The following is a 72,089-nucleotide window of genomic DNA, read 5'->3' on the forward strand; positions in this document are numbered from 1 at the left end:
TACACAATGGAGTTTATGGCCATACTCTTGGCTGCAGAGTGGGTGGAGGAGGTGAGGCCAGACAGAGTAGTGATCTGCTCCTGTGCAGCACTGATGAGCTTAAATTCCTTTGTGTCTCAGAGCAGATAGGATGCATTGTATGAGGTCTTGCAGTGCTTCCATAGGGTAAAACCGATAAGGGTATTTGTTCCTCTGGGTACCTGCTCATGTGGGAGTAGAGGGGAAAGAGGAGGTGGATGTTAACACCAAGCAGGCTCTTAAACATCCTAATGTTGAGATGGAATTGTCAATCAGTAAAGCAGAAGCCAAGGGGTTGATAAAAACAGTGGTTAAAATCAAATGTCAAGAGTTGTGGAAAAGGGAGGGAAAGGGAAGACACCTGTATAAGATTTGGGAAAAGGTGGGGACAGGGAGGTCATCAGGCTGAGAGAGAAGGGAGGAAAGAGTAATCACAAGGCTGAGACTGGAACACATAAGGCTCAATATTACATTGAAATTGGTTTGGAAACTGGGAGGTGTGATCATTGTCAGGAGGAGATGGAGACAGTGGAACATACAGCCAGGAGAGTTCCAGGAGAGTTCAACTGAAGTTGAGACAGTGGAACATGTTCTATTGCAGTGCCAGAAATATGGGAGGGGAAAGGGAGAAATTGTTGTTAGATTTGAGGAGTTACTTGGTTGAAGAGCCAAGATTAAGTGAACTGCTGGGTAAATCTTCGGGGATGTAGTATTTAATTATCTATTGACTTTCCTTAGGGATATGAGAATTCTGGGTAGGATTTAGACTGTCTCTTTTGCTCTTCCATACTCCAGTCCAGTTGGTGGCGATAATAACAGAAATCCATTAATACAGGTAACGAGAAATGCCATTAATACAGGTAACGAGTGGAGGACAGAGGAGCCTCTTAAATAAGAAGTTACAGGTCTGTGAAAGCCAGAAATCTTGCTTGTTTGTAGGTGACCAAATACTTATTTTCCACCATAATTTGCAAATAAATGTATTAAAAATCCTACAATGTGATTTTCTGGATTTTTCTTCTCATTTTGTCTGTCATAGTTGAAGTGTACCTATGATGAAAATTACAGGCCTCTCTCATCTTTTTAAGTGGGAGAACTTGCACAATTGGTGGCTGACTAAAAACTTTTTTGCCCCACTGTACCACACCCCCTCTGGCTTTATTTCTTAATTATCACATGATGTCGTAAGGAAGCATTTTGCGACAGGGACAGGAGTGACCACAAATTCATTTGTTGACAGTTATGTGTATAAAAGAGCACTACAAGACATTACGTGTATAAAACAGCGCTACTTTTTGGATAATTGAGTACATAAAATTTGATTCGCGGAGAACGAACGTACCTCTCCAGTCTGCCGTGGCTGCACTCCACTCTAGTTGTGAGTGCCGTTTCTTTACAAATGCACATCCAATACCCTTGGTCCATGACCCCATTATTAAACCAATCACAAGCTTCAATCTGCCGTGGTTCACAGTGCAGTGGCAGGAAAATAATTGATCTTCCCGGTGAAGCTGTCGCGGTTACATTGCTTGTGATTTAGAATTACAGGCACATATTATGTGCTCCGATTTCAAAATGATTTGCAGGCACAGTTGAAAAGTTAATGCACTGAATATATAGTGGATTAATTAGAAAATAAAAGCAGCATGATTGAGAAATAAGAGGTGTGCTGTGTGAGCATGTGAAGAGGGTCAAATGTGGGTGGCCCCTGGCCAATGCCTGAGAGTTGGCAGCACTGCCAATCCATGTGTACAATCGTGCAGTAGGTACAGTGTACAACAAGCAGTTTAGCAGTTACACCGGTGGGCCCCCCTGGGTAAATTAATAAAACCGAAAGTTTACCTTGACTTGGAAGAGTTGGATAGCCTTAGCCAGCTAACTAACATAAATAGTTTTCCTCTCTGTTTGAGTCAAGTTGTTGAGTAAGCTAAATTAGCTGCATTAGCTAGCTAAGTAAGTGAAACTGAAAAAATACAACGAAATATAGTCATCTCTCTCTCTGCTGCTTCTCCTTAATTTTTGAAGAATTGAATTAGTTGAAAACTGTTAATCTATTGTCATTCTCTCTTGAGTCAACTATTCACCACATTTTATGCACTGCAGTGCTAGCTAGCTGTAGCTTATGCTTTCAGTACTAGCTCTGATCCTTTGATTGGATGTTCATGCTGCAAGAGCTCTGATAGGTTGGAGGATGTTCTCTGGAAGTCGTCATAATTACTGTGTAAGTCCATTTGTTTTTCTGTGAGTTTCACTTAGTAATGAAAAGATCTGGAACCCAGATCACGCTGCGCTTTGGTCCAGTTATTATAACGATCATGACACACACACACACACACACACACACACACACACACACACACACACACACACACACACACACACACACACACACACTCAGCAAGCATACCATGGTTATGCACAAAACAAATAAAATGTCATGTAACATAATATGAATCATGAGGCAGTGTATGTAACGGCAGTCAATTATGGCAAACTTACTAGAACTACAGAGCAGTATAGTGAATGTGAGTCCAATGTGAGTCCAGGTGTGAGTGTGTGTGCATGTGGGGAATGGTGCTGGGGTTAGAGGGGAGAGTGAGGGAATGAGAGAGCGAAGTGAGTTGTTGACTGCAGGAATCAGAGAAAAGTTGGGGGGTGAAAGGGTCAGACTGTGCTGACACACTGGGATCTGTGGCAGATTGTTTCCATAGGAAAGAATTCCAAGAATTGGCTAGGAGAGCTATCAGTAATATGCTGCGAGCACTCCGACAACAGTTTAATACACAGCCAGGCACCCATACACACACTCACTCATGCACATTCTAGCACCCAGCACGCCAAGCCAACAACGGTGTGCAAGACACAATCCGTCCCCAGTGTCACTGTGGAATTTCGGATGTTATCGCTGGCCAAATGAAAGCTGTCGCCCTTGCTGACCACCATGTACTTAAATGGTTGTTCACACAAGGACATTGCCAAATAAATTACATTTATCGAACAACATGGAGGGCAAAAGAAAGAAATGGATTCAAATCAGATGTCAGTTCACTAAGGGGTTGAGTTATGTACTGTTGGAGCTAGTAACACAAACCATTTGCTGCACCTGCAATAATACCTGCAAAACAGTGTACACGACAAATAAAAACTTTGATTTGATATAACAACTACATGATTAGTTCTCGATTTACTCCAACTTGATTGAGGGATGGAGTGTTGGACCTTTGAAATGAGTGGATTTAATTCTACTGTTACGATGATGCCAGATAACTGATTTGAACAAAAAACCTCTCTAACCTATATACTATAAACAATTAGATCCTGCAATGGCTTTTTTGTTTGTTTACTGTATTGTATCCTATACATTTTTAGCATTCTTATCACCAGTGCCATGACTATATAGCGGTGGCGACAAGACAAAGCAAGTCATGATTACTGATTGGCTGGGCCCAACCTTAAGAGAATCCAAGATGGTGTAGCAGTCATACGTGTGTTTGTTTTGTACCGTCTTGTCCCATGTAAATAGTCAGTTTCGTCATTTTCTTTGTATATATTTTAATCTCACTTTCCACCTAAGATCTAAATATACTTTCCTGCAACCCACTTCACACAATGCGGTACAGATCTGCTATTTTTATATATGTTATAACTGTAACCTCTATCAGAAGCTAGCCAGCTAACTAGCTACTAGCTAGTAGTCACTGTTAGCCAAGGCTAGCAGTCTTCACCTTTAGCTTGCACACTAGCCAGCTTTAGCTCGGTCAATACCTGCCAATCTGCACAGCGCGATATCAACCCAGAGCATATCGGATTGCCTTTCTCCACCACATCACCGGATTCCAGCCGCAAGCTCTGGGCCATTACACCGGATCATCGATCACAGCTAGCTAGCTGCAACCGAGTGGCTACTGCTGGCTAATGCCTCTGTCCCGAAGCAAGCACCAGTTAGCCTTGAGCTAGCCTCGAGCTAGGCCCATCTCCCGGCTAGCCAAAGCGGTATACCCACTAATTTGTGGGCTACAATACCTCTTTTGCCAATTGGCCTGGACCCATTATTGTCGACACGGAGCCCCGCCGATCCATCATGACTGGTCTGCCGATGTAATCGTCCGATGTGGTTTCAACCGGCTTTTCTGTTGCGATGTCGCCAAAGACCCATCTGCTATCCCTGGCCCGCTAGCTTTCTGAACACCGTGCCTCCTGCTTGCCTAGCATAGTAGCGACTATCGAATGGCTCCCTGATTCACCGATTGCTGCTCATTGGACCCTATGATCAATTGGCTACACATGCCTCTCTCTAATGTCAATTTTCCTTGTCTTCTGCTGTCTTGGTTAGTTATTATTGTTTTATTTCACCGTAGAGCCCCTAGTCCAGCTCAACATGCCTTAGATAGTTATTTTGTCACACATCCCACACATGGGGAGACCTCATCTGGCTTAACTGGTGTCTCCAGAGATGCAAGCTCTCTCATTGTCACTCAATGCCTAGGGTTACCCCCACTCTACTCACATCCTACCATACCCTTGTCTGACATTATACCCTGTACATTTATGCCTTGGTTTCATACATGTTAACATCAGAAGCGTCCTCCCTAAATGTGTTTTATTCACTGCTTTAGCACACTCCGCCAACCCTGATGTCTGAATCCTGGCTTAGGAAGGCCACCAAAATGTAGGAAATTTCCATCCCCAACTACAACATTTTCCGTCAAGATAGAACTGCCAAAGGGGGTGGAGTTGCAATCTACTGAAGAGATAGCCTGCAGAGTTCTGTCATACTATCTAGGTCAGTGCCCAAACAGTTTGAGCTTCTACTTTTAAAAATCCACCTTTCCAGAAATAAGTCTCTCACTGTTGGCGCTTGTTATAGACCCCCCTCAGCCCCCAGCTGTGCCCTGGACACCATATGAGAATTGATTGCACCCCATCTATCTTCAGAGTGCGTACTGTTAGGTGACCTAAACTAGGATGTGCTTAGCACCCTGGTAGTCCTACAATCTAAGATAGATGCCCTCAATCTCACACAAATTATCAAGGAACCTACCAGGTACAACCCTAAATTTGTAAACATGGGCACCCTCATAGATATCATCCTGACCGACTTGCCCTCTAAATACAGTTCTGCTGTTTTCAACCAGGATCTCAGCGATCTCTGCCTCATTGCCTGTGTCCATAATGGGCCCTCGGTCAAACGACCACCCCTCATCACTGTCAAGCGCTCCCTAAAACACTTCAGCAAGCAGGCCTTTCTAATCGACCTGGCCCGGGTATCCTGGAAGGATATTGACCTCATCCCATCAGTAGAGGATGCCTGGTTGTTCTTTAAAGTGCTTTCCTCACCATCTTAAATAAGCATACCCCCATTCAAAAAATGTAGAACTAAGATCAGATATAGCCCTTGGTTCATTCCAGACTTAACTGCCATTGACCAACACAAAAACATCCTGTGGCGTACTGCATTACCATCGAATATCCCTTGCGATATGCAACTTTTCAGGGACGTCAGGAACCAATATACACAGTCAGTTAGGAAAGCTAAGGCTAGCTTTTTCAAACAGAAATTGGGCTACCCCTTCCCCGGTCAACCCCTGCAGCAACTTGCTCAAGCCCCCTTCCCTGCTTCTCCTTCATCCAAATCCAGATAGCTGATGTTCTGAAAGAGCTGCAAAATCTGGATCCCTACAAATCAGCTGGGCTAGACAATCTGGACCCTCTCTTTCTAAAATGATCCGCCGAAATTGTTGCAACCCCTATTACCAGCCTGTTCAAACTCTCTTTCGTATCGTCTGAGATCCCTAAAGATTAGAAAGCTGCCGTGGTCATCCCCCTCTTCAAAGGGGGAGACTCTCTAGACCCAAACTCTTATAGACCTATTTCCATCCTGCCCTGCCTCTCTAAAGTCTTCAAAAGCAAAGTTAACAAACAGATCCCCAACCATTTCCAATCCCGCCGTACCTTCTCCACTATGCAATCTGGTTTCCGAGCTGGTCACGGGTGCACCTCAGCCACGCTCAAGGTCCTAAATTATATCATAACCTCCATAGATAAAAGACAGTACTGTGCAGCTGTTTTCATCGACCTGGCCAAGGCTTTCGACTCCGTCAATCACCTCATTCTTATCGGCAGACTCAATAGCCTTGGTTTGTTTAAATGACTGCCTCACCTGGTTCACCAACTACTTCTCAGACAGAGTTCAGTGTGTCAAATCGGAGGGCCTGTTGTCCGGACCTCTGGCAGTCTCTATGGTGGTGCCACAGGGTTCAATTCTTGGGCCGAACTCTTTTCTCTGTATATATCAATGATGTCGCTCTTGCTGCTGGTGATTCTCTGATCCACCTCTACGCAGATGACATATATGTATACATCTGGCCCTTCCTTGGACACTGTGTTAACAAACCTCCAAACGAGCTTCAATGCCATATAACACTCCATCCGTGTCCTCTAACTAACTAACTGCTCTTAAATGCTAGTAAAACTAAATGCATGCTCTTCAACCGATTGCTGGCCGCACCCGCACGCCCACCTAGCATCACTACTATTCTGACTTAGAATATGTGGACAACTACAAATACCTAGGTGTATGGTTAGACAGTCAACTCTCCTTCCAGACTCACATTAAGCATCTCCAATCCCAAATTAAATCTAGAATTGGCTACCTATTTCGCAACAAAGCCTCCTTCACTCATGCTGCCAAACATACCCTCTTAAAACTGACCATCCTACCGATCCTCGACTTCGGTGATGTCATCTACAAAATAGCTTCCAACACTCTACTCAGCAAACTGGATGTAGTTTATCACAGTGCCACCCGTTTTGTCAACAAAGTCCCATATACTACCCAGCACTGCGACCTGTGTGCTCTTCTTGGCTAGTCCTCGCTACATATTCGTCGCCAAACCCACTGGCTTCAGGTCATCTAAGTCTTTGCTAGCAAAGCCCCGCCTCACCTCAGCTCACTGGTCACCATAGCAACACACACCCGTAGCACACGATCCAGCAGTTATATTTCACTGGTGATCCCCAAAGCCAACACCTCCTTTGGCCGCCTTACCTTCCAGTTCTCTGCTGCCAATGACTGGAATGAATTGCAAAAATCACTGAAGCTGGAGGCTTATATCTCCCTCACTAACTTTAAGCATCAGCTGTTAGAGCAGATTACCGATCACTGTACCTGTACACAGCCCATCTGTAAATAGCACACCGGACTACCTCATATTTTGCCCCCCCTTTTGCAACCCAGTATCTTTACCTGCACATCATCATCTGCACATATGTCACTCCAGTGTTAATGCTAAATTGTAATCATTTTGGCACCATGGCCTATTTATTGCCTTACCTCCCTAATCTTACATTTGCACACACTGTTTATAGATTTTTCTATTATGTTATTGACGGAACGTTTGAGTATCCCATGTGTAACTCTGCTTTATCTTGGCCAGGTCGCAGATGTAAGTGAGATCTTGTTCTCAACTGGCCTACCTTGTTAAATAAAGGTGAAATAAAATAAAAAACTTCTCCCTGCGGTCCCACGGCCTCATCATTATCAGCCTCTGTGTATCAATAACTCTTTATGCACAGCTTTTTTTCCAGCAAGGGGAGAATGTCAGCTCATTGTTCTGTTTCCAGGAATTGTCCCAAAGACCTTGGGAGTGCCCCCTGGACAATCTGAGAGGCCCTTGCCTCCAGGTACAAGTCAATCAAACTTGACCAGACCATGTTACAAGCACAAAGCAGTGAATCACCTGTAAAGTGTGTTTTCATAGAGACTTTTAATTTGTTCCTGTGAAGTATAAGCATGTGTGTTTTCAGCATTGTACCATGTCACTGTTGCTAGCAACTCATAGCAATCTACGAATATCTTAACCGACTTCAGAATTAGCAATATGCTTCAGTAGGATGTAGAGATTAAATCATTTTAGTGCCTGAGAAGAGGGGGGAGGTTAGAAAACAGGAAGACGTGTGGTCTGTGCTGCTATATATATATTATGTATACATGCATCAAGAACAAGGCAAGATAAAGACGCAATGATGTGCAGGAAGTAAAACCAAAGGCACTAGATCCTGTAACCATGGCACGTAAGGGGGATAAAATGTTGTTTTACAAAAGAAGTTTGCTTTCAAGAAACACACAATATGATGCACTATAGGGTTACCCCAGAAAAAGTGGATTTTACTCCATAGCAGTGGATCTGCTTTTGCAACCTCTGACATAGCACAAGGAATCAGTCAGACAGTTGAAAGCAAATTCAAATGTTTATTTACAACCTCTGTTCAGAGTAAAGTGGTCTAAATACAAAAAATTACAGCAAAATGGCAGCTAATCTCCCTGAGCTTTACAAAAACTACACAGGACTTGTGGGTGACAGCAGAGAGAGACAAAGAGATATTCTGTACAGAGTTCTAATGCCATGTACAGGGAAATTAAATGTGCGAGAGAGAGAGACATACACAACGCTTCATATACAGTATCATAAATGAAATACATAAGTATTTTTTTTCTCCAGAAAATAACATGCTTTTAACAATATACATCCTTCCAAGAAGACTGGACGTGGAGCTGGTGATGTAGAATATAAATAGAGAGCAAAACACCGTTGGTCTTTCAAATGGCATACAAACCAAGTGGCAATTTATGAGACAGAATCAATGAGTTAGCCAACTAACTAACTTTGACAAACTGACAGACACCGGTAACGGTTTTCAAGATCAGAAAATTAAGCTACTTTTGAGGACTGGTTAGTAACAGTGCAGAGTCCATGAACCAATGCCCAATTTTATGAACTGGAAAATTGGAGTTTCAGAAATGTACAAAAGTTATCTGGCAAAGTTACTGACCACGCATCATGTTATACCTTACTGGTTGAACATTGAGGCTGACATACCCATCATGGATTTCAAGAGAACAGGAAGACTAGATTAGGGAACTCTGAGCTCAGGTGAGAATAACCTAGAACTCATTTTAGTCTCATGAATGTTTTGCGACAATAATAAAATAAACCAAATCAACAGTAACCTCAGGTATTGGTTCTGAGGGCAAACATATATTTACATGTCCTTCAGTGAGTCTTTGTCCATTATAGTGACACTGTTGGTTTTAAATCACTACATAATCTCAAAAATATATTGACTCTTACTGTCCCCCACTTCCAATACCTATCCAATGACATCAAGGGTACACAACAAGAACAAAATAAAAGCACATGAGTGCTTCAGGGCACAACCAGCCTTCATAACATACTGTACATATTATTCATTGTTACAGAATTAGGGAAGCGTTTCCTTTCTTTCCATCTCAGTGTAAAAAACTAGTACTTCACCCAACGGAGACCAAAGGTCTCCTTGTGTTTAGACAGTAACCCCTACTTCCTGTCAACCACCAGAGTCCACCGAAACGAACAAAACAAACCCCACCAACCTATGCACAAGCACTGACTTTTAAAGACTGGCTATGAGATCCATAGACTGCAATGGCAATCACAGTCATGTATATTTCAATCCATATACGGAAGGAAAGTATGAAAAACAGAAGTCCGCTTGGGTACCACAGCAGTAGTCTATATGGGTATGAGGAGTCTCTGGAGTCATGTGGCCAGCAGATTTGACCGAATGGTGTGGGAACTGTAGTATCCTGCAGTACTAGATTTGTCCATAAAGCCCAGAGCTGCTACCATTTAACTGGGCCTCTATTTTGGGGTTGGTTTAAACTGTGTGTGTGTGTGTGTGTGTGTGTGTGTGTGTGTGTGTGTGTGTGTGTGTGTGTGTGTGTGTGTGTGTGTGTGTGTGTGTGTGTGTGTGTGTGTGTGTGTGTGTGTGTGTGTGTACTTTCATGCATATGGAGTGTGAGTGTAAGGTAAAGCAACAGAGGTGAAATCTGGAGAGTAGATAAGGTACTGCATATTGCTTCTCTTGAGAGTAATGCTTTGGTGTCAAGGGAAGGAAAGTGAGCATCACTGACATGTGTGCCCCTGTTCAGTCTGTTTGAGTGGTTTAGGTGCAAGTGGGATCTCCTGCTGGTGTGTGTAGGAGGGTGGGTGGGGTCTGTTTGGCTTCTAGTGCTCGTTGTTCTGCGTCGGCTGTCCAGTTTGGCTTTTGCCATGGTTCTCCTCCTCCTCCTCCTCACAGACAATGAACTCCTCCGGTGGCCAACGCAGCTCACCGCTCTCCACTTCCCCCTCCGTGGGCTCCACTACGATGGACGGCAGGCGGTCTTTCAGCTTACAGCAGCGCTCGAAGTCCGAGGGGTCCGGGAAGATCTGAGGAAAGGACAAAAACACAGTTAAAGTCCTGGGTGCCCGATCAGTCTTTCATGCGGCTAAATTTAATAGCTTCGGAAGGCATAGTGCCAAAGCTGATTTTAAGTGCTTACAAATGGGGAGATTATACGAGAGCTAATCATAGTATAGCAAGTCTACAGTAAGTTTGTTACAGTTAAGACACAGAGCACATTTTAAGGCAGTAGAGCTTTCTCTTAGCTTAACCAAAAGAACACTAGGTGGTAGATATTGACAAGTAAAGTTTGTCATATGCACAGGCTACATGTCATATGCACAGGCTACACAGTCAATGAAATGCTTACTTGCAGGTTCACTCTCATCAGGTTCACTCTGATGGGATTATTGGTTATTTAGTCATCCTATGATACTGAAAGCTAAGCAATGGGTATTATATCTCTGTGGTGTCTGCTCTTTTTTAATGATTTTGTCTGCAATAAAAGCTAGACCTAAATGGGTTGTGGGTGTGCAATGCCAGACTTGCTGAAGAAGAACCCAGGAAGATGTGCAGACTTTTTTGGATCTAAAATGAAGAGCATGAGAGAGAGAGATACTCTGACAAGGGATTACAGCCATTCCTAGTCAAAGAACAGCATTTTTTTGCTGTTTGGATGAAGTGGAAGAATATTTTTAGAGCTGCATATTTCAGTGGGAGACATTGGAAGGGGAAAGCGATGTTGCTGTCTGGGCAAAAAGCCCAGTGCAAATAAAGCATTAGATGAGGCTGAGAGGGAGACACAGTGAGAGAGAGGGAGGAAGAGAAGGAGGGAGAGGCAGGAGAGAGAAAGAGGGTCCAAGTCTCCCTGAATACCATGAGAGGGGGATGAGGAGGAAAAGGACTAAATGTTCTGAAAACTGCCATGTTTCAGTATGTTTGGCTGCGAGTGCCTGGTTAGTGGGACAGATTTAGCATTTGCATCTCCAGACATCAGCTTGAGTGTGTGCATATGTGGGAGTGAGTATGAATGTTAGTCAGTGCCTGTGTGTGTGAGTATGTGTGTTAGTGCATGTGTGCGCAGGGAGGTTTAGTATCTGCATATCCTTGCCTGTGTTGTGAATGTCTGTGCTGTGAAGGTCTGTGCGTCAGCACCAAGGGGGATGGCAGAGAGTGACCTTGCTATAAGACCCCCAGCAACATCATCACAGCTCAGTTCACTTCCAGCTGCAGGAAATGGCAACACATCGCTAGCGAGGCACAATGACAGCTATTTTGGGTTGTGGTAGGGTGGGGGTAGGGGGGGTGAAAGGAGCTTTGGGTGATCAGGAATCACTCAAGTGCAGACTCCAAATGAAGCTGCTGCAGAGAAGCCCTCACCTCCGTAACCAACATCCAGTTACTTTGCTCTATAAATGCCTCCATGCATCATTGTTTTGCTGATTTTTTTCTACAGCAACCCTCAAACATGGGGGTTATTCCAAAATGTAAGGCTGTGTTGCCTAACAGTCAGAGACACAGTTGGCATTCAGGTGATGGACTCACAAATTGTATCAAAGTCAACATGTAATCCAAGATGGCGTAGCAGTCAGAAGTCTTTGCCCTGTCGTGTCCCTTGTATATATCGTTTTACATATTTTTCTTCGCATATCTTTTAAAAATATTTTGCTAAACCTCAACTTCTAAATACTCTCCTGCAACCCGCCTCACCCAATGTGGCATGGATCCGTTTTTTTTTCTTCTCCCCAAAAGTATTTATATTTACTTTGGATCTGGAATCCCTCAACTGAAGCTAGCCAGCTAACTACCAGCTATCAGTCAGCAAACCATTGCTAGCGGTCATCAGCTAACCTTTAGCTCGGAAAGCTCTCGCCAGTTCGAACAACGTGACTCTAACCAGAGCATAACGGACCAATTATTTATTTACACCCCCCACCCCACCCCATATCCCCGGATTCCTACCGCAAACTGAACATTTTCATCTGGATCTTCGCAACTAGCTCACCGCAATCCTGGGTGACTACTCCTGGCTAGCGTTTACATCCCTGAGCAAGCACCAATTAGCCTGAAGCTATCCCGGCCAGGGTTCCTGTACTACCACTGAAGCCTACTCCTGGGGTACAATTATCCGGACCCCTTCTACTGCCGGTACGGGGCACGGAACCCCGCCGATCCTCTACGACTGGAATAACGACAATCTGCCCGAGGACTCCAACAGGCACCTCAGGCGCGACGCCAGCTGAAGGCCTATTCTGTTAACCAGCTAGGCCTGCTAGCTACCTAGAGCTACTTGGATCCCTACTAATTACACGACTGGTCTATCGTCGTCACCGCACGAAGAGACAAAAACAGACTTACCCCCATCGCGACGTCTCCCAAAGGCTAGCTTGCCTGCCCCGGTCTGCTAACTGCTAGCTTGCCTGCCCCGGTCTGCTAACTGCTAGCTTGCCTGCCCCGGTCTGCTAACTGGGGTCTACAGTCAATCACGAATTACAAAAAGAAAACCAGCCCCGTCACGGACCAGGATGTCTTGCTCCCAGGCAGACTAATTAACTTTTTTGCCCGCTTTGAGGACAATACAGTGCCACTGACACGGCACAAAACTAAAACATGCGGACTCTCCTTCACTGCAGCCGACGTGAGGAAAACATTTAAACGTGTCAACCCTCGCAAGGCTGCAGGCCCAGACGGCATCCCCAGCCGCGCCCTCAGAGCATGCGCAGACCAGCTGGCTGGTGTGTTTATGGACATATTCAATCAATCCCTATCTCAGTCTGTTGTTCCCACATGCTTCAAGAGGGCCACCATTGTTCCTGTTCTCAAGAAAGCTAAGGTAACTGAGCTAAACGACTACCGCCCCGTAGCACTCACTTCCGTCATCATGAAGTGCTTTGAGAGACTAGTCAAGGACCATATCACCTCCACCCTACCTGACACCCTAGACCCATTCCAATTTGCTTACCGCCCAAATAGGTCCACAGACGATGCAATCTCAACCACACTGCCCTAACCCATCTGGACAAGAGGAATACCTATGTGAGAATGCTGTTCATTGACTACAGCTCAGCATTTAACACCATAGTGCCCTCTAAGCTCGTCATCAAGCTCGAGACCCTGGGTCTCGACCCCGCCCTGTGCAACTGGGTACTGGACTTCCTGACAGGCCGCCCCCAGGTGGTGAGGGTAGGCAACAACATCTCCACCCCGCTGATCGTCAACACTGGGGCCCCACAAGGGTGCGTTCTGAGCCCTCTCCTGTACTCCCTGTTCACCCACGACTGCGTGGCCACGCACGCCTCCAACTCAATCATCAAGTTGGCGGACGACACAACAGTGGTAGGCTTGATTACCAACAACGACGAGACGGCCTACAGGGAGGAGGTGAGGGCCCTCGGAGTGTGGTATCAGGAAAATAACCTCACACTCAACGTTAACAAAACTAAGGAGATGATTGTGGACTTCAGGAAACAGCAGAGGGAACACCCCCCTATCCACATCGATGGAACAGTAGTGGAGAGGGTAGTAAGTTTTAAGTTCCTCGGCGTACACATCACAGACAAACTGAATTGGTCCACCCACACAGACAGCACCGTGAAGAAGGCGCAGCAGCGCGAGAGCATCCTGTCGGTCTGTATCACCGCCTGGTACGGAAACTGCTCCACCCACAACCGTAAGGCTCTCCAGAGGGTAGTGAGGTCTGCACAACGCATCACCGGGGGCAAACTACCTGCCCTCCAGGACACCTACACCACCCGATGTCACAGGAAGGCCATAAAGATCATCAAGGACAACAACCACACGAGCCACTGCCTGTTCACCCCGCTATCATCCAGAAGGCGAGGTCAGTACAGGTGCATCAAAGCTGGGACCGAGAGACTGAAAAACAGCTTCTATCTCATGGCCATCAGACTGTTAAACAGCCACCACTAACATTGAGTGGCTGCTGCCAACACACTGACTCAACTCCAGCCACTTTAATAATGGGAATTGATGGGAAATGATGTAAAATATATATCACAAGCCACTTTAAACAATGCTACCTAATATAATGTTTACATACCCTACATTATTCATCTCATATGTATACGTATATACTGTACTCTATATCATCTACTGCATCTTTATGTAATACATGTATCACTAGCCACTTTAACTATGCCACTTTGTTTACATACTCATCTCATATGTATATTGCACTCAATACCATCTACTGTATCTTGCCTATGCCGCTCTGTACCATCACTCATTCATATATCTTTATGTACATATTCTTTATCCCCTTACACTTGTGTCTAAGGTAGTAGTTTTGGAATTGTTAGCTAGATTACTTGTTGGTTATTACTGCATTGTCGGAACTAGAAGCACAAGCATTTCGCTACACTCGCATTAACATCTGCTAACCATGTGTATGTGACATAAAATTTGATTTGATTTGCTAGCTTGCCTGCCCCGGTCTGCTAACTGCTAGCTTGCCTGCCCCGGTCTGCTAACTGCTAGCTTGCCTGCCCCGGTCTGCTAACTGCTAGCTTGCCTGCCCCGGTCTGCTAACTGCTAGCTTGCCTGCCCCGGTCTGCTAACTTGTCTGCCCGGTCTGCTAACTGCTAGCCCCTGCTAACTGCTTGCTTGCTAACCCGGTCTACTAACTGCTAGATTGCTTAGCCCCAGCCTACTAACTGTTAGCATCGGCCTGCTAACTGTTTGAATCACCGTGTCTCCAGTCAGCTCAACCACTCACTGGACCCATATGTTCCCTTGGCTACGCATGCCTCCCTCTAATATCAATATGCTTCGTCCATTACTGTCCTGGTTAGTGATTACTGTCCTATTTCACTGTAGAGCCTCTAGCCCTGCTCAATATGCCTTAACAAACCATGTTGTTCCACCTCCTACATATGCGACGACATCACCTGGTTTAAACATCTCTAGAGACTATCTCTCTCTCTCATCATTACTCAATGCCTAGGTTTACCTCCAATGTACTCACATCCTACCTTACCTTTGTCTGTACACTATGCCTTGAATCTATGCTATCATGTCCAGAAACCTGCTCCTTTTACTCTCTGTTCAGAATGTGCTAGATGGCCAGTTCATATAGCCTTTAGCCGTCCCCTTATCCTACTTCTCCTCTGTTCCTCTGGTGAAGTGGTTAATCCAGGTCCTGCAGTGCCTAGCTCCACTCCCAACCCCCAGGTGCTCTCATTTGTTGACTTCTGTAACCGTAAAAGCCTTGGTTTCATGCATATTAACATTAGAAGCCTACTCCCTAAGTATGTTTTACTCATTGCTTTAGCACACTCTGCCAACCCAGATGTCTTAGCCATGTCTGAATCCTGGCTTTAGGAAAACCACCAAAAACCCTGAAATCTCCATCGCTAACTATAACATCTTCCGCCAATATAGAACTACTAAAGGGGACGGTGTTGCAATCTACTGCAAAGATAGCCTGCAGAGTTCTGTATTACTATCCAAGTCTGTACCCAAACAATTCAAGCTTCTACTTCTAAAAATTCACCTTTCCAGAAACAGGTCTCTCACTGTTGCCACTTGCTATAGACCTCCCTCTGCCCCCAGCTGTGCCCTCGATACCATATGTGAATTGATTGCCCCCCCCCCATCTATCTTCTGAGCTCGTGCTACTAGGTGACCTAAACTGGGACATGCTTAACACCTTGGCCATCCTACAATCTAAGCTTGATACCCTCAATATCACACAAATGATCAATGAACCAACCAGATACAACCCCAAATCAGTAAACGCGGGCACCGTCATAGATGTCATCCTAACTCGCCCTCCAAATACACCTCTGCTGTTTTCAATCAAGATCTCAGTGATCACTGCCTCATTGCCTGCATCCGTAACGGGTCTGCGACCAAACAACCACCCCCTCATCACTGTCAAACGCTCCCTTAAACACTTCTTTAAGCAGGTCTTTCTAAATCGACCTGGCCGGGGTATCCTGGAATGACATTGACCTCATCCCGTCAGTAGATGATGCCTGGCTATTCTTTAAAAAAGTACCTTCCTCACCATCTTAAATAAGCATGCCCCACTCAAATTTTGAACTAGGAATATAGTCCTTGGTTCACTCCAGACCTGTCTGCCCTTGACTAGCACAAAACATCCTGTGGCGTTCTGCATTAGCATCGAATAGCCCCCGTGATATGCAACTTTTCAGGGAAGTTATGAACAAATATACACAGGCAGTTAGGAAAGCTAAGGCTAGCTTTTTCAAACAGAAATTTGCATCCTGTAGTACTAACTCAAAAAAATTATGGGACACTAAAGTCCTTGGAGAATAAGAGCACCTCCTCCGAGCTGCCTACTGCTCTGAGGCTAGGAAACACCGTTACCACCGATAAATCCACTAGAATTGAGAATGTCAATAAGCATTTCTCTACGGCTGGCCATGCTTTCCACCTGGCTATCCCTACCCCGATCAACTGCCAGCACCCTCCACAGCAACCCGACAAAGCCCCCACCATTTCTCCTTCACCCAAATCAAGATAGCTGATGTTCTGAAAGAGCTGAATAATCTGGACACATACAAATCAGCTGAGCTAGACAATCTGGACCCTCTCTTTCTAAAATTATCTGCCAAAATTGTTGCAACCCCTATTACGAGCCTTTTCAACCTCTCTTTCGTATCGTCTGAGATTCCCAAAGTTTGGAAAGTTGCCACGGTCATCCCCCTCTTCAAAGGGGGAGACACTCTAGACCCAAACTGCTACAGACCTATATCTAACTTACCCTGTCTTTCTAAGGTCTTCGAAAGCCAAGTTAACAAACAGATTACCGACCATTTCGAATCCCACCGTACCTTCTCCGCTATGCAATCTGGTTTCAGAGCTGGTCATGGATGCACCTCAGCCACGCTCAAGGTCCTAAATGACATCATAACCACCATTGATAAGAGACATTACTGTGCAGCCGTGTTCATCGACCTAGCCAAGGCTTTCGACTGTCAATCGCAACATTCTTATTGGCAGACTCGACAGCCTTGGTTTCTCAAATGATTGCCTCGCCTCGTTTACAAACTACTTCTCTGATAGAGTTCAGTGTGTCAAATCGGAGGGCCTGTTGTCCGGACCTCTGACAGTCTCTATGGGTGTGCCACAGGGTTCAATTCTCAGGCCGACTCTCTTTTCTGTATACATCAATGACGTTGCTCTTGCTGCTGGTGATTCTCTGATCCACCTCTACGCAGACGACACCATTCTGTATACTTCTGGCCACTCTTTGGAAACTGTGTTAACTAACCTCCAGACAAGCTTCAATGCCATACAACTCTCCTTCCGTGGCCTCCAACTGCAAATAAAACTAAATGCATGCTATTCGATCGATCACGGCCCGCACCTGCTCGCCCGTCCATCATCACTACTCTGGCCGGCTCTGACTTAGAATACGTGGACAACTACCTGGGTGTCTGGTTAGACTGTAAACTCTCCTTCCAGACTCACATTAAGCATCTCCAATCCAAAATTAAATCTAGAATCAGCTTCCTATATCGCAACAAAGCATCCTTCACTCATGCTGCCAAACATACCCTCGTAAAACTGACCATCCTACCGATCCTCGACGTCGGTGATGTCATCTATAAAATAGCCTCCAACACTCTACTCAACAAACTGGATGCAGTCTATCACAGTGCCATCCGTTTTGTCACCAAAGCCCCATACACTACCCACCATTGCGACCTGTACGCTCTCGTTGGTTGGCCCTCGCTTCATACTCGTCGCCAAACCCACTGGCTACAGGTTATCTACAAGTCTCTGCTAGGTAAAGCCCCACCTCATCTCAGCTCATTGGTCACCATAACAGCACCAACTTGTAGCACGTGCTCCAGCAGGTATATCTCACTGGTCACTCCCAAAGCCAATTCCTCCTTTGGTCATCTTTCCTTCCAGTTCTCTGCTGCCCATGACTGGAACAAACTGCAAAAATCTCTGAAGCTGGAGACTCACATCTCCCTCATTAGCTTTAAGCACCAGCAGTCAGAGCAGCTCACAGATCACTGCACCTGTACCTAACCCATCTGTAAACAGCCCATCTACCTACCTACCTCATCCCCATACTGTATTTATTTATCGTGCTCCTTTGCACCCCAGTATCTCTACTTGCACATTAATCTTCTGCCGATCTACCATTCGTGTTTAATTACTATATTGTAATTACTTCGCCACAATGGCCTATTTATTTCCTTAATTTACCTCATTTGCACTCACTGTATATAGACTTTTTGTTTTCTTTTGTTCTACTGTATTATTGACTGTATGTTTTGTTTATTCCATGTGTAACTCTGTTGTTGTGTGTCGCATTGATGTGCTTTATCTTGGCCAGGTCGCAGTTGCAAATGAGAACTTGTTCTCAACTAGCCTACCTGGTTAAATAAAGGTGAAATATATATATTTTTTAAAACAGTACATTTTGAGAAGGAGCCCCCTGGGGGGAAGAGGCATTATCGTGCCCTCTTCAAGACTGTGGACCATGATAGATCCTTAGTGATGTGGACTGTGGAATTTTAAGCTCTCGACCCACACCACTACAGCCCTGTCGATGTGAAAGGGGGCGTGTCGGCCCTGTATTCCACGAGCAGCTCCTTTGTCTTTGTGACGTTGAGGGAGAGGTTGTTGTCCTGGCACCACACGGCCAGTTCTCTGACCACCTCCCTATAGTCTCATTGGCATCGATGATCAGGCCTTACACCGGTGGTGTCTGCAAACTTAATGGTGTTGGAAGTCGTGCGCGGCCATGCAGTCATGGGTGAAGAGGGACTACAGCAGGGGACTAAGCACACTCCCATGAAAGGCTTGCGTGTTACGGGTCAGCGTGGCGGATGTGTTGTTTCCTACCCTTACCACCCAGGGGCGTCCCGTTAAGAAGTCCAGGATCCAGTTGCAGAGGGAGGTGTTCAGATCCAGGGTCCATAGCTTAGTGTTGACCTTGGAGGTCACTATGTTTTTGAATGCAGAGATGTAGTTAATGAACAGCATTTTCACGTAGGTGTTCCTTTTGTCCAAGTGGGAAATGGCAGTGTGGAGTGCAATAGAGATTGCGTCATCTGTGGATCTGAGCAATGACCAGTCTTTCAAAGAATTTCATGGCTACAGATGCGAGTGCAATGGGGCGATAGCCATTTAGACATTACCTTGGCGTTCTTGGGCGCAGGGACTATATCGATCTGCTTGAAATACGTAGGCTTTACAGACTGGGTCAGGGAGAGGTTGAAAATGTTAGTAAAGACACTTGTCAACTGGTCAGCGCATGCTCCGAGTACAAGTCCTGGTAATCCGTCTAGCCCTTGGCTACAGAGAGCATGATCACAGTCATCCGTAACAGCTGGTGCTCTCACGCATGGTTGAGTGTTGCTTGCCTCAAAGCGAGTATAGATGGCATTTAGCTCGTCTGGTGCCCCGCTCCTTGAAAGCGGTAGGTCGTCTTTAGCTCAGTGTGGCTGTTGCCTTTAACCCATGGCTTCTGTTTGGGATATGTACGTACGGTCGGTCATGTAGGAGATGACAATGTTAATGCACTTATAATTGAAGCCGGTGACTGATGTGGTAAACTCCTCAATGTCATTGGATGAGTCTTGCAACATATTCCAGTCTGTGCTAGCGAAACAGTCCTGTAGCTTAACAGGTTAACATCCGCTTCATTGGATCACATCACTGGTACTTCCCATTTGAGTTATTTTCTTGTAAGCAGGAATCAGTAGGATATGGTCAGATTTGTCAAATACAGGGCGAGGCAGAGCTTTGGATGCGTCCCTGTGTGTGGAGTACATGTGATCTGTTTTTTTTCGCCTCAAGTTGCACAGGTGACATGCTGGTAGAAATGAGGTTTCCTGCATTAAAAACACCAGCCACTAGGAGTGCTGCCTCCTAGTGGCCTCACAGGACAGACACAGCTTGGGTGTAAATTGTGAGAGGAAGGCAGCCCACCTTCCTAAAGGGTCAGTCTGCATCATCTGGGACTCTGACACATACAGTCACAGACACTCATAAAGGAGTGGTTTTGCCTTAAAATGGCTCAGATTCTGTCCAAACAATAAAACTTGTCAAGACCACCTGATGGCCTGCTAACTCCTATTCATGTCCTTTGCATGTTTTTAAAAGTCTGTGCAATCATCTCGAACTCCCTGCAAAGCTGCACTCCATCTCAAGGCAAATACAATTTTTTTCTTAAATATCCCCCCTTGAAATCCCAATCTAAAGGTTGTTTGCATAACTTGTTATAACAATAATAATGCTAATGATTAGACCTCCTGGTTAGAAAACAAACCTCTCCTTACCCATGGTCCCCTGGGTGAGCTGCTTACATTAAGAACCATGATGGAACATGCAGCCCTGTCCTTAATCCAACCTCAATCTTTTGTTAAAAATCCAAGACCATTTTTGGGTTACTAATAGTGGCGAGGACTTTGAACAGGGACGTGTACCATAAACCAATTAAAACTAGTTCACCCTCTGCCTCCTAGTTTGGCTTCCCCCTTATAAAAGGGATCTACAGTGTGACCATTTTACTCGCATATGCGCCTAAATATTTTCCTGTGCGACCTGGAATTTGTATTAAGCAGTACCAGAGTGCCTAAAAAAAATAAAAGTAGGATTCTAGCTTTATTACATCAAATATTTTTAAGTGTACTCCTATATTTCTCTGTGTGTGCTTAGATTTTCCAATTTAAGCATACAAGTACTTCTTGTAAAAACGGTCAGCGTAGAGCCCTGCCCTTATGGGTTATATACCATGATTTTGCTGCAAACCAAGTTCCCTTTAGGACAAAAACTGGTGTTAGTATGCGTGTTAGTTACCTGGAAAGAAAGCCGGTCCTTACTGGGGCTGAGCCTTATGTCCTCCATGGGGGTGCTACTGATCATCACCTCAGTCATGTCTCCGCTAGGCACAAACACTGGGCTGGACAGAGACATAAGGGAAAGGACTGGGTTATTCCACCATTCAGGATCCAATATCAGTGTCAAACTTTCACACTGAGGAGCAGAATACAATCATTTCAAATTCCTTATATTGAGCAAACCAGGAAGCACCATTTTCATGATTTTAATTTACTGATAGCCAGGACACAATCCAACACTTAAACATAATTTACAAACAAAGCATGTGTATTTAGTGAGTCCGCCAGATCAGAGACAGTAGGGATGACCAGGGATGGTCTATTGATAAATGGGTGAACTGAACCATTTTCCTGGCCTGCTAACCATTCAAAATGTAACAAGTACTTTTGGGTGTCAGGGAAATCGTAAAAATTACATTATTTTCTTTAGGAATGTAGTGAAGTAAAAGTTGTCAAAAATATAAGTAGTAAAAAAATTAAAACGACTTAAATATTTTTACTTGAGTACTTTACATCAATGCAGAGTCGGTACATGTGTCCCAATCATAGTGCTGTACAAGAGGCCGCATAATGGAGAACGGATAGGTTGGTGCAATATCATTTACATGTAGCTATTACTTTGGCAAGTGTTATGCAAATTAATCCTATCAGCGAGAATGACAGAGTACGACTTTCAGTCATGTAGTTGCATGAGATTTGGCCCTTTGGTATTATTTTTGCAATGAAAAAGCTACACATAAGCCTTGTTCAGTATTTTGTTTAGTCTCTATGCATGCATTTGCTTTCATTTTGTCTGACCACTGACAGGCTCTGCAGCAGACATTTGGTGCACTGCAAAGCTACACCACCACTGATATGTGGTTTGCATTGGGTAGCCATATCTAAATACAGGACGAGGTATGCTTCAACTAGGAGAGAGGGGACACAGTCATAGCGAGAATGCATTGTGGGCGTGCAGTGCAATTTGACTGGGACTGAAAACATTCCATTTTAGTTGAAGTAAGGCGCACTGTATATGCACTGTAAGAAATAACTGAACAGGAGGATTGAACTGAGGTACTATGTGGGAGGAAATATATTCTTGGGACGTTTGACAACCAAGACGGCAGCCGAGCAGAGCGAGAATCTCAAGCTTTCTATTTCAAGTCTGGTGGCACAGCGGCCAGTGTCCACAGGACTGCGGTCAGGGTGGCCAACCCACCATAGGGGACAGGAAACAGAACATAGATCACAACCTGCCTCAGATGAGCAGAACAAGAACAGACTTGTTCCAAATATAACAAGTCAGTTTGTTTCTGCAAAAAAAATTATATTGGGTGCCATTAACCTCCTTTTACAGTAGAAACAATTGAAGGTTTAGTGGTTGGTCATGTCAACATACCGCAGCCATGACCAACGAAACATTTTAGGTAAAACCAATGAAGTGCACTTCAAAAAAGGAGCCTACATTATATTCATATATATGTTGCTCCGGATGGATTCTTCATCTCAACTTCATCTTAAAAGCTCTCTTTTCCAAATATTTGTCAAGTTGCCTCTGAGGTATTTTGACAGTACTGCTATGTACAATGTCAGACAAGACCCTGAACTGGACTTCAAGACTCTTTATGGAGAAATCAACAGTGGAACCTCAGTGACACTTTCAGTTTGTAAACTTTCTGTGATCGGAAAATTAAAATGTTTTCACCATAAGAGATTGTGGGCAAAAATAGAGATGTGTCGTATGACTCATAGTTTGCTACTCACTCATGTTCCTTCACTGCTTTGTTGAATTCTTTCTAAGACATCCATGTTTATTATTCAAGAACCTATTAATCCCCACACAGTAAAGATAAGACAGTCTGCAGTGGGAATCAAGACCTTTCATCAAAAGTGTTCCCTCATACTCTGATTGGAGAAAAACAAATGGAGATCAACAACCATTCTTTCATTCTATGGGGATTAAGTTAAAGATTAACTCTTTAAATTTATGTCAATCCAAAAATAGCAAATAAAGCCCTTAGGCCATCCACATTTTCCAACACGTCACTTTCATGTAAAAAGGCTTGGCCTTATGGTACCACAATAAAAAAGTACCGAGGTGGATGTATTTATTCCTTAGAATAAGGGACAAAGCTCCTATACATTATATAGTTCATCTATCCTGAATCTGTCAGAAAGAAAAAGTCAATTGCTTCAAACTGAAAAGGAGAGATGCTGTGTAAATAGATTTTTTTCACACAACACATTGCCACACCCTGAAGCAATGGCTACTGCTGTTTAACCATCAATATTTCCATTTCCAAATGTACATACCATGTGTCACATTCAAATTGGGAGAAGGAAAACTATTTTTGTGCAGGTGGGGGCCACAGGGTGAAAGCACAAGCCAAGACCCAATGGCAGAATAGGTTTCTGGAATCTTCTCATTCGTTTATAAACTAGTCGACCTGGTTCAACAACAACAATAGCAGGAAATCTAAAAATAAAAACTAGTCCAAAGGATATGCAAGGTTGTGTGTGGAAAATATGTCAAAAGACCCATTTCATTCTTGAGACAGGAGAGAGGGTAAGCCAGAGACACATGGAGAGGGATGGACATCGAGTGGTGACAGCACAGACCTGTGCAGAAGTGCGCGGAGAAAGATAAACACTCTGCCTTTGCCAGTCATATTTCTGCTCGGGGATCGTATAAACATCCTGCTCAGCTAAGAATAACAGAACATCGTCCTAATAGAACAAAGGGGCACAATGAGAAGTGGTGGAACACATGTACTGTAACAATTCAACCAGTGAGAGAACATACCATTCAAATCCATTACTGCTAAAAGTTTCTGCCCGATGTTACAAAACGTGTCCTTTTTTTCAAAAAAGAATGTGAAAATGTCTCCCTCAAGGAGCCATGTTAAGTGTTCTGTATAATTAAACAACTCCAAATGTATAAGGATAATGATTAACATGGGCTATGCAGTTAACAAACACTTCACAAGTTCATTGTGCATTAGTTGGCCTTTGTGCAAATGTTGAGGTCAAGAGGTGAAATAGTGTGCATTCCTACTTCTACCCTGGCAGCACCCATCAAAGTACAAATTAATTCTAAAAGGGCACCACAAATTCTATAATGACCACTGCCAAAGTTCAGTTAAGGCACTCCACTTGTCAAGGACACATTTACTCAAAACCACTTTAAAATTATCTTAATCTTAGACCAGGATTGGCCTGAGATGACTCCTTTGACTATTGCCAATTAGAACTTCTGTCTGGACTTGCTGTCCCATCTTCCATGGGCATGCAACATGACCAGGTACTGGCCAGCTTGGCACTTCAGTGACTATCTTTAGCACTGTCAACAGAAACAACTAGGCCTACATACTGTACACAGTCACATGTTCATATGGACTAATGCCATTCCTATGTGGGCTAATGCCAGTCCTAGACACATTCCAGTCACGGGTCTGGCATGGGCATGAGACGGGGCATCTCAGACTGACACGTGTCCTGGCTAAATAAATAAAACTAAGGATCACAGAGGTTGCCAGCTGCTTTGGCTGATCATTAGAGCACGTGTGAAGGTCTGTCTGTCCAACATTACATTTACAGTGTCAAAGATATTTTTAGAAGAATCTGTGGTGAGGACAGTGTGACGACTCCAATTCCTGGATCGATGCCAGTCAGGATTTGTTCTTTAGGGTAGGTATCTCTACAAAGCTGCACAATCCCATCAACTCTAAATGGTAAATGACTCAGTAACTAAAAATAATATTACCCTACCCTCTATGCTGTATCATCCTCCAAGTGTGTATGGTATGGAAATGAATTGAGGACACATTGTTCTACAGTCTTGCCAAGTCATCTGCCAGTCTGTGCTGACAGAGACAAAACGTATATCCCCATAGCAATGCGACCCGGTGCACACGATAGGATATTACGTCTTGCATAATTAACACTGTTTCCCCTCTACTCCTCCCGAGTCTCGCTATGTGCATTATACATCTGAGGAGGCTTGGCGAAAAGGCGAAGCTGCTGCTGAGATTCCATACCAACACTGGGCGGTAACACTATTTGTATAGTCCATCTGTAGATGTTCTACAGACTACCTGTTCTACAGACTACCTTTTCTAGCACAAGAGCTACTTTTAAAAAATTAAACATGTCGCAAGACATCTTTCAAATAGGCAAATTCTTCTCTTCTCCACTCCCCTGCAACTCTTCACTGGGTCATTATTGTACAAGAGAAAGTAGTGCACTGTTTTCTGTCAATATACAGTACCTGGTCAAATAATTGTTAATAAAAAAAACAATGGCAGGGCCCACATAAAATCTGTGATTTGTTTTCCAAATGATGTTCCCAGTAAAAATTGCTGGATTAATTTTGTTTTCTTCACTCAAATGAACAATTGTTCATAGAAAAACAACAAAATTGGATGTTGAGTGTCAATGATTAAATCATGAGAATACAATTTCTTTTTTTGGTCTGGAAGAAAATGAACACATTTAGATTAGAGTGCAATTCCCCTTTAATCTGTCCCTTTAATTGCGCATCTAGGGAGTGAGGAATATGCAGTCTAGCGAAGGTTCTGTACCGCTGCTGCTCATTTAATGGCAAAGTTTGCAAATAACAAATAATACTACTTCGCAGTTAACATTTAATTGAGAAGGTTTTGGGTAAGGTATCTCTGTCAACCCACCAGACGGTTATCACATCACATGGCTCCACTTGGAGTCATAGACAAATGTGCGCACCACACAGGCAGACAGGCAATACTGCTGTAAATTAATTGCCAGATAAGATTTTTAAGCCAATAGTAGCTAACCAGGGCTGGGATCATGTCAACGTTCCATTGATTAGATATTAGTTGGGAGCTTGCAGTGTCTGATACTTGTGAGATTGGTTTATGACAGTTGGCAGTGGAACACGTGAAAATTGTATTTACTTTCAGAATTGTTTGGCGAACTATTCATAGGTGAGCTGCAAGCTACTGGTAGCAAGCGATCGACCTGTTGGAGACCCGTGATCTACTGTAACATTTCAATGAACTATCCTCACCTTGCCCCTAACCCTTATTCTAAACCTAACCGCAGGGTCGGCTCTAGCTTTTTTGGGGCCCTAAGCGAGATTTGGTTGGGGGCCCCTCCCCACCTCACAGGCTCAACATTTTAGTGCCCCCCCCCCTTCGACAGCAGAGAGAAATATTTACATTTTAAAACCTTGTGTGTTCCCACGTGTGTTCCAAATATCTCTAACGGTCGCCCCAACACGAGTTGTTTCATGCACGCGATGTCAGCATGCACTCACTGTTCCAAAATATGATTGTTACGCAACAGGACAGTTAACACGTGCTGCCTATTTCTAACAAGTTGTATTTTATAACAATAGTTTGAATTGAGTTATGTTCCGTATGTAATTGACATGGAATTAGCCCATTTCAATGTTGCCGACAATTTATGTTTGAGGGTTTATTGAACCGGACAAACTTCCCTCTTCAAGGAGATCTGTTCCCCATTTTTTCCTTCTGCGCATCAAGTATGTAGACATTTGCGTAATCTTGCATGATCTGACACATTTTCTGGATGGCACTCACATTGCCCCCATTGTTGTTACATATGAGAAAAACTGCTGATGCACAACCGAATTTCCAACTTGCACTTTGTGTATTCTACTATTCTAAGAAGACCGCTTATGCCTGGAGCTGGATGGCCCTGCCTAACAGTAACCTTAGCAAGCAGTTGCTTATCAATATAGCTTGTTGATAGCATGACCAGCTGTAGAGCATCTACAGATGGAAAATCTGGACTATCCAAATAAAAGTGTGACCGCTGGGCTGCCTGGCAACCGGTCAAATCACACAACCTGGAGGCGTGTGTGTGTGTGTGTGTGTGTGTGTGGAATTAATGGGTCATATCTAGATTTCTGCTCCAGCCCATAGGCTTCCTTGCTGAGCTCAGCCTTCTCAGAATATAGGAAACACTGTTACTGTGTTACTGACTGGACAGAACATGCTAATGTTTAGGTCCAGCTCCAGCACAACTTGAGTCCATAATTCCAAGGTGCCAAAGCAGAGGCATTTGATCCACAATGACCTGATCACTTTATGGGAGAATTACATGTTCTTGTTTCAAGAGTTCAAACGTGTAAAAAGAGCAGGTCTTCCTGTTTACCAGGGGTGAGATAGTGTGAGTCGTCACTCACCTACAAGTGTAATACCCATAAATGCAACAACTGCCCCTGGCAAAACATTGAAAGCTATCAAATGGCTCCCATGGGACTGCACTTATGAATTATAACATGATAAACCTGAAACAACTTTTTTTTTTCCTGCAGTGAGCTTTGAAAAATAAACTGCAAAGTGCTATATTAGGCAGCAATGCATGGGGAAACAATAAGAGATCTTAGCAAAAGGGTCCCCCATGTAGCAGTGGTATCTGAAGAACAGCGATGCACACAAAGGGGAGACGAGAAGCTTTGTGGTTACTGTAAGTCACAGGGTCGGGTCTTCACTTCCTGGTGCACGCAAACAGACTTGCAGAGTAAAAAAAAAATGAATAAAAAAAGAAGCAAAAAAATGTATTGCATGAAGTCTTGGGCGAAGTCTTCTAATCTTTAATGCAATGTTACAAGCCTATATGGAGGTCGGAGTACCCAGAGTAAAATGGAGAGATTGAGTCACAGGCCTCCTCTGGGCGATGATGGACTGTCAATGGGTTAAGAGCCTCATTCCACCTCCCTCTATTGCACCCCACCACAATAGCTCACCAATAAAAGGTCAATTGTCTAACCACTAAAGGTCAAACAATGTGAAACAGTAGTGTGGTTGAACAGTTCCATATCATTGCTTGACGAGAAACCAAGGTAGGCTCATGTTATTACTTCTGCAATTATCAGTAGTTTGACTAAAAGGCATTGCATCGCAAAAACATTAGGTTGCCAATCTAGGATGTGCATGTTGACCTTTATTTTCATGAATCTTGCCCTGGAGGCAGAACTGAGTGATCTCGGCTAGATGTCAAAATGTATTATATTGTAAAAATGATTGAAAACAAAAAATGTGCATTTGGTTTAAGGTTAGGTTTCAAATCCAGTTATGACTTGGTGGCTGTGCCAACTAGTGAACACTCTGCAAAAAACGTTAACCTGCCTATGATGTCCCCTTATGAAAGGAAAAGGGTCAACCTCAGACATGGCACCTGGATAAGGAGTCTTGGAGGACAGCTTGACACCTGTCACCATTTGAAAAACAGACCTCCAAAAATGTGGAGTGCTTTGTTTGTTATCTGACCTTTCTTTCAGGTGGCTTTATAAAGGTTCTAAAACAAAAACAACGCCACTGACAGCACCCTGACACATTCAAGAGCGCAGTTGTAATGGTTTGAAGCAGTAAATACTTTCTTCTGATTTACATACATTCTTCCAAGCATCTTAGTTTTCTATTGATTATACCTGTTATGGCCATTAGCAAATATAAAGGCAATGCTAAAAATCACAGGCTACATGCAATAATGAAACTTTATTCCAAAAGGTTTCATCAACATCGAACTGAAGTCTCGGGTGTAAAAAAAATACATGACAAAAATCATACTTACCAGTATATTTGGTCAGAATATACAGACATGAATTCACACGTGCAGTTGATTATGATTATTAAGGAATTACTTCGATATTGACGCCTTCTTTAAAAAAAAATAACGTTCCGCCTGTCACACGTAAATTAAAAGCGAGCGTTTGTACAGAAAAGCAGTACTCGAAGCTGAGTCGTGACCTTGGTTAAGCAAACAGCTCTCGTGTATTTTGCCTTTTTTATATCTCGACTAGGAGAAATTACATTTTATATAAGAGGCGTGTACTGTCACTGCAGACACACCCCCTTCACACGGGCTCCAAATTCTTCAATGGCAGCAGGATCACTACGGACCAATCAAAGGACAGGTGCCACGTACCAGCGGTGACGATAGCAAGGGATAAACAATTTCGTTAAAAAAAGAAACCATAAATGATACTGCGTATAAATGATACTCTCTTCATCAGAGAGGATGAGTGAAAGCAAGAGGTTTCACTCTCTCCAAAATACGTTAAAAAAAAAGAACCACAATGCATTTCTATGGGTTTATTTTGGACCTGAACTAGTCTCCTTATTTTGGACCTGAACTTGTCGCCTTTGGGACAACTATTACCATTGTTAGGGTGAGCATCTCGTCACTATAGAAAAATATGTATCTTCATTGATAAATCACCAAGGCAATATGAAATTAAGCCGAATGAACAAAAAATAGTCACAACATTGTCTACTTATTTCTCATTTTCATCACGATTTATATATGTAACACAGGTCAGAATATCCAAGTGTTTATGTCCAAATAAATATACATTTGTTTTTCAATTATTGCAAGTATATTTGCATAACTGGAGGGGTTGATGATAAGGCAGGAAATTAAGCTCTTTTTCTGAATACATTGACATACAAATGTCACCGGTTAAGACCAAGAAACCCGGAATGCAGATTTTAGGCTAAACAATACTGAAAATGTTAAGATCACAAGTCATCAGAGGTAGCCTATATACAATATTTACAAGACCATGTAAAGGTTAAAGAAAGCTGGGGCATGTCAAATTACAGTCCTCTCTAGCCCTGCGACATAGCAAGCATTTGGCAGACTATTAAATTCTGTGTGTATGTATTGTATCACCACCTTGTGGCCGTAATTATTTTAACTGACCCATAATTATTCTAGCTGACTGTTCCCCATAACTTCAAAAGAAGATAATTGAAAGTGTGCAAAGCCTTCATGGAATCGAAAAGTAGGACAGCATATGTATTGACAGGGTGACATTTTTATTGCAACACGTTTTAGAGGGGCATCTTTTCTGAAATTCAACATCAAGAAAGAGAGGAACATTTGTGTGCTTGCCAGGAAAGACCTTTACAGTTATCAACAAGGCACGTTAACCTGTAGTCATTCAATTTAATTTAAGTCAGAAATGTAAATTTAGGATAGTACACACATCTTTGTGGTTTGACTTTGAATTCCAAAAATCCTTAAAGGTGCAATATACAGAAATCACTCTGCCATTTCCTGATTGCAAAAATTCTAGTAGTTTGCCTAATTTCAGTTTATGTGACAAAACAAGCAATTTTGTAGAATGTCATTGTACCATATAAACCACTGTGAAATATATTTTTTATAACCAAAAATATTGTATTTTCAGCTGTTTGAAACGGCTGTACCAAACCGAAAGTAAAAGATGCAAAAACGAAACTTAAATAGCGCACATAGAACAGATCTACAGCTTCTTAGACTTGCTTTTAATGAGAATGACAGGTCTATAACTCACATGTCTATGTAAATTTGGTCGGGTTGACCTACAAGTTATATATTGCAGCTTTAAGGATATTTTACAGTGACTGGTGTATTTTTCAGTAACATCTGGATGGGCATTAAGAGAATCATACGAAAGGACATCAGATGGTTGGCAGACAATTTAAATATGTATTCTTATGCAAATTAGACAGATATAAAAACAAACCACATTTCACCACATAGGTCTGTAAAAATGGAGTCTAAACATCTAAAACGATCCATGAGCAGGGCCGCTGTTAAGGGCGGGCATTAGGGGGTTTAGCCAGCCCTACCGTACCTCCTTGCTCGTCCAAATAAAATATTTAAATATTGATCATTTATTTGACCGAGACGCATGCTGACAGAAATACTCATCAAGAGCATTAAAAGAATCATATGAAAGGACATAAGATGGTATATCTGTTGTATAGTAAGACAGGGGGGTGCTGTTTCACTTGCTCTGATTTTTTTATCTGGTGAGATAGTTTCAGCCAAACGAGATTCCATAAAAACACGACACTTCGATACAGCTATGACCGGAAGTGACTTTTTAGAAGCAGATTAGCAGAATTTATGCAGCAGGATAGGAAAATTAGGTTAAGGTTGGGAAAAGAGTTAGATAAAATGCTCTCCTAATCTGTATCGAAGTGGTGTGTTTTTACGTAGTCACTGGGCCAAACCAATGTTTTCGTTCAAACTCTATTTTTTCTCTCTCACAACACAAGCAGTAGGCGGCTTCTGTTGTGAAAAGCAACTGTGGATGCGGGTTTAAGCATATTTTACACTGACTGGTGTATTACTCAGTAACCTCTGGACGGGCATTAAGAGAATCATTTGAAAGGACATAAGATGGTTGCCAGTTTAACTAAATATGTATTCTTATGCAAATTTCAAAAATAAAAATCTAAACATATATTTCACCACATAGGTCTGTATTAGTGGTGTCTAAATGTCTAAAACTATGTCTTTGAGATATACACTTGTAATGCAGTAAGACCACAAATATGATTGTTTTTGCTATCTTTTCCTTTACTCTTTCCAGCGTCAAAGAATGCCATCTAAATTACTATATTATTTCCTGATAGGTTGGTTGGTGTTACTGTCATACACGATTGTAGTACAGATTAGTTTCCAGTTTCTTGGAATCTGCAGACTTGCGAACTGATGTGTTCTTAGGGAGTCACTGGGCCAAACATCCATGTTTTCGTTCAACTCCACTTTTTCTCTCTCACAACACAAGCAGTGGGCGGCTTCTGTTGTGAAAAGCAACTGCGGATACGGGTTTAAGCATATTTTACACTGACTGGTGTATTACTCAGCAACCTCTGGATGGGCATTAAGATAATCATATGAAAGGACAGAAGATGGTTGCCAGTTTATTTAAGTATGTATTCTTATGCATATTTCTAAACAAAAAATCGAATCATATATTTCACCACATACTATAGGTCTGTATTAGTGGTGTCTAAATGTCTAAAACTATGTCTATGAGATATACATTTGGAATGCAGTAAGACCACAAATATTTTTGTTTTCATCATCTGTTCCTTTACTCTTCCAGCCTCAAAGAATGCCATGTAAATTACAAAAACATTTCCTGATAGGTTGGTGGTACTATATTATATGCTTGTAGTATAGCTTGGTTTCCAGTTCCTTAGAATCTGCAAACTTGCAAATGGATTTTTTACCTTGTGAGCTTGGGGATTTGAGCCGCCAACCTTTCGGTTACTGGAGCAACACTCTAACCACTAGGTTACCTTCCGCCTTCATGAAATCTTCCTGGGTCACATGCTCATGGTCAGCACGGATCGCAAATATACCTGGGAAACACGCATAGGAACAGACAGTGAGGGAATGGTTTGTTTTTACGATGTCAAATTACAGTTCTACAGTGTATTGGATAGGTTCCTAACCTGCTTCAGTGCACACATTCCTTAAATCAGCTCCATTAAATCCATCAGACTGCTTCACAATAGCCTCGTAATCTGCAAAGAAATTCAAGTTAAAGCCCGTCATGAAATGAACAACATGCAATTCAATTTCATCATTCAATTCAGTCACATCCACAGCACAGCATGGGCAGCTCAATGAACAGGCTTGGATGGACATTCTGAAGATCCATTTTGGACCAATCACAGAACAGCCGGAATCTTAAATTCTGGGTTTGTATCTACAGACGATGAGCTGCCCATGCTGTGCTGTGGATGTGACTGAATTGATTGATGAAATTCAGTCGCATGTTCAGACACCCCATCCAACCTGACAGAGCTTGAGAGAGAAACTACCCAAATACAGTTGGGCCAAGCCCGTAGCGTTATACCCAAGAAGACTTGAGGCTGTAATCGCTGCCGAAGGTGCTTCAACAAAGTACTGAGTAAAGGGTCTGAATACTTATGTAAATGTGATATTTCAGTTTTTATGATTACATGGAACTCTATTCCATCAAGTAACTCATGCAAGCAGTAAAATTAGATTTAAACAGATAAAAAATACACCTTATGGGACAGCGGGGACTATGAAGCAACACAAACATAAGCACAGACACATGCATACACACACACACACTAACATCCGCACTATACACACACGTACACATGGATTTTGTGTTGTAGATATGTGCTAGTAGAGTAGCGGCCTGAGGGCACAAACTTAATGTGTTGTGAAATCTGTTGTGAATGTATTGTAATGTTTTTAAAATTGCATTACTGCCTTAATTTTGCTGGACCCCAGGAGGAGTAGCTGCTGTGGTGCTGTGGGGATCCATAATAAATACAAACAGAGGAAGTGTATGTTGGGAATTAGGCGAATTGATGACCATACTGTATTGTGGTTTAAGCTCAGGAAAGGACAAACCTGTCGAAGGAGTAATTGCTGGAGCCTCGGAGGAAGTGGTCATCGAGGAGCTGAAAGGTATTCCTGGAGTGGTTGATGCACGGGGATGAATCATTGGGTCAATGGCAAGAAAGAAAATAGCTTGTCTATTCTGTGTTTAATGTGGAGTCCCTCCCGATCCAAGTGAAGCTGGGGTATGTAAGAGCTTTTATTTCCAGGCCGTAGCAGTGTAAATGGTGTACAATGTTTGGATATGTAGAGAAAATCTGCAGGCGGAGGAATCCAAGATGTGGAAGATGTTGAAAAGACGGTCATGATGAATATTATGAAGAAAATATGAAGTGTTGCAACTGTGGTGGAAAGCATGTAGCTACATCTTTGGAGTGCCTGACGAGGGTGAAGGAGAATGAGTGTGCCAAAGTCAGGGCGGTCATGTGCAGAGGCTGTCAAAAGGGTGGAGGGAACAAAAGGTACTCCTGAGGACTCCATAGTGTTGAGTAGGCCTTCAATGCAGGCTGCAGAGTTGGCTTCCCACCAGCAGGATCCAGGGATGTTGAATATAAAGAAGGTAGCTTTGTGGACAGGAAGATGTACATTATTGTGGATGCGGCAGAGCGGTTCCTGGGACCAAAATATTTCTCAGGGAAGGAGTTACATGAGGCGCTGTCACGAGCAGTGATACCACAGACAAAAAGTTGTAACCAAGACACATCAAAGGGGCTATAAAGCTGAAGCATCCGTTTAAAAGGTTCTCACCACCAAATGTGGTAGTGAGAGGAAGTCCAGTCGCGGGTAATGGCAGAAGATGGAACTAGCTGAAACTGGGCCGACATTCTGCAAATGTTCTCATCGATGAAACATCTGATCTCAATTAATGTTTCTTTTAACCAAGCCTAAAATCTATTACGAACACAGTGCACTAAGTTTAATAGACTTGACGCTTTGCCAAAGTTTGAAAAAATTGCATTGATTAGGAGTGCACTTCAACAGAGGTGCACTCCTAACGGAAATACGCAAATAGGATTTCACTAGCTTGTGCTTGGCTTTGCCAACCTCCTTGCTTGTTCTGCCCACTAAGCTTCATTTGCACCCATTGCAAATTACACAGATTAACTATTTGGGTTAGTTATAAATATCATTGGTGAGCTAAGGGAGAGGGTTATTGAAGAAATTAGGGAGTGGGAAGAGAGTTGCATGATGGCAAAACGACATGGACAGTTGTTTTGATTGAGTCAAATAGTGTCTGAAAAGCCTGGCTATTGATGGAAATGATGTGTCATGCAAGAGAAACTGATGTTAATTTTTAATGAGTACATACTGTACATTTCTTCTGTAATCTTTCTTCTGTAATCTCTTGTCTCTGGGATCCGCCATGATGCCTTGAAAAAAACAGTTCTGCTCAATTGTGGGTTTGAAAGTTGTGACATCAGAGAAAGTGTTTTGCTGGTTTTATGATAGAGGAGAGTGGGGTATGTCGAGCAATTTTTTTGCATTCAACATCACTCAGTCAAGGGAAATAAATAAATAAAAAAATATTTATTTATTTCAGAATGTTGTGTATCCCAGGAAATAATCTGAATTCATGTAAACATTACAGTTTTGAAAACATAGCTTGTCCAAAAAAAGTGGTCTCTTGGCACGGGTATGGGGTATGTTGAGTTGCGGGACAGGGTAATTTAAGCCGCCTACACATTTTTGTACTGAATGAAATACTACCACAACCTTTTTAAAAACATGTATATCTTTATTTCCCCAAAACAATTCATCACAATCACTTTTTGCGCTTTAATAATTTTAATCATCTTTTAACACAGGCTTAACACCTAACAAACACTTTTTAAAACAGTTTTAACATAGGATAGACCCTGTTCTTACCTCATATCCCAGCGATAATGCCTTGCATTACACCTGGGAAGAAAACACTTGCCATTGGCTCAAACATTTGCTCAACTTACCACAAGGCAAACATTTGGACTACATTAGCCCACATAGCTACAAGGATGCACTGTCATGCTAGGTTTAAGACCTCATATTGAAGCTTATAGAGACTCAAACTGATGTATAGAACAATTTTTAAACTATATCCTTTGTATTTTACACAAGCACCATGAAACCTCTAACACAATACATTTCTTTGACGAGGTGAAAAACAATCTGCTTACCACTTTTTCCATGTGTTTTTTTCCCCCATGAAATAATGACCTTTAATAAATATTTAGTCAAATTATTAATTTTGTGTATGGTTTCCTAGAAACAAGGGTGGCTCAACTTACCCCACTCTCTCTTATGTATTCCCAGGCACATAATCATTTATTTAAAGTGGATTGAATTGTGCTTTGATTTAACTTTGCCTTGAGAACATGTGAAATTGTTGTGAAGACATTAATTCAAAACAACATATTTTGTGTAGGTGCTTTTACATACACTAGCGTTTCTTTCAATTGTATCTGGTTGCACAAAAGCAGTCCATTGGATGCCAGAAGTGAAATACAATTCCATTTCAACTTACTGTGCCGATGGGCAGGAAGGTTGGTCATTATGATGGGGCAATTTGAGATAAAAAATATCTAAAGGATTGTATTATTAAACAGACTTTCCAAACTTGGATCTATTTTAGACCCACTTCCACTCTGCTTTCCTCATGTCTAAATAGTTCCCCACGTTATTCATTTTTTTGTCCACATATGGCGCACATGCAGGACTTTTCATTTGACATGAGGTAACCAGAGAGTAAGTGAGTCTACAGCAGATCAACATTTGGAATGTCTGTTTAATAGTACAATCCTTTAGATATTTTGTCTCAAATTGCCCCATCATAATTACCTACCGTCCTGCCTACCGGCACAGTTAGTTGACATGTGTAGATGTAGGTGTATTGAACTTCTGGCTCCCCACAGACTGTTTTTGTGCAACCCAATAAAATTGAAAGCATTTGCTAGTGTATGTGAATACACCGCGTTGCTAAAAGCACCTATATTTTGTGGTGCTTTTGAAAATTAATTCAGTTGACTGCTTACCTGCATTTGAACATGAAAAAAACATCAACAAAATGTCCACAAGGTGTCACTATTGTCTTAGAAATATTTTCAGTTCTCTGACAGACTTAATGCTGAAAGCACGAGGACGGGAGGAAGTAAGTATTTGAAGTTACAACAACAATGTGCCATGGCATGGAGGATTCATTTAAGCTCTTAGTTGTCAGAGGCTCAGTGGGTCTGCATCACTCTGGCTTGAGTCACAGGGCAGAGGGCAAGGATGGTCAGTCAGTGGGGTGATGGAGTTGAACAGATGCATGGGGTTACTTAAGGATTGTGGCAGTCAGGGTTTAAATAGCTTGGAGAACTTGGTAAGAACTTGGTAAAACTAACCTTGGTTTGGGAGTGAACTAAAGATTGGAAAGCTGCAGCGGTCATCCCCCTCTTCAAAGGGGGAGACACTCTAGACCAAAACTGCTACAGACCTATATCTATCCTACCCTGCCTTTCTAAGGTCTTCGAAAGCCAAGTTAACAAACAGATTACTGACCATTTCGAATCCCACCATACCTTCTCCGCTATGCAATCTGGTTTCAGAGCTGGTCATGGGTGCACCTCAGCCACGCTCAAGGTTCTAAACGGCATCATAACCGCCATCGATAAGAGACATTACTGTGCAGCCTAAGGCTTTCGACTCTGTCAATCACAACATTCTTATTGGCAGACTCGACAGCCTTGGTTTCTCAAATGATTGCCTCGCCTGGTTTACCAATTACTTCTCTGATAGAGTTCAGTGTGTCAAATCGGAGGGCCTGTTGTCCGGACCTCTGACAGTCTCTATGGGTGTGCCACAGGGTTCAATTCTCAGGCCAACTCTCTTTTCTGTATACATCAATAACATAGCTCTTGCTGCTGGTGATTCTCTGATCCACCTCTACGCAGACGACACCATTCTGTATACTTCTTTGGACACTGTGTTAACTAACCTCCAGACAAGCTTCAATGCCATACAACTCTCCTTCCGTGGCCTCCAACTGCTAATAAACGCAAGCAAAACTAAATGCATGCTATTCAATCGATCACTGCCCGCACCTGCTCGCCCGTCCAGCATCACGACTCTGGACGGCTCTGACTTAGAATACGTGGACAACAATAAATACCTGGGTGTCTGGTTAGACTGTAAACTCTCCTTCCAGACTCACATTAAGCATCTCCAATCCAAAATTATCTGCCCCTTTACTTTCAGTGCAGCAAACTCTCTCCAGAAGTTCAGTGAGGATCTCTGAATGATCCAATGTTGACCTAAATGACTAATGATGATAAATACAATCCACCTGTGTGTAATCAAGTCTCCGTATAAATGCACCTGCACTGTGATAGTCTCAGAGGTCCGTTAAAAGCGCAGAGAGCATCATGAAGAACAAGGAACACACCAGGCAGGTCCGAGATACTGTTGTGAAGAAGTTTAAAGCCGGATTTGGATACAAAAAGATTTCCCAAGCTTTAAACATCCCAATGAGCACTGTGCAAGTGATAATATTGAAATGGAAGGAGTATCAGACCACTGCAAATCTACCAAGACCTGGCCGTCCCTCTAAACTTTCAGCTCATACAAGGAGAAGACTGATCAGAGATGCAGCCAAGAGGCCCATGATCACTCTGGATGAACTGCAGAGATCTACAGCTGAGGTGGGAGACTCTGTCCATAGGACAACAATCAGTCGTATATTGCACAAATCTGGCCTTTATGGAAGAGTGGCAAGAAGAAAGCCATTTCTTAAAGATATCCATAAAAAGTGTTGTTTAAAGTTTGCCACAAGCCACCTGGGAGACACACCAAACATGTGGAAGAAGGTGCTCTGGTCAGATGAAACCAAAATTGAACTTTTTGGCAACAATGCAAAACGTTAAGTTTGGCGTAAAAGCAACACAGCTGAACACACCATCCCCACTGTCAAACATGGTGGTGGCAGCATCATGGTTTGGGCCTGCTTTTCTTCAGCAGGAACAGGGAAGATGGTTAAAATTGATGGGAAGATGGATGTAGCCAAATACAGGACCATTCTGGAAGAAAACCTGATGGAGTCTGCAAAAGACCTGAGACTGGGACGGAGATTCGTCTTCCAACAAGACAATGATCCAAAACATAGAGCAAAATCTACAATGGAATGGTTCAAAAATAAACATATCCAGGTGTTAGAATGGCCAAGTCAAAGTCCAGACCTGAATCCAATCGAGAATCTGTGGAAAGAACTGAAAACTGCTGTTCACAAATGCTCTCCATCCAACCTCACTGAGCTCGAGCTGTTTTGCAAGGAGGAATGGGAAAAAATGTCAGTCTCTCGATGTGCAAAACTGATAGAGACATACCCCAAGCGACTTACAGCTGTAATCGCAGCAAAAGGTGGCGCTACAAAGTATTAACTTAAGGGGGCTGAATAAACGCCAAATTTTTAAGTTTTTGATTTGTTAAAAAAGTTTGAAATATCCAATAAATGTCGTTCCACTTCATGATTGTGTCCCACTTGTTGTTGATTCCTCACAAAAAAATACAGTTTTATATCTTTATGTTTGAAGCCTGAAATGTGGCAAATGGTCAAGGGGGCCGTTCAAGGGGGCCGAATACTTTCGCAAGGCACTGTATTTCCTTAACTTACCTCATTTGCACTCACTGTATATAGACTTTTTGTTTTATTTTGTTCTACTGTATTATTGACTGTATGTTTTGTTTATTCCATGTGTAACTCTGTGTTGTTGTATGTGTCGAATTGCTACGCTTTATCTTGGCCAGGTCGCAGTTGCAAATTAGAACTTGTTCTCAACTAGCCTACCTGGTTAAATAAAGGTGAAAAAAACTAGGCCTATAAACTGTCCATAACAATTGTCACAATGCTGATTGGTTGTTTTGTTCTATTTATAATGGTTCAAGGCAAAATGAATGTGTCACAGAACCCATCCTGAACCTGTAGTGAACTGCAAACGATAGGCTAAAGCCAGAGTGGTTAGTTTTTCCTAGCGGTGGTCACGGCAGCACCCTCTATCGTTTGCTGGGAGCATTCTCAGGCCGGCTCTCAGGACCGCTGCTCCACATAAACAAAGGCACATCTGGACAGGTGGGTGGGGCGGGAGGCCACCCGCGCAATGTGTAAATGGACGAGGCCCCTGAGGGGACGGCTGTCATCAAGCACCCGTCGTCCTCTTGGCCGCGTTTCCAAGGAGGCTAAGTTCCTTCTACGGGGCTCTGAACATTCTGTGTTCCTTTATTTTTCTTCTTCTCTTCATCATTGTTTTCAGCTGCTGGTCGTTTCGTGTACACACCCTTGAGTTTGTGAGAAGGGTCCTTTCACATTGCGTGCTGCAGAGTAAACGGATGTACTGTATAGTGTATACTTGTGCTTCTAAAGCCAGAGTGGTCAGAGATCCTGTAGAGGGCGTGAAGGGTCAGCTCAGCGCATCCCGTGTGCCTGTCCTGTCATCTCTGGGACCTATATGTGACACAGCTGTCTATTACTGAGATTGGTCACACTATCAGCAGTTAGAGAGGGGTAATACAAGGTCATGCATTCAGTAATGGAGGCACCTTTGTGACTTCATGTTGGTATTTTTAGAATGAAAGCAGTGGCAGTGAGTATGTGCATAACTGGTCAGCCCTACAAGCTTTTCAAGTTTAGTGTGTCTATGTAAATGTGCTTGCTTGGGACATTTTTAGACAATGTCCGTGAATGTGTAACTGTGTTTGTGTAACTGTGTATGCGTGTGCTGTGGGACATCCTATCCTCTCGCTTGCCGCACTCCACGCTTGCTTGCAGGTGGTCTGTCATGCTCGGGGGCCGGCAGCAGATTTAATATTTCATAGGAGCACAGCATGCCCCTGGACGCCATCATTGAGTCCACATGGCAGGCCGGAAAGGCGCACTGTGAGCACTTGGCTGAAATATGTGGCTTGCCAGACCCCCTTTCCAACATGCCGCCCGCTCGCTTGCTGGGCCTCACAATTACAAGCCAGCCACAGCTACAGATATTGGCAGCTGTCTTTAACCCCTTGGATGCATTACTGAAGCCCTCTGTTTTAATGACCTCTGTGGCTTCTTTAATCAGTGAATAATTGAAAATGCTATGGGGATGTGAATGAAGGAGTCACACAGAAGGAGAAATCTATCTTCTGATAAGCTTTGCGATAGAGAAACTTTCCACAGTTTCATTACTAACTATTGCTCTTTTTATCTGTGTATGCCTATAAGAGAGTGAGAGCGAGAGATGCCATTGCCCACAGCATTTGAGACTGAGGAGCCCCAGTGGGCGGAGATACAGTAGTTCAGCTCCAGACTGTTTTAATGTCCTCTCCACTTCCACAGACCATATAAACAGGAAGCATAAACCAAACATGTTTATGACACAATTGCAAAATCTGTTGTACGGAGCTGAAGTTTAGCTCAGTATTCCATTCAACAAGTCCAAGGGGCTCAGTAAACATCTACATTTTAAAACGATATGAGCTCTTCTTTTCAGTTTGTTGTAACTTAGAAACTTGCACATTGTGTAAAGTTCAGGTTGGCTCGCAACCAAAGAGAGCAGAAGGAACTTAACTAGCATCATTATTCAACAAGGTCAAACCCAATTTAAATTTGGAACCTAAGCCAGAGCAGGGCTTCTTGAAACTGTTTGGAAACTATTCCTGATCTTAAACAGACCAGGGGGACTATGTACATCTCCCTAAAATGCCAATTTACTGTATGTACAAACGCTTGGTTTAGTCAAGCTCCTTTACAAAACTACCACACACACACACGCATGTATATACACAATCTATGCACCCCTGACATTCCTGCATATGAGAATCCACAGAGCCCCTCGCTGTGTGCAGTCTCAATCCCCTGTCACACACACACACACACACACACACACACACACACACACACACACACACACACACACACACACACACACACACACACACACACACCGCCCCCCCGACCAAACCGGACCAGAGGAGCAAACAACAAGTCTCAGACACTAACCATGTCAGCCTATGGATTCATCTTGTGTGTTGTAGAAGCTTTATGTTATCAGTTCAGTCATGGGAATATACTGTAAATGTGGAACTAGTATTTAATGTACTTCTCTAGATGATCGAGCCAAACGTTTCACAAGTATGTTCTTAACTCTCATAATTCTTAGCACAAACCTCCAAACTGCTAATGCTTGCGATGCTTCCTGTCTTATGTTCATTGTGCAAGAGAATAGCAGGTGAAAGGTTCTGCATGGTTCTCGACCAAACCCTGACCTTATCGTCCTGTGGTCTACCCATTTCGTTGACCATAACCCAACAAGGTCAGAGTTCTGCTACTGTCTCTAGGTCTGAGGCGTGAAGCAGAATACTGCATGTATGACACAACCATTCCCTATTCACAGTAGAGTGGCCAAAGTAAACACATACCTTGTTACTAGGGAGCTGTGTGGCTGTTCCCCATGTCTCTTACACTCTTACATCATGTAACGGAGGAGACAACTGACAGGGTTAACAAGTGTTAACTTTCACTGCTATGCAGATCACACACAGCTGTACATTTCAATGAAACTTGGTGAAGCCCCAAAATTGTCCTCGCTGGAAGCCTGTGTTTCAGACATGAGGAAGTGGATGGCTGCAAATGTTCTACTTTTAAACTCGGACAAAACAGAGATGCTTGTTCTAGGTCCCAAGAAACAAAGAGATCTTCTGTTGAATCTGACAATTCATCTTGATGGTTGTACAGTCGTCTCAAATAAAACTGTGAAGGACCTCGGCGTTACTCTGGACCCCGATCTCTCTTTTGACGAACATATCAAGACTGTTTCAAGGACAGCTTTTTTTCCATCTACATAACATTGCAAAAATCAGAAACTTTCTGTCCAAAAATGAGGCAGAAAAATGTATCCATTCTTTTGTCACTTCTAGGTTAGACTACTGCAATGCTCTACTTTCCGGCTACCTGGATAAAGCACTAAATAAACTTCAGTTAGTGCTAAACACGGCTGCTAGAATCTTGACTAGAACCAAAACATTTGATCATATTACACCAGTGCTAGCCTCTCTACACTGGCTTCCTGTTAAGGCTTGCTCCAATCTATCTTTCTGATTTGGTCCTGCCGTACATATCTACACGTACGCTACGGTCACTAGACGCAGGCCTCCTAACTGTCCCTAGAATTTCGAAGCAAACAGCTGGAGGCAGGGCTTTCTCCTATAGAGCTCAATTTTCATGGAATGGTCTGCCTACCCATGTGAGAGACGCAGACTCGGTCTCAACTTTTAAGTCTTTATTGAAGACTCATCTCTTCAGTAGGTCCTATGATTGAGTGTAGTCTGGCCCAGGAGTGTGAAGGTGAACGGAAAGGCTCTGGAGCAACGAACCGCCCTTGCTGTCTCTGCCTGGCCGGTTCCCCTCTCTCCACTGGGATTCTCTGCCTCTTACCCTATTACAGGGGCTGAGTCACTGGCTTACTGGTGCTCTTCCATGAGGCCCTAGGAGGGGTGCGTCACTTGAGTGGGTTGAGTCACTGACGTGATCTTCCTGTCTGGGTTGGCGCCCCCCCCTTGGGTTGTGCCGTGGCGGAGACCTTTGTGGGCCATACTCGGCCTTGTCTCAGGATGGTAAGTTGGAGATTGAAGATATCCCTCTAGTGGTGTGGGGGCTGTGCTTTGGCAAAGTGGGTGGGGTTATATCCTGCCTGTTTGGCCCTGTCCGGGGGTATCGTCGGACGGGGCCACAGTGTCTTCTGACCGCTCCTGTCTCAGCCTCCAGTATTTATGATGCAGTAGTTTATGTGTCGGGGGGCTAGGGTCAGTCTGTTATATCTGGAGTATTTCTCCTGTCTTATCCGGTGTCCTGTGTGAATTTAAGTATACTCTCTCTAATTCTTTCCTTCTTTCTTTCTCTCTCTCGGAGGACCTGAGCCCTAGGACCATGCCTCAAGACTACCATGCATGATGACTCCTTGTTGTCCCCAGTCCACCTGGCCGTGCTGCTGCTCCAGTTTCAACTGTTCTGCCTGCGGCTATGGAACCCTGACTTGTTCACCGGACGTGCTACCTGTCCCAGACCTGCTGTTTTCAACTCTCTAGAGACAGCAGGAGTGGTAGACATACTTTTAATGATCTGCTATGAAAAGCCAACTCACATTTACTCCTCTGGTGCTGACCTGTTGCACCCTCGACAACCACTGTCATTATTATTATTATTTGACCCTGCTGGTCATCTATGAACATTTGAACATCTTTGCCATGTTCTGTTATAATCTCCACCCGGCACAGCCAGAAGAGGACTGGCCACCCCTCATAGCCTGGTTCCTATCTAGGTTTCTTCCTAGGTTCTGGACTTTCTAGGGAGTTTTTCCTAGCCACTGTGCTTCTACACCTGCATTGCTTGCTGTTTGGGGTTTTAGGCTGTGTTTCTGTACAGCACTTTGAGATATCAGCTGATGTAAGAAGGGCTTTATAAATACATTTTATTTGTATTTTTATTTGAAGTACACACACACACACACACACACACACACACACACACACACACACACACACACACACACACACACACACACACACACACAGACCCATGTACACTCGCATTTACGCACACACAGACACACGCACGCATGCACTCACACACACCTCCTAGCCCATTCTTCTACCCCCACTGCCTGTCTCAGGAACATTCTTTTAAGTAAATTCACAGCTAAAGCAGAACTAGGCAGCAACGTTCTGGGAGCGTTTTATCATTAACAGGGGGCCTGCCTGGTCCCCGGGCTGCATGCTGTGATGTTGTGTAAGTCCTTCGCTCTGCTTACACACTCCAACAGAAGAGCATAAGGGCCAAAACAAGCAGGTGTTTGCTGATCCTGTGGCCCTCTGGTCCCCCACCAGGGATCCCTGGCCATTTTAGATGTGCTTTATTAGTTAGGGAGTGTGTGTGTGTGGGAGTGATCCCAGCTCTGGCAACACGCGCCTCTGCAGTACAGGGCTGGCCTGATGGGGCTTGCAGCTGTGTTTTTAATAGCTCTGTATTGCTGTTGTTCTCTCTATCTCTCTCTACAGCGACAGGAGGAAAGAAAAGACAAACCCTGACCCAGGCAAGCACCTGCGATGTGGAGTACTGCTACACCTGGCTATCAGCAGAGCCTTGTCTGGCAGAGAAACAGTTCATTCAGCCTCATTTCCTGTCTTTTTAGAAAACATAGCTGATATGGCTGACTTGCTTGAACAAATGTGGTTTCTACTGACAATTGAGATGTACAAACTATGGCATAAGCTAACGATGAGCGGATAAGAGACGAATGTAGTCAATATAACTATTTGTTCAGCACTTTTGAAATAAATAGCGACATAAATCAGAACATGGACCGTTCTTACAGCATATTACATCATGTATTCAGCAGTATACAAGACATTTTTGGACTCACCTTGTTGTGCTGTGCTCACTTGAACAGGAAGGTGGTGCGGCAGTCCTTCTTGCCAGCAAATTTTGTCATCAAACTTTGTCATCAAAGTCTGGCATTTTCTGGATTTATGGTGCTTTCGAAACAACTGGGAACTCTGAATCATGATGTCGGTGATATTCAGGTCAGAGCTCTAGAAAGAGGCCAGAGTTCTTGATTTGGAATTCCGAGTTGGATGACCGTTCAAAATGTATTTTCCCAGTTTCTGAGTTCCCAGTTGTCTTGAACGTGGCAGAAGTCATGCTGGATTGACAGCATGGCCAATATATTTAACCTTTTCTGGCCCATGGTGTTGCATGTGAATGTTTATCTTTTTGTGCAAAGTGGTCATAGAAGTTAAGGGTGGCTACCTTGAAGAATTTCAAATCTAAAATATATTTGATTAACACTTTTTTGATTACTACATGATTCCATATGTGTTATTTTATTGTTTTGATGTCTTCACTATTATTCTACAATGTAGAAAATAGTCAAAATAAAGAAAAACCCTTGAATGAGTAGGTGTCTCCAAACCTTCGCCACTGCAGCTCCTATTCTCTGGGAAGTATATCAGTCTGCTTCTCAGTCTGCAGTCTTCTTCTTCCCTCTTATTCACTCCCATCTCCATTAAGATAGTACAGGTGAAAGCAACCTGGTGGAGGCCTTGGTGTCTGGGGATTGATTTAAACTGTCCAGGGGTGAATTACCCAAAAACACAAACATTATCTTTAGCACTAAGATCATCTTAGTGGTAGGCAATGGGTGAATAATGACCTTCATGCTAAAGATGATCTTTATGTTTTTGGTGGGCAAGTTCCTTTAGCCCAGTTCCTTTAGTCCAGTTCCTTTAGCCCAGTTCCTTTAGTCCAGTTCCTTTAGCCCAGTTCCTTTAGCCCAGTTCCTTTAGTCCAGTTCCTTTAGCCCAGTTCCTTTAGCCCAGTTCCTTTAGCCCAGTTCCTTTAGCCCAGTTCCTTTAGTCCAGTTCCTTTAGCCCAGTTCCTTTAGCCCAGTTCCTTTAGCCCAGTTCCTTTAGTCCAGTTCCTTTAGCCCAGTTCCTTTAGCCCAGTTCCTTTAGTCCAGTTCCTTTAGTCCAGTTCCTTTAGCCCAGTTCCTTTAGCCCAGTTCCTTTAGTCCAGTTCCTTTAGTCCAGTTCCTTTAGCCCAGTTCCTTTAGCCCAGTTCCTTTAGTCCAGTTCCTTTAGCCCAGTTCCTTTAGCCCAGTTCCTTTAGTCCAGTTCCTTTAGTACATTTCATTTAGTCCAGTTCCTTTAGTCCAGTTCCTTTAGTCCAGTTCTGGAGGAAAGAAAGGAATGGGGACAATGATGGGGTTGGCAGGTAGCCTAGTGGTTAGAGCGTTGGGCCGGTAACCGAATGGTTGCTAGATTGAATCCCTGACCTGACAAGGTGAAAATCTGTCATTCTGCCCCTGAACAAGGCACTGTTCCTAGGCCATCATTTAGAATTTGTTCTTAACTGACTTGCCTACTTAAACAAAAAAAATTGACTATTGATATGCTTCCAGTCCCAGGGTGTTTGTGGCTTGATCTGTGCACCACTAGAGGGCAGTGTCTTCAAGTGAGATGAGGTGTGTCCTGACTACCCCAAAGCACCAGCCACCTCTTTCCTGAATGGATGCAGCCTTAGAATGTGTAAAACAACAAGAGGAAATGAACAGAGTTGTTGTTGATCTCAGTAACACAGAGAGGTGGCAGTGTTGTATTATGGGAGCGCCTCATAAAGAAACGTAGTCCCGCCATTCTACAGTTCCACAGAGGAACATGTTTGCTCATGCCGCAGGGCGCAATGTTTTCAGAGGAACAGCAGGAGCGATGAGAGGTAGAGATGAGGGAGGCTGAGGGAGTCTGGTGGCCACATGTCCCTTCTATTGCTCAGTGCCCGGTTATTGCAGGGTAGGGTTACAGGCTAAAGATTCACGTAGAGGCTGAGAATAAAACTCTCCAAACACAGGGGCTTGGTGGTGGTGTGGTGAGGACAGACCATAGCCTCCACATCCCTCAGCTTTAGCTCAATTAGACCGCCCTTTAGCAGGGTTCCCCAACTGGTGGCCCTTGTGCCGAATTTGGTCCTTGCGTGATTTTATTTTGTTTAATTGCTGGACATTAAACACTGTAAAAACACCAGCAAAACATCTCCAATGGATTTTATTGTAGAAATTTGTTTGAAAGTATTCCAATGCATAATAGAGAGTTATATGTCATCGTATGCAAACGTGAGCAAGGTTTGAAATTATTATGTTTTAGCCAAATATTACATATATTTGGGCTTCTTGCGGTCAATTTGCAGTTTACTAATTATTTGTAATTGTGTTCCGGACCCCTGACCATCCACTCAAGAAAAGAATTGGCCCATGGCTGAATCTAGTTGAGGGTCCCTGGCCTATAGTATACTCTTCTGAACCCCCTCATCCCCACCGCATATAACCCCTGACACATGCACACACAGTTATACACACAAACACACAAAGTAGCATATATTTCAAATGTTATGTCAAAACATATGAATACAAAGTTTCATGTGAATAAGGAGAAAAAAGTAGAAAAACAACAGTAAAAGCCTAGCGATCTTCAACCAAAGAGATGCACAGATATCTGCCAGACAGTGTCAAAGTAACGCTGCAGGGTTGCAGTCAATTCCATTTCAATTACAGTCAATGTAGGAACTGCACTAAAATTCCAATTAACTTCAATTATTTTCAATTAGAAAAATGTGGAATTTGAATTTGGTTTGCTTTCTGAATTGATTGGAATTGACCCCAACCCTAGAAAGCTGTGCAACATTAGCAGCCTGTAAAACATGGAAAGAAGACTTTAATTGCCATTTGCCATCCTTTGAAATGTTTCCACTCCTCTATAGAACACGTTCCACTGCCAAAGTTGAGCGGAGTGGGGGAACCACATCAAACAGACTTTGTGTATGAATCTGTCAGCATTGAAGGGCTATTACTATAGTAGTAGTACTGTGCCTTAGGGAGGATTCTGTCAATTTCCTCATTAAAGGGTCTTCACCTTCACTGAGAGGTTTTAGATGGTTCACTCAAGGCACTGCAACTGTATCTGTTCTGAAGGCTTTTACAGAACCTCAGAGCACTGTGCTTCAAGCAGGATAATGTGTAAGAGAGAGGGTAGGTGTGTGTGTGTGTGTGTGTGTGTGTGTGTGTGTGTGTGTGTGTGTGTGTGTGTGTGTGTGTGTGTGTGTGTGTGTGTGTGTGTGTGTGTGTGTGTGTGTGTGTGTGTGTGTGTGTGTGTGTGTGTGCGTGCGTGCGTGCATGCATGTGTGTGTGTGAACGACTGTCAGAGGGCCACTTAGGAGCATCTGTGAAATCAGCCCTCAAATACTAACATATCAGACCCCTTGACAAGCCAACTCCTGAGAACAGTTATTAGAAAAGCATCCTCAACAGAACACTGACACAGACACTGACAAACGCTTACACGACTTATCAACCTTTTCCCATCCAAGAAGCACACACAGCAGGGATGCCGCCAAGTCACACTAACATGGAATGGAGCTCCAACTGGTATCATGAACCTGTCTGTCTCCTGTCACATTAGTCTGATGTTACCCACACATCCAACCCCATCCATACCCCCCCACTGCACTGCCTGCACTGAACATACATGTGATTGCTGACAGGCATTTCAGGAGCCAAGTAGAGCTTCTTAAAATGTGGCCCGGGGGCAAAGTTCATCCACTAATGAGTAAAAAGCTTTTCTTTCTTTGTTTCTCCATGGGACTGGTAGGGAGATGAGGAAATGTGCTCACTAGGTGGTGGTTGGGAGTGGGGGGTGAGTTGGCGGGTGGGGGTATGGCAGGGGAGCAGTGGGGTACCAGCACCACCAGTGCATTGTGTGAAGGGATAGGTGGGTGGGTGGGAGGGGGGGCAGGAGTGAGGGGGAAGCGAGAGGTGAGCTCTCAGGTGAGAGGTGGTGTGTAACGGGATTCGTCTTCCTCTGATGAGGAGTAAGAGAGGTCGGACCAATTTGCAGCGTGGTATGTGTCCATTTTAATAATAAAAACTGAACACTATACAAATACAAAATAACAAAGTGAAAGACAGAAACGAAAACCGAAACAGTTCCGTGTAGAACACACAGACACAGAAAACAATCACCCATGAAAAACTGGTGGGAAAAAGCTTCCTAAGTATGATTCTCAATCAGAGACAACTAATGACACTTGCCTCTGATTGAGGACCATACCAGGCCAATTGCAAAATACAACATAGAAAAACAAACATAGACTAGCCACCCCAACTCACGCCCTGACCATACTAAAACAAAGACAAAACAAAGGAACTAAGGTCAGAACGTGACAGTACCCCCCCCCCCCCCCCCCAAAGGTGCGGACTCCGGCCTCAAAACCTGAACCTATAGGGGAGGGTCTGGGTGGGCGTCTGTCCTCTGTGGCGGCTATGGCGCGGGACGTGGACCCCACTTCACCATAGTTTTTCTCCGCCTCTTTATCCATCTCCGTGGCCTCTTAAACACGGCGACCTTCGCCGCAGACCTCGGACTGGGGACCCTAGCCCCGGGTCCTGAATGGACGGGAGATTACGGCAGCACTGGACGGACGGGAGACTCCGGCAGCTCCGGAGTGAAGGGCGATTCTGGCAGCGCCGGCGTGACGGACGGCTCTGGCAGCTCCTGGTTGACTGACGGCTCTGGCAGCTCCTGGCTGACTGGCGGCTCTGGTAGCTCCTGGCTGACTGGCGGCTCTGGCAGCTCAGGACAGACTGGCGGCTCTGGCAGCTCAGGACAGAGGGGGGACTCTGGCAGCTCAGAACAGACGGGAGACTCTGGCAGCTCAGGACAGACGGGAGACTCTGGCAGCTCAGGACAGACGGGAGACTCTGGGAGATCAGGACAGACGGGAGACTCTGGCAGCTCAGGACAGATGGGAGACTCTGGCAGCTCAGGAAAGATGGGAGACTCTGGCAGCTCAGGACAGACAGGAGACTCTGGCAGCGCTGGGCAGGAGGAAGACTCTGGCAGCACTGGACAGGCGGGAGCACCTGTAGGAAGGAGACGGAGAGACAGCCTTGTGTGGGGGGCTGCCACCGGAGGGCTGGTGCGTGGAGGTGGCACCGGACAGACCGGACCGTGAAGGCGCACTGGAGGTCTCGTGCACCGAGTCTGCCCAACCCTACCTGGCTGAATGCTCCCTGTAGCCAGGCCAGTGCGGCGAGGTGGAATAGCCCGCACTGGGCTGTGCTGGCGAACCGGGGACACCATGTGTAGGGCTGGTGCCATGTACCCCGGCCCGAGGAGACGCACTGGAGACCAGATGCACGTGCGCCTCACGGCATAACACGATGCCTGCCTGGTCCCTCTCTCCACGGTAAGCAAGGGGAGTTGGCGCAGGTCTCCTACCTGACTTCGCCACAGTCCCCGTGTGCCTCCCCCAATACATTTTTGGGGCTGCCTCTCGGGCTTCCAGCTGCGTTGCCGTTCTGCCTCCTCATACCGCTGCCTCTCAGCTTTCGCTGCCTCCAGCTCTGCCTTGGGGCGGCGATATTCCCCAGCCTGTGCCCAGGGTCCTTTGCCGTCCAGGATCTCCTCCCATGTCCAGGAGTCCTGAGATTGCTGCTGCTGCTGCCCGTTACCATGCTGCTTGGCCCTTTGGTGGTGGGTGATTCTGTAAACGCAAAATACAACATAGAAAAACAAACATAGACTGCCCACCCCAACTCACGCCCTGACCATACTAAAACAAAGACAAAACAAAGGAACTAAGGTCAGAACGTTACTGGGTGAAACCGCGAACCATCGCATTTAACCATGGAAAGATTACTGGTAATATGGCCAAATACAAACAGTATAGTTATTCCCTCCTCAAGGCAGTCAAACAAGTGAACAAAGTGAAGTCGCAATTCAACGGCTCAGACATGAGACGTGTTTTTATTTATTACCTTTTTGATTTAACCTTAATTTAATTAGGCAAGTCAGTTAAGAACAAATTCTTATTTACAATGACGGCCTACCCCTGACAATGCTGGGCCAATTGTGCGCCACCCTATGGGACTCCCAATCACGACCAGTTGCGATTCAGTCTGGAATCAAACCAGGTTCTGTAGTGACGCCTCTAGAACTGAGATGCAGTGCCTTAGACTACTGCACCACTCAGGAACCCATGTGGCAGGGTCTACAGGCAATTACGGATTACAAAAAGAAAACCAGCCACGTCACGGACACCAACGTCTTGCTTCCAGACAAACTAAACACCTTCTTTGCCCGCTTTGAGGATTATACAGTGCCACCAACGCGGCCCGCTACCAAGGACTGTGGGCTCTCTCTCTACTTCTCCGTGGCCGACGTGAGTAAGACATTAAACGTGTTAAGCCTCGCTTGGCTGCCGGCCCATGCGGCATCCGTAGCTGCATCCTCAGAGCATGCGCAGACCAGCTGGCTGGTGTGTTTACGTACATTCAATCTCTCCCTATTCCAGTCTGCTGTCCCGACATGCTTCAAGATGGCCACCATTGTTCCTGTACCAAAGAAGGCAAAGGTAACTGAACTAAATGACCAACACCCCGTAGCACTCCCTTCTGTCATCATGAAGTACCTTGAGAGACTAGTCAAGGATCATATTACCTCCACCTTACCTGCCACCCTAGACCCACTTCAATTTGCATACCACCCCAACAGGTCGACAGATGATGCAATCGTCATCACACTGCACACTATCCCATCTTGACAAAAGGAATACCTATGTAAGAATGCTGCATATTGACTTCAGCTCAGCATTCAACACCATAGTACCATCCAAGCTCATCATTAAGCTTTAGGTCTCAACCCCGCCCTGTGCAATTGGGTCCTGGACTTCCTGGCGGGCCACCCCCAGGTGGTGAAGGTAGGAAGCAACATCTCCACTTCGCTGATCCTCAACACTGGGTCCCCACAGAGGTGCGTGCTCAGCCCCCTCCTGTACTCCCTGTTCATCCATGACTGCATGGCCATGCACGCCTCCAACTCAATCATCAAGTATGCAGACGACACAACAGTAGTAGGCTTGATCACCAACAACGACGAGTCAGCCTATAGGGAGGAGGTGAGGGAAATCAGAGTGTGGTGTCAGGAAAACAACCTCTCACTCAACGTCAACAAACAAAGGAGATGATTATGGACTTCAGGAAAAAGCAAAGGAAACACTCCCCTATCCACTTAGACGGGACAGCAGTGGAGAAGGTAGTAAGTTTTAATTTCCTCGGCCCATACATCACGGACAAACTGAAATAGTCCACCCACACAGACAGTGTGGTAAAGAAGGCGCAACAGCTGAAGAAATGTGGATGTCACCTAAAACCCTCACAAACTGTATATCTTGCATTGCTCATCCCAAATGTATATACTGTATTTTTATACCATCTATTGCATCTTTGCCTATGCTGCTCGGTCATCGCTCATTCATAAATGTATATGTACACTACCGTTCAAAAGTGTGGGGTCACTTAGAAATGTCTTTGTTTTTGAAAGATAAGCAAAGAAAATTGTCCATTAAAATAACATCAAATTTATCCGAAAAATAGTGTAGACATTGTTAATGTTGTACATGACTATTGTAGCTGGAAACTCTAGATTGTTTATGGAATATCTACATAAGCGTACAGAGGCCATCAGCAACCATCACTCCTGTGTTCCAATGGCACGTTGTAACTTGTCTGCTTCCATCTCACACTCTCAAACACGTAGATCCCCTGAACGCAGCTCACTTTCCAGCCCACTTTCCAGCTCACACTCTCAAACACATAGATCCCCTGAACGCAGCTCACTCTCCAGATCCCAATTACCTGAATTCTGATCACCTGTTCACACACCCGTATATCATTATCACACACTATTTAGTTAAGTTCTTTGCACCCCATCATTGTGAGGTATTGTTTGTTTTGTGACACACTTCTAGTCGGAGCTCTATTTTTCCTGTAATCTAATCCTCCCGTGTATGATAGTTTTGCCCTGCCTCACTAAAGACGCCTTTTGCCTATTCCCTGCCTGTACTTTAGCCTATCGGATTTCCTGTTATCAACCTATCGCCTGATCTCCCGGATGACGTTACTAGCCTTTTCCCTGCCTGTACTGTTGCCTTTTTGGACCCCCTGTGTATGACCTTCTGCCTCCCGCTGGACCCAGCTACCTGCCTCCTCATGTGGTCGTTTACCAATAAACAACTGCTGCGCCCTGTTCTTGAAAACAGCTCTCTGTCTCCAATCATGTTCATTACACAAGTTAATCCAAGTTTATAATTTTAAAAGGCAAATTGATCATTAGAAAACCCTTTTGCCATTATGTTAGCACAGCGGAATATTGTTGGGCTGATTAAAAGAAGCAATACAACTGGCCTTGTTTAGACTAGTCGAGTATCTGGATAATCAGCGTTTGTGCATTCAATTACAGGCTCAAAATGGCCAGAAACAAATACTTTCTTATGAAACTCATCAGTCTATTCTTGTTCTGAGAAATGAAGGCTATTCCATGTGAGAAAATGCCAAGAAACTGAAGATCTCGTACAACGCTGTGTACTACTTCCTTCACAGAACAGCGCAAACTGGCACTAACCAGAATAGAAAGAGGAGTGGGAGGCCCCGGTGCACACCTGAGCAAGTACATTAGAGTGTCTAGTTTGAGAAACAGACGCCTCACAAGTCCTCAACTGGCAGCTTCATTAAATAGTACTCGCAAAACACCAGTCTCAATGCCAACAGTGAAGAGGCGACTCCGGGATGCTAGCCTTCTAGGCAGAGTTGCAAAGAAAAAGCCATATCTCAGACTGACCAATAAAAATAAAAGATTAAGATGGACAAAAGAACACAGACACTAGACAGAGGAAAATTGGAAAAAGTGTTATGGACAGACAAATCTAAGATTGAGGTGTTCGGATCACAAAGAAGAACATTTGTGAGTCGCAGAAAAAATGAAAAGATGCTGGAGGAGTGCTTGACGCCATCTGTCAAGCATGGTGAAGGCAATGCGATGGTCTGGGGGTGCTTTGGTGGTGTTAAAGTGGGAGATTTGTGCAAGATAAAAGTTATCTTGAAAAAGGAAGGCTATCACTCCATTTTGCAAAGCCATGCCATACCCTGTGGACAGCGCTTAATTGAAACCAATTTCCTCCTACAACACAACAGGACAATGACCCAAAGCACAGCTCCAAACTATGCAAGAACTATTTAGAGAAGAAGCAGTCAGCTGGTATTCTGTCTATAATGGAGTGGCCAGCACAGTCACCGGATCTCAAACCTACTGAGCTGTTGTGGGAGCAGCTTGACCGTATGGTACAAAAGAAGTGCCCATCAAGCCAATTCAACTTGTGTTAGGTGCTTCAGGAAGCATAGGGTGAAATCTCTTCTGATTACCTCAACAAATTGACAACTAGAATACCAAAGGTCTGCAAGGCTGTGATTGCTGCAAATGAAGGATTCTTGGACGAAAGCAAAGTTTGAAAAACACAATTATTATTTCCATTAAAAATCATTATTTATAATATTGACTATATTTCCTATTCATGTATGTTTTCATGGAAAACAAGGACATTTCTAAGTGACCCCAAACTTTTGAATGGTAGTGTATATATTATTATTCCATCCCTTTACTTAGATTTGTGTGTGTTAGGTATTTGTTGTGGAATTGTTAGATTCCTTGTTAGATATTACTGCACTGTTGGAACCAGAAGCACAAGCATTTCGCTACACTCGCATTAACATCTGCTAACCATGTGTATGTGACCAATACAATCTAATTTGATTTAAATGATTTGCTTCTCTCTCGTGTGTGTGTGTGTCCTCATGTCATCACACTGTTGCTTTCCTGTGCCTGACCCCGTTCAGGTGTTGTAAGAGGCTACATTCTTTCTTCCCTTCTTCCCTCCTCTTTTATTTCCTTCCTCCTTTAAGTGAAGGACACATATGACCCACTCACTGATGAAATTGGCTTAGTCATAGTTTCCACCATATCCCATAAAAAATGTCTAGTCACAGAGAGCTCAATCAATAATCACATTGAGGAAGTTATGACATAGGAAGGATGCATTCCTGTGAAATTAGATTGAATGCACTGCCCCAAAGCTTGAATATTTGATTTCACACTTAAGTCCCATTCTGTTAGCAGTCATTAGTCAATCCCACCTCATAACATTATCTCCTGTGTTCCTGTCTCTATCTATCTCTTTCACACTTTGTCATATTGGCATGGCTGGTCTGAGAGAGAGAGAGAGAGAGAGAGAGAGAGAGAGAGAGAGAGAGAGAGAGAGAGAGAGAGAGAGAGAGAGAGAGAGAGAGAGAGAGAGAGAGAGAGAGAGAGAGAGAGAGAGAGAGAGAGAGAGAGAGAGAGATACTTAACATTTAGTGCCTCTATGTTGAGGAGCGCTATGGTCCAATTGGCTGTCCTCGGTGATCAGGGTGTGAGTGTGTACGTGCGTTTGAAACGCTTCTTATGCTTCCTACGGTGCACTCCAAGAAACTTTTGTCAGTATATTGGGTGAGTTCCTCCAGATGTTGTCATAATTCTAGTGGACTGTGAGTTTGTGTGTATGCGTACGTACGTGCTTGCATGTGTGTGTGTGGTGGGTGGGTGTGTGGAGGGGCATGTTCCAACTAGCAATGGGTAAACTGTTGATGTAAAAAAAAACTAAAGATAACATTTACAGGCAAAGTTTTTATGATATTTCCCATCGCTCAGTCCTACTCAGGCCTACATAGCAGAATTAGATGGATTCTTTATCCAAGAGGCTGGCTGGCTGTCCAATCAAATTGCCTATTATTTAGAGGCATCATTCATCTTGTGTAGAGTGTGTCCATTTTGGCTCCTGAGTGTGGGATTTGCATCATCCACCTAGTGTAGAGAGTGTCCATTTTGCCTCCTGACTCTGGGGTTGGCTTGTGGGACATCCATCCCCTTCCCTTTCGGCAGGTATGACATGCCTTCTGTCTGGGTGCTGCCTCTGTTTTCTGGTCCGGCTCCAACATTCACATCACCAGCTCTGGTCTTTAAAGGGTAGGAAGCATGATTTTTTTACTCACCAATGTAAAAACACAGTGTGGTCAAAGATTTAGCAACTTATAGGTAACCAGATCGTGACTACAGTATAGTAAAAACATAGTAAATATGTAATAACCCATGGGTCAAGTCCAGGTGATCACATGTAGTAATTAGTAACAGCACCACCCTCATGCACAGGGAAGTACATGTACATACATGACATATCCATTTCTTTAGATGTTTTGCTGTTTTCTCTCAACATTTTACATCGCAAACATTTTTACCTCAACATAACAGACATCACAATTGTCATCACATTGTTGTTGTCTTTTCCAATGTACTGTTTGATTTATATACAGTTGTAACGCTCGTCGATGGAAGAATCGGACCAAGGTGCAGTGTGGTAGGCGTACATTTTAATTTATTATGTGAACACCGAAAAAACGACAAATACAAAACGAAACGTAACATCTAGTAGGGCTAAACAGCACAGTACCAAAAACAAGATCCAACAAACTACAGGTGGAAAAAGGCTGCCTAAGTATGATCCCCAATCAGAGACAATGATAGACAGCTGCCTCTGATTGGGAACCATACCCGGCCAACAAAGAAATAGAAAACATAGATTGCCCACCCTAGTCACACCCTGACCTAACGAAATAGAGAATTAAAGGGATCTCCAAGGTCAAGGCGTGACAACAGTCTGTTTTTTTCAGTCTCTTTTTAATATCAGTCTTTCAATACTGGTAGCGTTTTGGCAATCTGAAAGGTCTTCCATAACGAGGTGATTTCACTGGTGTTTCAGTGGTTATTTTGTTGCTTTCCACTGTTTGTTTTGGTGTTGGAGCTGGAGCTGGAGAACACACAGGTGAGTAGTTTTCTTCCAGGGTGACACTTGTATCAGGTTCTCTTTCCACAGGATAATGTAAGTCCATTATGGTTTCTGAGTGTGTCATTTCATGTGTTTTTAACAGGTGTCTTCGCTTCCTTCTGTAGATTCTCTCTTGTTTGGTGTTTGTACTATGTATAACCTTAGCTGGTCATGTTATCCAAGTACAATTGCTGGTTGCCATTTGTTGTCTTGTCGTTCTCCTTCCTTCATGACCAAAAGTTTACGTGTGCCTTGGTCGAGGTAACGTTTTTGTCTCTGTTGTCTGCTTAAGAGTCTCTTTGATGTCAGAATCTTTGTCTTCAGCATCCTTCCCATTAGTCAAATCAAATCAAATCCAATTTTATTGGTCACGTACACATAATTAGCAGATGTTATAGCGGGTATAGTGAAATGCTTGTGCTTCTAGCCCTGACATAGTAGTTGTGCAGGTGAGAGACCTACTCCTTCCAGGGGTGTGTTTTTGTACTCAAGGAGAGCTATGTCATACTTTTTTCAACAGGTTCTTCACAGTCTGAACTGCTCTCTCAGCTTGGCCATTTGACTGTGGAAATCATAGGCTCGACATGACATGATGGTAGCAAACATTTCTTGACTCACCAGTTGTCTTCCACTGTCAGAGCACTAAACGCTGAGCCCCCCATACCTTGCGAAGATTGATTTTAGTGCTGCAATGATGTGTTTGCTTGTTTTCCCGTTGAGCTTTGAGATTTCTGGGTATTTTGAGCAGTAATTCACAAATAGTAGATATTTTGCGTCATTGTAATGGAAGAGGTCCACTCCAACTTTGGCCCAAGCTCTCTCTTTGATTGGATGAGACATAAGGGGCTCTCTTTGGTTGTTGTGTTTCTGTGTGTTGCAGACTGCACATTTTGTTACAACATCTTCAATATGTTTAGCCATGCCTGCCGAGAACAGAACATCCCTCGGATTTTGCCAAGATGCTACTAGCGATAATATTAAGTTTGAATTTCTGGATCCACTCCTTCCTGTATTTGGCTAGATTGCCCTCTAGGCTCAAAGTAGTTGGCGGTCTCATTTGTTCCATAGTGTCAACCTTTGCTTTTTGTTACTTTTTAACTTCTGACACCATGTAATATACAGCACACTGAGGCCGGGATGCGGGTAGAATAACAATATTTCTATGATGTCATGTAGTAATTAGCGACAGCACCACCATCGGGCACTCCAGGTAACTACATGTGCCAGTTACAATCCACCAATCACGAGGAAGTGTGATGTAAACAAGGAGCAGATGGGGCACATGCGGCCATGCAGTATGCTCTTCACAGATTTTGTGGCTGTGTTATCTTGTCGTGGGCTCAAAAGGAAAAGTAAAATCATACCTGCTTGCTCTAATTTTGCAGTACCTCATCTGTTCTCCTTTTAATTTTGTCAACATTTCGGCATGTTCTCTGTGAAGTTAGCTACTGGAGTTTTGTAACTTTTTCCACCTGAGTACTAGCGTGCTACCTGACGGACATCTGGAATTTATTTTGGATTTCTCTGACTCTCCCTTGGCCTGCTTCCGCCTTGCTTTGGTAACTAACTCAGACTAAACTCTTTTAAAAGTTTTACTTACGGATGGGCCCCAGCCATCAATTTGTAAATATGCTCTCTATTTTGGTTGTGTTGTGTTAGTTGTGTTCTTGCTGGTCTCCAGTAGTTGGGCTCTAGCTTGCCGACCACAACCTTGGTGGATGTCTAGGCTGGCTAGGCTAATAGCTAGTTGGCTAAATAGCTCATGTTAGCAGGCTAGATGACTAGGAACCTTGCAAGTTGATTTGTAACTAAAAATAAATAAAGAATTTGCTTGTTGGCTTAAAATTTAATTGAAACCAGTAGTCATCAGTGCAAACGATTTGGTTTCATTTGAAGTTATACATTTGAAGTTATTTCTGTTGGAGTTTACATTATAGGGAATAGGCTGGCTTGCCGGTCCTCCATATTACATCACACCCTGGAAAGAGCATTTTCCGACATGACTTCGGCATTCTTTGTAATGTATGTATGTTCTGATTTGTAGAAAAATAGAAAAGTGAGGTGTAACTTTGCATTGGGACTTTTTATGCATTAACTAATGCAAATCCATATGTTACATGTGGTTACATTTATTCTACCTACCCTTTAATAGGCCCAGCTTGCTCAATACCGCTCATTCATCCAGCTACCTGCTAATTGGTTACGGAAGTGAAATTAAAAAAATTAAAAATTACAAAAAAACTGAAGTATTTCTCTCCTCAGCCTTCCATATTGCACCTGACCCATTAATGTACATGTCCTCACAAAGAGGCCTCATGGCCTTGCCTTCAAGCCAAGAGCCGGAGGAAAAACTGGAGATTTTACCCAGAAAAATGACCAAATCCCTACTTTAACAAACCCGGTGGGATCTGACATTATTTGTTTTTTTATGTATTTACAGCTTCCTGAGAAATAGAACAGTAAATTAGTTGTGAATGTAAATTCCTGTGGATATTGGGTAAAAAACATCAAGGAGATTTGTGTAAGGCTGTAGACTCAATGGTGTAGAGAGACACAATGAACAAGTCAAAAGCACAGGAAATGTCAGGATGATAATACCTGCATATCACCCTAACAAAGACAGAGGAGAATGGGACTGTGGTTGTACTGTATGTGTGTGTGTGTGTGTGGGGGGGGCCTGAGGAGAGCGGGCTGCATCAGATGTTCATGGCATTCTTCATCGGGCTTCTTATCTTCATGTAATTGTCTGACATGTTCTCTAATAACCACTTCTCATCTGGGCTATAGTTTAGCCAGAGGCCTTGATGCTACAAGCGTGGAGCAGAGTGCATCCTAAATCCTCAACTATCCAACTGACAATGTGATCAAAGACAATACAAATATTTTAAATTTAATTTACATTTTTCTCCTGTTTTCTTCCTCTTTGTTTCATTCTTTCTCATATGTTCCCCCTTTTTAAATGTTCCGCTCTTCCTTCAAATGAAATTGTATTTGTCATATGCTTCATAAACAACAGGTGTAAACTGGAGGTCTGGAGTGACGCAGCGGTCTAAGGCACTGTATCTCAGTGTTAGAGGCATCACTACAGACCATGGTTCAATTCCGGGCTGTGTCACAACCGGCTGTGATTGGGAGTCCCATAGGGCGGCACACATTGGGCAGCACACATTGGTCCAGCGCGTTTGGGTTAGGGTTTAGCCAATTTGTTCTTAACTGACTTGCCTAGTTAAATATATACATATATTATTTACCTTTACTTAACCAGGCAAGTCAGTTAAGAACAAATTCTTATTTTCAATGATGGCCTGGGAACAGTGGGTTAACTGCCTTGTTCAGGGGCAGAACGACAGATTTTTACCTTGTCAGGGATTTGATCTTGCAACCTTTCAGTTGCTAGTCCAACCCTCTAACCACCTGCCAAATGTTAAATAAAAAATAAATAAATACAAATAAACCAACAGTAAAATGCTTACTTATGGGGCCTTTCTAGGTAGGTAGGGGTAAAGTGGCTAGGCAATAGGATATATAAAACAGCAGCACCAGCGTAAGTGATGAGTCAAAAGAGTTAGTGCAAAGAGGGTCAATGCAGATAATTAACCAAATCACTATCCGACTATTTAAATAACTATTTAGCAGTCTTATGGCTTGGGGGTAGAAGCTGTTCAGGGTCCTAGTGGTTCCAGACTTTGTGAATTGGTACCGCTTGCCATGCGGCAGCAGATTTGAGTAGGTGGAGTCTTTGACCATTTTTATAGCCTTCCTCTGACACTGCCTGGTATAGTGTCTTGTGTGTTTACGTGATATATTTAGCTTTGTCTGTCTGTCTATCTGTCTCTTTTTATCTCTCTCACCCCCACCCTTTCTCTTCTATTAAGACAGATGGGATCCCTCAAACCAAAAATGTTATTTTCTGTTCTCTTCATTTCTGTTTTTTGCTGGTGGGCCAAAAGTAGAGGGCAGATCTAAAGCTAAAAGTATTTATTATCGTGTGCACACTGATCAAAAGGATACACCTTGCAAGATGAATCATCCATGTTCTGGAGCTAGGTGCATTTTCTTCTGAACCATAAAGCGCTGTGTGTTTGGCCTCAGGTGACTGATGCCAATGTTGAATTTTGGATAAGAGTCATGACCCCTTAAAGGTAACTCAAGAATGTGTGTGTTAAGTCGCATGATGACTGTGATCTTTTTTCAGCAGCCTTCCTACACTGACAGGCTAAGTGTTTGTGTATCCATGTCTCTCCTCTGGCGTGTGTGTGTGTTTCCCATGTCTTCTCCCAGCACTCCTAGGAATTCTAATCCCCCTCTCCCTCTGAAGAGCCACACTTGAGCTGTGACCTCATTTGCGAGGCCAGCACCTGTAGAGTGCAAACAGTTGCCCCATTAGCGGCAAGAGTACAGCCCCTCCTTATCTACCTATACCCCCCCACCCCTAACCCCCCTTCACCCAACAGGCTTTAGTTTCTCGCAGGTCCCACATCTAAGACTGGGGACTATTTAGGAGGTGTGGTAGCACTCTAAAGGGGAGAGGGGGAGGCAGAGAGATCAACGGTGTGACAGAGCTGGTTGAAAAGCTCAGGCAAAAAATGGCCTTTTGCTCTCAGACAGGCGGGTGCAGCCCATACACACCTGGGCAGAGTAGAGGGGAATCACAGGGAGGGAGGGGACCGCGCTTTAAAACCACACTGCCACCTGGGAGAGGGGGGGAGAGATGGATGACACACACACATTCAAACGTGCACACACACAAATCGAATCAAATCAAATGTTATTTGTCACATGCTTTCACTGTTGTTACATGTAGACTAACAGTGAAATGCTTACTTAGGGGCCCTTCCACAACAATGCAGAGAAAAGTTATAACACAAGGAATAAATCCACAATTAGTAACGATAACTTGGCTATATACACGGTGTACCAGTTCTGAGTCGATGTGCAAGGGTACGAGGTATTTGAGGTATATACACTACTTATCAAAAGTTTGGGGTCACTTAGAAATGTCCTTGCTTTTGAAAGAAAAGCTGATTTTTTTTGTACATTAAAATAACACAAGTCCTCAACTGGCAGCTTCATTACGTTGAGATACCATTCTCAACGTCAACAGTGAAGAGGCGACTTCGGGATGCTGGCCCTCTAGGCAGAGTTGCAAAGAAAAAGCCATATATCAGACTGGCCAATAAAAAGAAAAATAGACACTATTTCTCTGTCCACAGACACTGGACAGAGAAACTCTGCCAAGAAGGCCAGCATCCCAGAGTCTCCTCTTCACTGTTAACATTGAGACGGGTGTTTTGCGGGTACTATTTAGTGAAGCTGCCAGTTGAGGACTTGTGAGGCGTCTGTTTCTCAGACTAGACACCCTAATGTACTTGTCCTCTTGCTCTGTTGTGCAACGGGGCCTCCCACTCCTCTTTCTATTCTGGTTAAAGACTGTTCGCACTGTTTCTTGAAGGTAGTAGTACACAGCGTTGTATTAGATTTTCAGTTTCTTGGAAATTTCTCACATGGAATAGCCTTCATTTCTCAGAACAAGTATAGACTGACGAGTTTCAGAAGAAAGTGCTTTGTTTCTGGCCATTTTGAGCCTGTAATCGAGCCCACAAATGTTGATGCTACAAATACTCAACTAGTCTAAAGAAGGCAATTTTTTTTGCATCTTTAATCTTAGGGATAGGGGGCAGTATTCAGAAGTTTGGATGACTGAGGTTCCCAAAGTAAACTGCCTGTTACTCAGACCCAGAAGCTAGGATATGCATATAATTGGAAGTAATTGGAAGTATTGGAAACACTCCAAAGTTTCAAAAACTGTTAAAATAATGTCTGTGAGTATAACAGAACTGATACGGCAGGAGAGAACCCGAGGAGAATCCATCCAAAATAATGTTTTTTGAGCTCACCACTCATTGTAATGGCTGTCTGTGGGAAAATCAATGGAATACCTCCCAGATAGCAGTTCCTAGGGCTTCCAGTAGATGTCAACAGTCTTTAGAAAGAGTTTCAGGCTTCTTTTTTGAAAAAGGAGCTAGAATTTGTAGTGGCTCTCATTTTGGCTGTAGTATTGTGGCGTGCGTGGATGAGGGCGCGCACTTCGTTATTTATCTACAGTAATGAACATACTATTCGCCGTCTTAAATTTGATCGTTTGTTTACATATTAGGGTACCTGAGGATTGATTATAAACGTTGTTTGACTTTGTTTGGACGAAGTGTATTTTGAATGAGGGAAACCGGTGGATTACTGAATCAACCACGCCAACTAAACTGACATTTTTGGGATATAAAGAAGGACAAAACAACCGTTTTTATGTAGCTGGGACCATTGGGATTGCAAACGGAGGTAGATCTTCAAAGTTAAGTGATTTATTTTATAGCTATGTCTGACTTTGGTGACGCCTCTGCTTGTTTGGAAAATGTTTGTAATTCTTTTGTATGCGGGGCGCTGTCCTCAGATAATCGCATGGTATGCTTTTGCTGTAAAGCCTTTTTGAAATCTGACAAAGCGGCTGGATTAACAAGAAGTTAAGCTTTTAAACGATGTAAGACACTTGTATATTCATGAATGTTTAATATTGCAAATTTTGTATTTTGAATTTTGCGCTTTGCAATTTCACCAGATGTTGTCGAGGTTGGGAGCTAGCGGCACGCCTAGCCCAAAGAGGTATTAATCAGGACAACATTTTTCAGCTGTGCTAACAAAATTGCAAAAGGGTTTTCTAATGATCAATTAGCCTTTTAAAATTATAAACTTGGAATAGCTAACACAACGTGCCATTGGAACACAGGAGTGATGTTTGCTGATAATCGGCCTCGGTAAGCGTATGTAGATATTCCATAAAAAACATCTGCCGTTTCCAGCTACAATAGTAATTTACAACATTAACAATGTCTGCACTGTATTTCGGATCAATTTGATGTTATTTTAATGGACAAAAAAATGGATTTTCTTTCAAAAACAAGGACATTTCTAAGTGACCCTAAACTTTTGAACGGTAGTGTATGTATAGTGTTAATTGAAAAGCATTCCAGGTGAAGCTGGAATGCATTCCTCATGAAGCTCGTTGAGAGAATTGTATGAGTGTGCAAAGCTTTCATCAGGGCAAAGGGTGGCAAATTTGAAGAATATTACATTTGTTTAACACTTTTTTGGTTACACCATGATTCCATATGTGTTATTTCATAGTTTTGATGTCTTCACTATTATTTTATAATGTAGAAAATAGTAAAAAATTAAGAAAAACCCTTGAATGAGTAGGTGTGTCCAAACTTTGGACTGTTACTGTATGTTATGTCTGAAAAAGTCAGTTATAAATTATTCTGTCCTAATTAAAAACAAGTTATCATCCAATAGGCTTTGACTAAATTTCCAATATCCTCTTCCACTTGGAAATTCTGTAAGAGTAATGTACAGTTGAAGTCATACGTTTACGTACTGTACGTACACTTAGGTTGTAGTCATTAAAACTCATTTGTCAACCACTCCACAAACTATAGTTTTAGCACATCTACGTTGTGCATGACACAAGTCATTTTTCCAACAATTGTTTACAGACAGATTATTTCACTTATAATTCACTGTATCTGTCACGCCCTGGCCTTAGTATTCTGTGTTTTCTTTATTATGTTGGTTAGGCCAGGGTGTGACATGGGTGATTTATGTGTCTTGTTTTGTCTAGGGGTTTTGTAGTCTATGGGGTTGTGTTCAGTTGAGTGTTCTAGGTAAGTCTATGGTTGCCTGGAGTGGTTCTCAATCAGAGGCAGGTGTTTATCGTTGTCTCTGATTGGGAACCATATTTAGGCAGCCATATTCTTTAGGCATCTTGTGGGTGATTGTTCCTGTCTCTGTGTTTTGCACCAGTTAGGACTGTTTCGGTTTTTTCCACGCTTTCTTATTTTGTATAGTGTTCACATTTTCATCTTTCATTAAAGATGTTTATAAATAACCACGCTGCATTTTCGTCCTCCTCTCCTTCCCAGGAAGAAAACCGTTACAGTATCACAATTCCAGTGGGTTAGAAGTTTACATACACTAAGTTGACTATGCCTTTAAACAGCTTCATTCCAGAAAATGATGTCATGGCTTTAGAAGCTTCTGATAGGCTAATTGACATAATTTGAGTCAATTGGAGGTGTACCCGTGGATGTATATCAAGGCCTACCTTCAAACTCAGTGCCTCTTTGCTTGACATCATGGGAAAATCAAAAGACATCAGCCAAGACCCCAGAAAAAAAATTGTAGACCTCCACAAGTCTGGTTCATCCTTGGGAGCAATTTCCAAACGCCTGAAGGTACCACGTTAATCTGTACAAACAATAGTACGCAAGTATAAACACCATGGGACTATGCAGCCGTCATACCTCTCAGGATGGAGACGCGTTCTGTCTCCTAGAGATTTACGTACTTTGGTGCAAAAAGTGCAAATCAATCCCAGAACAACAGCAAAGGACCTTGTGAAGATGATACAAAAGTATCTATATCCACAGTAAAATGAGTCCTATATTACATAACCTGAAAGGCCGATCAGCAAGGAAGAAGCCACTGCTCCAAAACCGCCATAAAAGGCCAGACTACGGTTTGCAACTGCACATGAGGACAAAGATTGTACTTTTTGGAGAAATGTCCTCTGGTCTGATGAAAAACTAAAATATAACTGTTTAGCCCTAATGACCATCGTTATGTTTGGAGGAAAAAAGGGGAGGTTTGCAAGCTGAAGAACACCATCCCATCCATGACGCAAGGGGGTGGCAGCATCATGTTGTGGGGGTGCTTTGCTGCAGGAGGGACTGTTGGACTTCACAAAATAGATGGTTTCATGAGGAAGGGAAACCTATGTGGATATATTGAAGCAACATCTCAAGACATCAGTCAGGAAGTTAAACCTTGGTCGCAAATGGGTCTTCGAAATGGACTATGACACCGTGCATACTTCCAAAGTTGTGGCAAAATGTCTTAAGGACAACAAAGTCAAGGTATTGGAGTGGCCATCTCAAAGCCCTGATCTCAATCCTATAGAAAATTTGTAGGCCGATCTGAAAAAGCGTGTGCGAGCAAGGAGGCCTACAAACCTCACTCAGTTACACCAGCTCTTCCAAGCTTGTGGAAGGCTACCCGAAACGTCTGACCCAAGCTAAACAATTAAAAGGCAATGCTACCAAATCATAATCTAGTGTATGTAAACTTCTGACCCACTGGAAATTAAAACTGAATTAAATCATTCTCCCTACTATTATTCTGAGATTTCACATTCTTAAAATAAAGTGGTGATCCTAACTGACTTAAGACAGGCAATTTTTACTAGGATTAAATGTTATTAATTGTGAAACTGATTATTTGATGGTTAGACATCATTCTGTCCCCTATCCATTTTTAAAACCTTTGCTGCCAGCGAGAATTAAATAAGAACGTAGTAAAGACAACTAGATTGATTGAGCCTCTGCAATGTGTATCTCAGTAGGTCAGGATATTTGACTCTCCGTATATCCACTAGTTCCAATACGTGACTGACCGGCTCGATTCGGTCTTGTGTAGCAAAATTTGAAGTGATGTGTTTTTACATTGGATAAAAGCAGACTCAGAGTTAGAAAATTGTATATTATACACTGCAGTTGAGGAACAATTGAAAAGTAATTCTGCTTTGAAAGGTGAAAAACGTGTAACCTCCAATTTGAGAAAATGTCCCTTGATTGTTTAGGTACCTATTGGAAATATCTTCTTTGTCTACACCCATTCAGCATATTCACACCCTATGGATTTAACAACCAAAGATTACAAGACTAAAGGCTGGTTTATACTATGGGTGTGTTCGTAAATGTAATCTGGAGTGCCAGATCCGTTCACCTACTCTGCGTCTCGCAAAGACACGGCAGTTGGAACCAATAATCTCACATTTGGATTCATCAGACCAAGGACAGATTTCCACTGGAAAAATGTCCATTGCTCGTGTTTCTTGGCATGAGCAAGCCTCTTCTTATTGGTGTCATTTAGTAGTGGTTTCTTTGCAGCAATTCGACCATGAAGGCCTGATTCACAGTCTCCTCTGAACAGTTGACGTTGATGTGTCTGTTACTTGAACTCCATAAAGCATTTATTTGGGCTGCAACTACACTTCAATTAACTCTAATGAAACTATCCTCTGCAGCTGAGGTAACTCTGGCTCTTCCTTTCCTGTGGCGGTCCTCATGAGAGACAGTTTCATTATAGCACTTGATGTATTTTGCGACTACACTTCAGAAACTTTCAAAGTTCATGATGTTTTCCAGATTGACTGACCTTCATGTCTTAAAGTAATGATGGTCGTGCATGTCAGAGCAAAAACCAAGCCATGAGGTCGAAGAAATTGTCCGTAGAGCTCAGAGATACGATTGTGTCGAGGCACAGATATTGGTAAGGGTAATAAAACATGTCTAAAACAGCATTGAAGGTCCCCAAGAAGACAGTGGCCTCCATAATTCTTAACTGGGAGAAATTTGGAAGAACCAAGACTCTCCCTAGAGCTGGCCACCCGGACAAACTGAGCAGTCGGGGGAGAACGGCCTTCCTTGGTCAGAGAGGTGAGCAAGAACCTGATTGTTACTCTGACAGAGCTCCAGAATTCCTCTGTGGAGATGGGAGAATCTTCCAGAAGGACAACCATCTCTGCAGCACTCCACCAATCAGGTCTTCATTGTAGAGTGGCCAGACGGAAGCCACTCCTCAGTGAAAGGCACATGACAGCCTTCTTGGAGTTTGCTAAATCAGACCATGAGAAACAAGATTCTCTGATGAAACCAAGATTGAATTCTTTGGCCTGAATGCCAAGTGTCACGTCTGGAGGAACCCGGGCACCATCCCTACCATGAAGCATGGGGGTGGCAGCATCATGCTGTGGAGATGTTTTTCAGTAGCAGGGAATGTGATATTAGTCAGGATCGAGGGAAACCTGAACAGAGCAAACTAGAGAGAGAGAGATCCTTGATGAAAACCTGTTCCATAGCACTCAGGACCTCAGACTGTGGCAAAGGATCAACTTCCAACAGGACAACTTCCCTAAGCACACAGCCAATACAGCACAGAAGTCTCTGAATGTCCTTGAGTGGCCCAGCCAGAGCCCGGACTTCAACCCGGTTGAACATCTCTGGAGAGACCTGAAAATAACTGTGCTGTGATGTCCCCATCCAACCAGACAGAGCTTGAGAGAATCTGCAGAGAATAATGGGAGAAACTCCCCAAATACAGGTGTGGCAAGCTTCTAGAGGCATACCCAAGAAGACTTGAGGCTGTAATCGCTGCCAAAGGTGCTTCAACAAGGTACTGAGTAAAGGGTTTGAATACTTATGTAATTGTAATTTGCGTTTTTTATTTTCAATAAATTAGCAAAAAAAAAATTCTAAAGAACTGTTTTGGTTTGTCAATATGGGATACGGTGCATATATTGATGAGGAAAAAAACGATTTAATCCATTTTAGCATAAGGCTGTAACGTAACAAAATGTGGAAAAAGGGGTCTGAGTACTTTATGAATGCACTGTATGTCTGTAAATTAGATCATTCCAGTGCAATCCCTAAATGCTATTTGTTCAGTATAAAAACACAATTTCTACCATACCAACCTTACATTAACATTGTGGTGGTGTAATGGGGTATCCAGGATACATTCAAGTGCCCTTTCAACCTCTCCAAAGTGTTTGAATGTAGTAATGGGGTAATTGCACTTTTTCAGCACACTGGATGTGCCTAAAAGTTAGTATTCACTATGAAATCTAAATTTCTACAACACCAACCTCTTTCACACATTGTGGTGTTGTCGGGGGACATACAGGGAATATCCAAGTGTTTTTTTCAACCTCTTGTGCATGTTATGAAGCAGTCCCTCTCTGCCAGAAAACAAAAAGCGAACTTGCATTTCGGACGGAAGTTCTTGCAGTTCTTCCATTTTTGACTTGAGGTTATTGTTTGTTAGGTGTTGCAGGTAGGTTGCGACTGCCAGAGACAATACTGAGTCCTGTCCGGTCAGAGAAGTCTACACTAATACAAAAGGAGCATAAGAGTATCAGAAATCTCAATAGTCCTCAACTACAACTGAATACATAAATCAACAGTATAAATCACCCCAAAACAAATGAAATACTCTTTGCAAAAAAGTGGCGGTCTGTCAGACAATAAAATCCACCATCAGATCTCCAGCGGAGAAAGTCCAAGGTGAACAGCGGTGAACAACGTAGATTGTTAGTCCAACAATAGGCATACACTACCGGTGAAAGGTTTTAGAACACCTACTCATTCAAGGGTTTTTCTTTATTTTTACTATTTTCTACATTGTAGAATAATAGTGAAGACATCAAAACTATGAAATAACACACATGGAACCATGTAGTGACGAAGAAAGTGTTAAACAGCATCAAAATATATTTTATATTTGAGATTCTTCAAATAGCCACCCTGTAACGATCTGGGTGTAGTGGGTGCGAAGTCAGGCGCAGGAAGCAGAGAGTTCAGGGTAGTGCTATTTAATGCACAAACGGCAAACATGAGCCATTTCACGAAACACAGGGCGCACACAAAACAAATGCCCCAAACACGGAGATTTAAACAGTCCAGCAAAAACCCACGAAGGGGGAAACACGTTAACCTCAAACGTGCACACTAGTCACACAAACAATCCCGCACAAAGAGCAGGCGGGCCTACTGGTAAACATAGCCCAACTAATCAGCCTAAACACAAAACAGGTGAAACCAATAATCAGAAAGGGGGAAAAGGATCAGTGGCAGCTAATAGGCCGGTGACGACGACCGCCGAGCCCCACCCGAATAGGAAGGGGAGCCACCTTCGGTAGGAGTCGTGAACCACCCTTTGCCTAGATGACAGCTTTGCACACTCTTGGCATTCTCTCAACCAGCGTCACCTGGAATGCTTTTCCAACAGTCTTGAAGGAGTTCCCACATATGCTGAGCACTTGTTGGCTGTTTTTCCTTCACTCTGCGGTCCGACTCATCACAAACCATCTCAATTGGGTTGTAGAAAATAGTAAAAATAAAGAAAAACCCTTGAATGAGTAGGTGTTCTAAAGCTTTTGACCGGTAGTGTAAGTAGATCCAATACTGGTTGCTCCTGCGACACAGATTTAGTACACACATTTTAAATACAACAATTCAAACTGGGTGTGAACGAGCTTCCAAGCTGAGGGTTGAACACTTCCTCTCTTGCGCCACGGTCACAACCCACACAGCTGATGCTGCCTATTTAATAAGGAATTAATAGGGAAGCGTCCCATCGGCAGGAGAAGCACTGAGACGGTTCAGACAAATTCAGGGCAATCACACACCCCCGCCTGTCAAGTTCTGTCTTCAAACTCCCTGTCATAGATGAGCCAAGGCGCAGCGTGCATGTAATTCCACATCTTTTAATAAAGTGAAACTTTCACAAAAAAACAGATAAACAGAAACCGAACGTGACGCAACCATGGCACACACAAACACACACAGACAATAAATAATTACCCTCAACATTAGGTGGTTAAAAAGGCTGCCTAAGTATGATTGCCAATCAGAGACTACTATAGACAGCTGCCTCTGATTGGGAACCACACTCGCCCACCCAAATCACACCCTGACCTAACCAAATAGTGAAACAAAACGTCTCTCTAAGGTCAGGGTGTGACAGTCCCCCCCCCCCCCCCCCCCCGCAAAAACCTGACTCTATGGGGGAGGGTCCGGGTGGACATCTATCCTCGGTGGCGTACGTAGCCCCCGCTCCGGTACGCTGATCCCTCCGCCTCCGTGGAACCGGACCGTGGATCGTCGCCGGAGACTCCTGACTGTGGATCGTTGCCAGAGGAACCGGACCATGGAGGAACCGGACCATGGATCATCGCCGGAGGCTCTGGATTGGAAACCGCCGTCGGAGGCTCCGGACTGCGGACCGCCGCCGGAGACTCCGGACTGCGGACCGCCGCCGGAGGCTCCGGACTGCGGACTGTCGCTGGAGGCTCCGTGCCCTGGATTTTCACTGCAGGCTCCGGGCCATGGATCATCACTAGAGGCTTCATACGTGGAGCTGGAACAGGTCTCACCGGACTTAGGAGACGTACTGGAAGCCTGGTGCGTGGAGCTGCCACAGGGCTTACCAGGCTGGGGAGACATACTGGAGGCCTGGTATGTGGAACCAGAACAGGTCTCACCGGACTGAGAAGATTAACTGGAAGAGGGTGTGTGGAGCAGGCACCGGATACACTGGGCCGTGGAGGCGCACTGGAGGTCTCGAGCGTAGAGCTGGTACAACCAGTCCTGGCTGGATGCCCACTTATGCCCGGCAAATGCTGGGCGCTGGCACAGAGCGCACCGGCCTGTGAATGCTCACTGGATACACAGTGTGCATCACCGCATAACACGGTGCCTGACTGGTCACATGCTCCCCATGGTAAGCATGGGGAGTTGGCTCAGGTCTTAACCCTGACTCTGCCAATCTCCCCGTGTGCCACCCCCCAATTTGTTTAGGAGCTGCCTCTCGGGCTTCCGTGACCGGGTCTTGTCCCCTGCCATAATCTCCTCCCCGGTCCAGCTCATCCTCCAAGTTGGAGCAGGCTGCTTGGTCTTTTTGTGGTGGGTAATTCTGTCACGTTCACTGTCTTCAAACTCAATGTGCATGTACTTCCAGATCTTTTAATAAAGTGAAACTTTCACAAAAAAACAGATAAACAGAAACCGAACGTGACGCAACTGTGGCACACACACACACACAGACAATAAATAATTACCCTCAACATTAGGTGGGAAAAGGCTGCCTATATATGATTCCCAATCAGAGACAACGATAGACAGCTACCTCTGATTGGGAACCACACTCAGCCAAAAACAAAGAAATAGAAAACATAGAATGCCCACCCAAATCACACCCTGACCTAACCAAATAGAGAAATAAAGGTCAAGGCGTGACACCGCCCCTGGAAAAAGACGACCATTGTTCTGGAAGGCACATCTTGGTCTGGGAAACCAAGAAAAGTCTCATCACTTTCCTCTACAAAAATATTAATTACTTTGAGACACTCATGCTCCTCAGGCCTTAAGGCGTGAGACATGGACAAAGCGCATATCTTCACCTGTGTCCTCTTTCACAGCTCGGTAGTTCAGAGGGAGCATCTGCTCCACAATCCTATATAGACATGAGCATAGCATAGAACATTTCTTCAGCTTTTGAGTATGGATGAGAGCGTAGCCACACCCGATCACTAACCTGGAACTGCATGTCTCGCCTCTTCTTATCATAATTGTGTTTCTGCTTGAGACGGGCCTTGATCATGTTCATTGAGACAAGAGCTCTCAAGTCGTGATAATGGACTACCTGGTCATAGCATGCAGAGTCAGGAGTAACCCGCTGGGCCTGTAGCACCATATCCAAGGGTCCTTGGAGGGGACAACTCAGGTTCATCTCTGCAGGGGGGACTCTAGTGGACTCTTGCACAGCAAAATTCAGGGCAAACCAAAACTTGTGAAGGTGCTTTTCCCAGTGTTTGTGCTGGGTCCCTAAATAGGAAGCAACCATTATCTTCAAGGTTCAATTAACCCTCTCTGTGAGGTTGATCTGTGGGTAATAGGCCGTGGTCAACTTCTGTCTCA

The 72,089-nt window shown here is 43.6% G+C and overlaps 1 protein-coding gene across 1 annotated transcript; it reads right to left on the bottom strand.

The window, feature by feature from the left end:
* Positions 1-8,249: 8,249 nt before the first annotated feature.
* Positions 8,250-28,867, bottom strand: LOC139383786 (protein LBH-like). The gene is made up of 3 exons (XM_071128355.1): positions 28,632-28,867; positions 21,031-21,133; positions 8,250-10,268 (listed from the first exon to the last, which is right to left on the bottom strand). Exons 1-3 carry the CDS (start codon positions 28,658-28,660, stop codon positions 10,065-10,067), a joined length of 336 nt encoding a protein of 111 aa, XP_070984456.1. The 5' UTR covers positions 28,661-28,867; the 3' UTR covers positions 8,250-10,064.
* Positions 28,868-72,089: the final 43,222 nt, after the last annotated feature.

Source organism: Oncorhynchus clarkii, chromosome 25 (assembly GCF_045791955.1).
Source record: "Oncorhynchus clarkii lewisi isolate Uvic-CL-2024 chromosome 25, UVic_Ocla_1.0, whole genome shotgun sequence".
Taxonomy (NCBI): domain Eukaryota; kingdom Metazoa; phylum Chordata; class Actinopteri; order Salmoniformes; family Salmonidae; genus Oncorhynchus; species Oncorhynchus clarkii.

Bases quoted from the DNA above. Each gene is read 5' to 3' on its own strand.
- LOC139383786 (XM_071128355.1), bottom strand. From the start codon at position 28,660: ATGTCTGTATATTCTGACCAAATATACTG. The intron at 21,134-28,631 runs GTAAGTATGATT...GTCTCTGTCCAG, and splicing joins TATTCTGACCAAATATACTG to CCCAGTGTTTGTGCCTAGCG. The intron at 10,269-21,030 runs GTAACTAACACG...TCCTTTCCTCAG, and splicing joins AGGACCGGCTTTCTTTCCAG to ATCTTCCCGGACCCCTCGGA.